The sequence below is a fragment of the Tubulanus polymorphus genome, chromosome 4, assembly GCF_964204645.1.
Source record: "Tubulanus polymorphus chromosome 4, tnTubPoly1.2, whole genome shotgun sequence".
Classification (NCBI taxonomy): domain Eukaryota; kingdom Metazoa; phylum Nemertea; class Palaeonemertea; order Tubulaniformes; family Tubulanidae; genus Tubulanus; species Tubulanus polymorphus.
In genome coordinates this window covers 9,046,941-9,117,959 of record NC_134028.1, presented here as the reverse complement: position 1 = coordinate 9,117,959, position 71,019 = coordinate 9,046,941, and the positions used below count along the sequence as shown (strand labels likewise).

The window sequence follows — 71,019 nt, the reverse complement described above, 5'->3', positions numbered from 1 at the left end:
GTTCATGCACTCAGAATTTAATGATTTTGAATATAAACTGCTATTATAAATGTTCTTAAGTCGTTTAAAAGACTTTCCGTTTTCTTTTTTAATTTTCCGTATCAGATTTTTCCAATTCTTCTCTCAAATCGGCTGCGTTGATAATGTGGAAGAAGCTTGTGATGAAAATCACCGCGCAAATGATGACCCCGATATAGTGCATCAAATATTGCGTCATCCTGAACTGCATTGACGGCCACACCAAATGGACTGTTCGTCGCCGTGGCGGTGTCGTTCTGAAAGGCCGTGTGGACGACGCCGTGGCAGACGATGACGAATATGAATTCAGAATTCCGAAGGCCATCGCAGCGGTGAACCAGTTCTTAGTCTTTACGCGATGAGCGTGGATTGTCAAACCGGCAAACAGCATGATCAACACGGCGAACCATAAATGATAGATGACATTGATTAGTAGAATAGCCGTAACTACTCCAATCAAAATAGCAAGAAACCAAACACAATCGCTATTATTCCGACTCGTAGCATTTTCTTAGTATCGTCATCTTCATTTTCGTTCGCTTTGCGGAGTTCTATCGTATAGTTACTTTACTTTATTCTTCTTTATCAAAGTGTGTACTACACTGGCCTGACAAAAATACATATTCTAACCAAATGATTTAATAAAAGATTGCATTTACAATCATTTTAATGGGGTAGCTATAGTTTCGTCATCTCGAAGCAATCATCGTCTTCTGAACATTGAAGTTAGATATCTTCCAACAGTTCAATAACTTCCGAATTCTTACTACTCGATCTTGTTTTTCTTCTGTTATGAGTACATGAATGATGTTATGAAACGTTACATAATTTGTCGGATGACACAGACAACTGGCCTGAAACCTACTATACCTATTGAAAAGGGTAGATACCAAAACATACCAAGTGGCGATCGCATGTACGAAATGTAACCTTATCAAAGTTGGTGACTTATGTTATGTTTTGGAATGCAATACATTTCGGATTTGCGTAATTTGTCAAATAACTAGGTTATGTAGTTAACCTATACGGTACATAGAATCTGCTAGTTCAAAGAGACTGTCATATATTATTACAGAATCTAGATCTTATATAAATGGCCGTATTATAAGATTCTGTAAAACTATTTGGGTTTTATTGTTCACTGCAATGGCAAACTGGATATTCGCCAAGATGAAACATAAAACATGGAAGATGATCGAAGTAGGAATACATAGCTTTTTAGTAGGGAATCTTTTAACATAAAGCCTATAAGCCATTTGATTGACACATGAGGCGGTACTTGCGATCTGCCGATGACGTCAGATGTAAGCAATGATATAACCGAGTGCATCGCGCACGCGTACAAAACAAACATGACAACAAATTTAAATTCAATTTTGTGACACCAATTTGAATAGGCTTTTAATTAGAAATTGCCTTTTACCAATGACTTTTTCAACTGAAGCCAGCTATGTCATTTGTAGATGGAAAGATAGAACAAATTCATGTCTTTGTCAAACTCATTTTATAGACACTGAAATGATTTTGTCCAAGGGAAATGTTTATTTTCATCGTTTTTTTCGGATGTGAACAGCCTGAAGAAATATTTACCCGACGACTACAGATCACACCCTGTTATAAAATTTGTTTGATTAATATTTTACGCGAGTTTTCTTGCTATTACTAATCTCTGACTATCTTCATTTTATGGTTGTATAACCTCAACTCCCCGAGTAGTCCACCCCCTAAAAAATTCATCCTTGCGTCTTATGAGAACTAACACCTAAATCCTTTAACCTTGATCAGCCTCTTACTCAATTTCTTCAAGTGATGTAAAACTTATGGCAGAATTAATGGTTAATTTCTCGATTTTTTTCATCCCAAAGAATAATTTATAAATCGAGCAGTAAGATGACACTTGACAACCCGATTCAAATTTGCCAATAAATGCGTTCAGATGTCCGGGTCATTTTTACGTACGTGTATCAAATTTGAGGTAAGAATTAAAACCTTCAACACATACATATGCCACGCCGAGAAATATGGAGTTGCATTACACAACGCTTTGCTACCAGCTCGACCCTGTATCAGTGAACAGGATAGAGAAATGCGGAGACTCGCTGACGGCGTTTTATCGTTTTACGCTCAAAGAGATGTCAGTGAATTAGCCGAGGAAGAATGCTCTCAAACACAGAATGTCATCCGACGTCAAACTTGTGTCCTGACAGCGACGGACCTCTGTATCCTCCATGCATGTCCAGAGTACAACAGTTTAATCATCGAAAAAGTATCTCCATTACGAGAAATTAACTAAACTTGATTAAATTACATCATTTTTCATAAGCGATACTGTGCCTACGAGATGACCGAGAGTGAGTCAAGTGAAAGAGAGGTGCCGGTTAGTCTAGTCAGACGTTAATCAATGGATCGAAAATTTTAAAAGAAAATCTCATTGAACACAAAACATTACGTTACTACCATTAACACAATGTTACTCCCATTAACCTTACCAGATGTTTAATTCCAATACGAAATGAAATCGACCGGTAACATGATTATACTCGTCCCGCAATTTTGATAAAGTTTAAATGTATTTTGGGATCTCATCTCAGTTTCCACTTACGAATGAGAAGTATCTACGCACGTGAAGGTTTGCCCTTTTATCAAATGGCTGTAATAGTTATAAAAAACGACACATTAATTCTGCAAATGTTGTCAGAAAAAAAAATTGACAGAACGCAGTAAGTCACCAACATACTTCATTTTTTCAATATATGGATACGTACTTCATTTTCTCTTCTTAGATACCGACTGGTTAGGGAAGATACTGCGTTTTGCCAATTTATGGCTATTGGAGATATTAGTTTGAGGTGACGTGTGCAATTGAAATGAGCAGGTTAAGTTTACGCAGAATCAATGAAAAGTAATTTTTGAAATATTTTGGACATGCAGCGTTTTGTCGCATCATTAACCTTACCAGTTGTGTCTTAAGCATAATGAAACTTGGTTTTTCATCAACAAGTCTGCACTGTCTACTTCAGTTGAATTCCTTTAAAAGGTTTTTTTAAAAACGGTTCATAGGTTTCAGTCAAAACCTCAAAATCGTTACAGTTTTTTCCTTCAATTGTGGGTTTCATTCGCCGTTTCAAAACTTGTTGTTTATAAGGCCCAGCTCTTAAAAAAGAGTCCTTAAAAAAGACTATAGTGGCTGATTCAGGCTACATTTAAAAAGTATGACACTCAATCTCTACAATTTTTATACTTTTATTACTTTCGTCACAATGTTACTTGGTTTTTCTAATCTCAAAGAGGAAGTTAATTGCTTAGCTATCATTTTTGTTGTACATAAATCAGATAGGTTAGACATATGTTGGTCATGATAACATCCCTTTTCATTCGGATTCTTCTGCCCGTCGGGCCTTGAGAGTCCTGGTTAGGGGGGTTCCACAGCAATTGGGGCTCAAAAAGGCTCTTCCCATCGTCTTTTTCCAGCCTAAACTATCCGAAAACACTAACAAGCTATGACCCTCTTTTTCCTGGACTGAAATGGGTTAAATGCTTTTACTCTCTCTCTCTCCTCCCTACACAGGCCTACCCGGTCAAATTTCGCAGAGTCTGGAAAATTTTAACTTTTATCATTCTAATAACCTACTATCGGAACATTAAATTATTCATATTCTTTTGTAGTCATTACTTTGAGTAATACATCTATCCGGGGAATTACCGTTTTGAAAAGTTGCGACATTCCATTCTATTCGTCGCCCTTATCTATATGTTTGTTATACGTTGGTGGAAATAGTTTCCACGTGTGACGCATCCGGGTAAGTTCATTTTTATGGTTATTTTGTGCCTACGTAAAGTAATGCAAATAGGATGATATTGCAAACAAGCTAATGAAAACGATGGAGGCCCAATGCAACTTACAAGCTCCGGTAAGTCCATTTGCTAATGATTGCGATAGAATATGTATTAATTAGATACAAGAAACTAGAGTGGTAAATTCTACCCGGTACCGCAATAAACTATCTAACTCTAGATTTGAGTATAAGGCAGAATTTTGAACTATACTGCAGATCATGGTTTATCGGTTGAGTTCTTTCATATCTCAGATAATCTTGTCTATATTTTCAGAAAATTGACACTACTTCGGAAACTGCAGATATGGACTCTTTGCAATTTACTGAACAGAGGTAATATTCATGCATTTTTTTCACTTATTGCCCGAAGCAGCCACCATGATAATCTAGAACTATCATTGATCGTGTAATTTAGACTGGTGGTGGCCAGGTTAACGAACAATTCTTACTTCACGATCATATTAAATAGAATAGAATATGATTATATCAAAATGTTTGTAGAAGATTCGCACATTCATTAGCTACGTATACAATGTTTGCGTCCGAATATTGCGCCTGAGACGGGTCAGACTGAATTAAATGTGAAAAATGGATGCCTGCTTAAACGACTGTGTAATTAAGTGGGAATTTGTGAAAATGTATGAAAAAAGGACTAAGAAATGTGTCTGTCAAAATATTTATGCCATAAAAAGTGGAGCACACGACTTACGCACAAGGTGTGAAACAGCATAGAATTTTATGATTATTGTATGGTTAAAATCTTTTAAGTCTGTTAAGTCAATTCTATTTCAATCTTTCCAAATTTCAACCACCAATTTATTGTACTGGACGTGAACAAAAACGAGAACAAGTCTGGAAAAAAGTTCATCCTGACTCAACTGTTTGAACGATGATGATTTGAAATTATGTCTCTGTCTACAATGATTCATCGCACATCAACGAACATTTCTTCAGAACACGAATCGCCGAACAGTGTTTTCCTGCTTCACTAGACCAGTGGGCGTCATGAGCGCTCCTACATAACGAACTGGGAAATTTAAATGTTTTACAATTAAGAGAAAATATCTCTCTCTCTCTCTCTCTCTCTCTCTCTCTCTCTCTCTCTCTCTCTCTCTCTCTCTCTCTCTCTCTCTCTCTCTCTCTCTCTCTCTCTCTCTCTCTCTCCTCTCTCTCTCTCTCCTCTCTCCCTCTCTCCTCTCTCCCTCTCTCCTCCCTCTCTCCCTCTCTCCCTCTCTCCCTCTCTCCTCCCCTCTCTCCTCTCTCCCTCTCCTCTCTCTCTCCCTCCCTCCCGCTCTCCCTCTCCCGCTCTCCCCTCCCTCCCTCCCTCCCTCCCCCCTCCCCCCCTCCCTCTCCCTCTCTCTCCCTCTCCCTCTCCCTCTCTCCCTCTCCCTCTCCCTCCCTCTCCCTCTCCCCCTCTCCCTCTCCTCTCCCTCTCCCTCTCCCTCTCCCTCTCCCTCTCCCTCTCCCTCTCCCTCTCCCTCTCCCTCTCCCTCTCCCTCTCCTCTCCTCTCTCTCCCTCTCCCTCTCCCCTCTCCCTCTCTCTCCCTCTCCCTCTCCCTCTCCTCTCCCTCTCCCTCTCCCTCCTCTCCCTCTCCCTCTCCCTCTCTCTCCTCTCCCTCTCCCTCTCCCTCTCCTCCCTCTCCCTCTCCCTCTCCCTCTCCCTCCCCCTCTCCCTCTCCCTCTCCCTCTCCCCTCTCCCCTCTCCCTCTCCCTCTCCCTCTCCCTCTCCCTCTCCCTCTCCCTCTCCCTCCCTCTCCCTCTCCCTCCCTCTCCCTCTCCCTCTCCCTCTCCTCTCCCTCTCCCTCTCCCTCTCCCTCTCCCTCTCCCTCTCCCTCTCCCTCTCCCTCTCCCTCCTCCCTCTCCCTCTCCCTCTCCCTCTCCCTCTCCCTCTCCCTCTCCCTCTCCCTCTCTCTCTCTCTCTCTCTCTCTCTCTCTCTCTCTCTCTCTCTCTCTCTCTCTCTCTCTCTCTCTCTCTCTCTCTCTCTCTCTCTCTATGCACGCGGACTGTCTATTATCACAAATACTGGAGTTAGTGCGATGTGACAAGTTTATATATATATGACAAGTTCATATATCATAGTTTCTTTGTATATGTCGTTGTAATATGAATTCTATATGTATATGTATATGTGCGTCTATATATGTTAATCATTTGGTAATTATCTGTTTCATGTGAACCGCATTAATTATTGAATATTATTATTATGTAGTTTATTGAATGATTCACATACATTGCGATATCTTCTAAAAGAGCGGTTTCAATACTTTAATCAAGTTCTTCTAGCACGGCATCTACATGACTATTTTGAATCTTTCTCTCGAAATTTTGCCGATGCCACTGCCTTCCGTAAGACGTTGAAAATATTGGGACGTCTAATGAACTCATCGACTTCGGCACTCATATCTACAAAGTTTGCATTAACTTCTATGAAGTAACCTAAATGCTTTGCTATATCGTAGTAACCTAGATTCTGGCATAAAAAAGTCATCGGACATTCCAATTTTCAGTGTACATTGTGGGGACTTGAATAACATTAATTTACTTTTCCCAGGATTAAAATTAATACTGAATCCATCTGAGTGTTACACAAATTCTCAACATTAGAATGCTGATTGTAATCACAATGATGTCAATCGCTTTTTCCGTTGATTTTGATTTTTTTTTGCCGGAGCTTAGATTTGGATGATTTACCCATATATGAAGCTCCTTTTTTCTCATGTGCGACCAGCTTTTAGTGTATCAGTTCGATTACTTGCAGGATCCGCATGTGGTTGAAAGATAATACCACAAAAGACGAGTTTCGAAAGTTGAAGAGTTATTTTCGGAAAGATCGAAAAAATCCATCGTTTATACCTCCTGCTGATATGGAAAAATGCAAAACTATGTTTGATTTCTTGGCGGAATTAGATAAGCGTCGTATTATCAATGAGAGTGAATCCAATTATGAGGAATTGGAAAAAGCTTATACAGCAATTGAAAACCATGGAGGGGCCGATTATTTGGCGGAGGTAACTAAGCATTTTGAGTATTCAGGCAATTCCTTCGTACTGAAGAAAATCGTTGAATGCAATGCAATAGATTGCAATACATATACATCATTTGAATATTCACGTTAGAGAACAGAAAAGATATCTATGAATACAATAGTTCCATCAATGTAATAATTAAATTGAAACGAATTCATATAAGTATTCATCATTCATTCCCATGCACTTTTTCCTGTAAATATTTTTGTAATTCTGGTATTGTATATACGTATATATTGTTTTCTTTTTCTGTTGATTCGTTTTTCATTGACGATCATGTGCACTTGATCATGATGAATAAACTAACTTGAACTTTAACTCGAAATCTACAAATTCGGTTTTTTACGTAGATTTTCCAATGTACATGTATAACGAATAAAGTTTCCGAGATATTGCGTTGTTACCACATTATTAAATTAAGGCGATCGCATTTATTTAATTGAATTTTATTTCCGTTTGATGATCCCGAAGGTTAGGGGTAACAAGGCGATTAGGGAAGACAATATTGGGGAAAATGAATATGATGATTTGTCGTAAGAGATTCGCACTCGGTAAGACACTTATTTCTATTTTTAAGCTATCCTTATTCATACGTTGATATAGAACTAGTGTACATATGCATTTACGTAATTTTTTTCAGATATGATGAAATATGTGAAAACGTCTACAACACATGAGAGATATGTACTCGGCCACGCAAAAAATACCATTGCTTCTCATCAGCCCTTTTTGGAAAGCTAACGAGGGAGGCAGGTTTTTATTTCTATCTCCTATTTTAAAAAAGAGAGGGAAATGAAAAGCCTTATTCCAAATTCCATAAGTGACGAAGGCTACTATTTATTATTTTTTTCTCCCCGGACGAAAAGCACTTCGTTACCGAATTACTTACCTGCCAGAGAAACGACTGTATGACAAAAACGTAAAAAGTGTGATCAGGTTGTTACGCGTATTCGGGATGCGTGCGGGAGTATTATTAAAAATTATAATTAAACTATTATTTAAAAAAGAAACGAAAACAAATTTCTACTTGTCGGATGCGCATCTTCATTTCTTTCTTTTTTTACTGACTTGACCTCAATGTGCGCGGAAAATGAAACTGATGAGAAACAAGCACTTTTTGTGTGGCCTTACTCCGTGAAAAAGATGGATGAAGAAAAATTCTTAGATTATTGAACTAATTTGGCAAAGTATATAATGTAATTGGTATATAGTGATATTGATGAAATAAATCGTTTTCTTATCTTAACTTAATTCATTGTTAAGCCTTCACAAAATATAAACGGTGCACATATATTTCATAGCAGATTAAAAACCACCAAACACTCGGTAACGTCTCGTTCTGACAATGACAGTTGAGCGCCCCTTCAATAGGTTTTTTAGGTTATTTTTTTTTTTGTTTTAATGGTTGATGATTCATTCACTGAGTACAATATCGATAACCTCTATGGGTAATAGCATTCTTATTGACTAATGAAATAATTCAATTAAATTAAGGAAACAATGTGTATAAGGAAACAGTACTATAATAACTCTCCTATTGATCTCTTTAGTTTTTGCCTGAACGTGGACGGCCCTGTATTAAGGATCATGCCTTCAAATTGCCTCTGAAATGCATCTAGTGGGCTTCGTTTTTTATAATTTTGCATACCCCATCTGCGTCGTGAGATAGTCTGTCCGACTGGATTCGTGCTCCCCCCTTAAGTCACCTTCTGCATCCACATCTGCATTAGAAAATTGAATGTTTCAATGTATCTTTTTTTCTTAGTAGTACGAACCTGGCCAAGATAGTCACCACTAATAACTCAATTTCAATTAATTTTATTTTATCTATTAAAAGTAATTAATTTCCGGTTTACAACTATGCCCTAGTATCGCCACCTACAGATATTTTCACGCATTGATGTCATTTTCACGAACACAGGAAGTTTGTCTTTTTGGCGGGGATGGCCGCCCAATATGTCCGACTGGATTCGTGCTCCCCCTTAAGTCACCTTCTCGATCCGCATCTGCATTAGAAATTTGAATTTATCTTTTTTTCTCAGTACGTACCTGGGCAAAATATTCACCACTAATAATTCAAATAAATTATACATACGTATTATACTTAACATTTACATCTGGTCCTTTTGATTTATGCATATATGTATCAAAATCGAGGGATATATATATATATATATATATATATATATATATATATATATATATATATATATATATATATATATATATATATATATATATATAAGCCTAATACAGGCTGCCACAGCAAATGATGTATAGATCAGATAATACACCCGGTATCTATATACATTTTCATAATTCAAGTTGTGAAATTAAAGTATTCACGAAAACGTCAATGGAAACTAAATAATCTTTGTATGGCATCGATAAACTGCAAAAGTCAAAGATTGAATATTTAACGGATCAAATACTAGGAACCGTAAGTTCAAATTATGTATATGCCGTGTCATCCGGTAAACAAATCATATTTCACCTGTTAAAGCATCATAGTTTGTGAATTTGCATTAACCGAAATCTTCGTTATCTAATTTAAGATTGTGTTTCCTTGCATGGGCTGAATATATTTGAAATCGTGAAAAATTGTGAAATTGTGGCAAGCGTTCCAAATCGATAAGTGAACAATTCTTTAACACTGGTTGGAACGGATTCTATATATTTTGTTGAGGTTCGCTATTGAAGATGGACGATGCAGCGTACGCCTCCGCGTTGGGCGCATACATGTTTTATTTTGGTGGACAAGCAATGATGCGGAAACGTCTTTCGGATGCGTTACGGACTTGTTTCCACCAGGAAGGAAATGGACTGCGGGTCCTATCGATCGGGCCGGCGCGAGGTCATGCGTTAGAAGATGCAATATACACAGTAGGCGAAGAAATTAAGTTTGAGCGCGTGGATTGTGTGGAATACAACAGTGTTATGATTGCTGAATTGAAAGAACGTATTGGTTTATTAGCTGCAAACTATCGTTTTGATTTCACCGTTTATCATCGAAATTTCTCAGTCGAGGATTCGACCGCGGCTTCCTTCCTACCGAGTAACTTCTACGATTTAATCGTGTTCAACCACGTGATGTATTATTTCGACGATCCTGGTCGTGTGATACACGAGGCCGTCTGTCGACTTACTCGAAATGGAGGCCACGGGTTTGTATGTCTAAACGTGCTAAATACAGTCGGGAAGATCTGCGGCGAAATTAACCGTACTGTGCCAAGGAGAGGAGACTGCCAGATGAAAGCCCCGCGCATGGGATGGAACCCGTTTGATATGAGAAAGATTCTGATCGATGCAAAATTGCGAATAATTTTGCATTCTACCGATGAATATGGAATTGCATTACACAACGCTTTGAGACCAGCTCGACCCTGTATCTGTGAACAGGATAGAGAAATGCGGAGACTGGCTGATGGCGTTTTATCGTATTACGCCCAAAGAGATGTCAGTGAATTAGCCGAGGAAGAACGCACTCAAATACAGAATGTCATCCGTCGACACACATATGAAACATACGGGTTTCCTTTTGATAAACAAATAGTCGAAAGTTACTTGGTAGTTAGAGAATAAAATCGAAAAAGACAAACAAAAATTATATCAGCAAGAAGAAGAATATATTGGTTGAATTTCTTTCAGTAGTTTTCTTTGAATTAAAAGTTCTATAGTTAGAATATATATAAATACTAAGTATTGATATGGTTTTTTCCATAGAGTTCATGCTATTATAAATGTTCTTAAGTCGTTTAAAAGACTTTCCGTTTTCTTTTTTAATTTTCCGTATCAGATTTTTCTAATTCTTTGCTCAAATCGGCTGCGTTGATAATGTGGAAGAAGCTTGTGATGAAAATCACCGCGCAAATGATGACCTCTAACGAATATAGTGCATTGAATATTGCGTCATCCTAAACTGCATTGACGGCCACACCAAATGGACTGTTCGTCGCCGTGGCGGTGTCGTTCTTAGGTTTTTAGGTTTTAGGTTTTAGGTTTATTTATTTCGCTCTAACCAAACATTGGTACATAGAGGTTACAAGAATTTGTACAATAAAATTTATAATTTACAAAACTTAAAAACAAGAAAACAGAGATACACATAGAATAGAATAATAATAGAGATAACAGATATGTATACATGAATTTTACTTAAGTACCTTGAGACCAGCATTTACAAATCTAGCGAGTTTAATTAATATATTGTTATTTACAGCATTAAGTAATTGTGACATTTTAAAAGTGTTGGGTCTATTTACATAAAAAGGTGTTAAGAAAACTCTTCGTATATTGTATAGTTTGGAACACTAAAAAAGAAAATGGAATTCATCACCGATTTTGTTAAGACTACAATATGTACAAATACGTTCGTTTCTATCAATATTTACATTGCTAAGTTTGTTTGCATCTAATTTACGGCTACCGATCCGAAATTCAGCGAGACTATACATGAGGTGGTTCGGTACAACGGATAAATAGTTTTCATAATCATATTTAAGTTTAAAGATTCTATAATTTACGCATATGTCACTATTTTGCAATTTTTCCCTCCATGTCTGAATGTATCTATCTTTTAGAGATTGTTTTATGATATTTATCGACCGTAGATCGATTACCTGGTCTTGCCACACATAGTTCAGCCCACAGTTTTGTATAATTTCCTTAATTTGGCAAATGCAATCAGATACATATAAATCTTTTCTGTATAAGTCGTACAAAATATTATACATTACTAGATTCAGCTTTGACTTGTTAGCATTCAAAGTTTTGTTCCAATATTTAATCATTCTAAGTTTAATAGTAGTCGATAAAAGTAATCTGCCAGTCTCGCCATATATCATAGTATTATGGCAGAATTTTGGTACTTTTAGAACTAATTTACAAAACCTTGTGTGGACTTTTTCTAGTATATCGATATTTTCATGGCCCCATATTTCACACCCGTACAATAGAATTGGTGCCACACAACAATCAAGTAAGTCTGGAGGAAGATTACATCTTCTGCCTTTTTGAATAATAGCAAACATTGCTCGAACAGCTTTGTCGTGAAATGCTTTTTTCGCTTTTGTAAATTTTCCATCCCAATAAAACAAAATTCCAAGATAATTGTACTCATCTACTCTTTCCAATGTCTAATCACCAAATAGAAAATCGGGAAGGTTTTTTAATCTTTGCTTCGATCTTGCGAAAATCATTATTTTCGTTTTATCAATGTTAACAAATAACTTGTTTACTTGGCAATAATCAAATAGTATATTTAAATTGTTTTGTAATTCAGATTCTGATTCTGCAAATAAAAATGTGTCGTCTGCATATAATAATACAAATAATTTCAGTAATACCTCAATTTCTTCTTCAAAACTTTTTTTGTATAGGTTGCTAATAAAGGTGAGTGAGTTACTATTGTTATCGTTGAAGAATTTATCAATATCGTTAAGGAAAATAGCGAATAACAGGGGGGAAAGACTTTCACCCTGTCTTACTCCGATGTTTGAAGGGAAAAAATTTGAAGTATCACCTTTAAACGATACACAAGATTTGGAATTCAAATAGAGGTTGTGAACGGTGTTAAAAAAGAGACCTTTTATACCTAAAGCCATCATCTTGTTCTGAAAGGCCGTGTGGACGACGCCGAGGCAGACGAAATCCCAAACGATGACGAATATCGAAAATACGAAATTCAGAATTCCAAAGGCCATCGCAGCAGTGAACCAGTTCTTAGTCTTTACGCGTTGAGCTGTCAAACCAGCAAACAGCATGATCTCGGCGAACCATAAATGATAGATGACGTTGACCAGTAGAATAGCCGTAACTACTCCAATCAAAAAAGCGAGAAACCAAACACAATCGCTATTTTTCCGACTCGTAGCATTTTCTTAGTATCGTCATTTTTATTCGCTTTGCGGAGTTCTGTCGTATAGTTGCTTTACTTGATTCTTCTTTATCAAAGTGTGTACTACACTGGTATGACAAAAATACATATTCTAACCAAATTATTTAATTAAAGATTGCATTTGCATTGAAAAGATAGAACTATCATTTTGATGGGGTAGCTATAGTTTCGTCACCTCGAAGCATTCATCGTCTTCTGAACATTGAAGTTAGATATCTACCAACATTTTCAATAACTTCCGAATTCTTACTACTCGATCTGGTTTTTTTTTCTGTTATGAGTATATGAATGATTTTATTAAACGTTACATAATTTGTCGGATGACACAGACAACTGGCCCACAACCTACTATACCTATTGAAACGGGTAGATACCAAAACATACCACGTAGCGATCGCATGTACGAAATGTAACCTTTTCAAAGTTGGTGACGAAATCCTTATGTTTCGAACTTGATGTGGCACCAATGCGTCAACGTATAATCGTCAGCTTTGAAACGAAACCGCAAATCACCACATACTATATGTATCTGATAATCGGAATCTGAATTTTGAAATCAGTGTAAAGTCAGTATAACAATGTAGCCAGCATTGATTACAATGAAAATTATAATGGTGAAATAAGTCTATATAATCACAGTTGATAGGAATGATTGGTACGTTTGCCCAGACAGGAATCTAGATACAGAAGATGGCTGAACCGATAGAAACCGATTACATCTTTCTGAGTACATCAGAAAACCGCCATCGATTAAAATCAAGAGTTCTTTGAGAGTTGTGCAAGCTCGGGAATATTGTTATACAGAGGAAGGAGCAATGATACATCGACGCATTCTATCGACAAATCTATTTTCCGTTATTACGAGATCCTGAAATACAGAGCAACGATGTCAATTTTAGAAAATTGTTCTGATGAATCATCCTCGACTGTTGTTATAAGAAATCCATTTTGAGACGGATTTCTACTGCAATTTTGACTTTGAAATTGGCTTACGCACACAATTCATCAATGTGTAAAAACAGTAATTCGTCAGCCGCCTGCAGTGAAGAAGATGAAAACAAAATATATCTCCGTTCTTCGCTTCCAGGTTTTCCGGGTCTATATATCGACTTCATGTCTGGCAGTGAACAACTGAAGACCAGGCACGGAGCGATTCTCTTTCTCGTCGGCCATTTCATCATAATTGTTGTCGGATTTTTCGGCAATTTAACGATCATTTTCATCATGTGCGGTAAAGTTATGAGACGTCATTCGTATTCAGTATATTTGCGTTTCATCGCGATTATTGACAACTGTTATTTAGGAGTCGAGGTTTTCGCTTGGCTCAATGTGTTCATGTATCTGCTCACCGGGCGTCGTATTCGAACACCTTTTTCAACATCATACCTGGGATGTGTTATTTCAGATTATATCGTTCAAGTGATATATTTCGTTAGTATGTGGGTTATGGTTAGTTTATCGTTAGAACGTTTTAGTGTGGTTTTCTTCCCATTCATTTCAAAGCGCATCTGCACCCATAAAAATGCCGTCATAGCGACTTGTCTGACATTTTTCGTACCAGCCCTGTTCTGCTTGTACTATCCCTTATACCCCGTTTACTATGACATCACTGCTTATCCGGCTGGGCCACATTTTTCTTATCGAGGTGTTTGTTGGTACTCCGATGACATCGGTGCCATTACAGTCAAAATACGCATGCTTAATGTTTATCTAACGACTTCCCTTGTTTCGTTATTTAACATCGCAATTATCGTTAAATTACGACGTAATAAGTTTGGGGATACGAAAACCAAAAATGAGAAAGTGAATAAAACCACTAAGGTACTGTCTTTAATCGCCTTGACTTTCGTTGTTGGCACAAGTCCGAATGTGATTATTTCCCTGTTGAGCACAGTTTCTCGTTTGAATCTGTCAGATATTGTTTGGGGAGTGCTGTATAATGTGCAAGAAATGTTCAAAGCTCTTGTACACTCCACGAATCTATTCATTTATTTAACAGGTACCGAAATACGAACTGAATTCTTTAGATGTATCTTATGCAAAAATAACTAATTGCAGGTAACAAGATTTTACGATTTTGAGAAAAAACATGCCGAACCTGAAGAATTTTACAATTCCATACATTTCTTAAATTTTAATACTTTACTTTCGCACTACCGGTATGTCCAAATATATTCAGGCGGTGTATCTCGACCTTAATAGATAAGCGAATACGTATGAATGCAGACTCAAAGGTCAAATATCATTGAATAAACTTATTTAATCCGTAGAGTCAAACTTAACCGAGATGGAACTGACTCTGGGTTGCAATAGTGAATGAAATAAAACATAGCAGGAAAGCAGCGATAACCGGTTTTCTACATTTTTGGTTTAAAAAGAGGGTTTCTAAAAGGTGGGTTTTACAGTTAACTTTACTCTGTTTCTAGCATAGTGTCGAACCTAGAAACGATTCCAATTCAAAACTCGATCTTTATTGAAATGTTAAGATGTAATGCGGGTTCGTTCCTTTCAACTCATATGAAAAAGATTTGTATTATACATTTACAATTAGGTATGGCTTCATCAATAGGCCTTTTCGTGTGTTTATGCCTAAACGCAATCATTCGGCTTGGGACCAATAGAAATCTGATTTCGCTCGAAGAACAAGCAACTTAGTAAGCAGGCTCCAAGATTAATGCTACTTACGTTCTTAGCAGATTACGCCCTTTAAACCAACTGAAACGGTTTGAAATGCAATCAAAAAATGATAAATCCCCTAAAATCGTTTGGATCTTCAAATAGGGATTGTCCCTGTTATTCATTTGGTTGGTAAATTTCGTTTGATTTTAACTGCCGTGTCTAGCCAGGATGATTCAACATCTAGTTGGAGGTCGTGTTCGCGCGTGATAAATCTGTTCGCGGATACCGAAAAATATTGATTGACAGCGTAGTACGGAATACCTGAAGGGACATACCGGTTGTCCGGGATACCTGAAGGGACATGCCAATTACCGATAGCTAGTTGCAGGTTTCCGCCGGTATTGTGGGACAGTAAGTAAATTTAGGTTTTAAACAGGCAGTACAGCACACACATAGAATCTGCTCGAAAGAAAGAGCTTTATATTTCATGTGTACTATACGTTACATATATATATCTGGTTATTCTAATTCATACATATATGTATGACAATTTGAGGGAAAATTAAGCCTTTAACCGTAAAAATATAAAATATGAAATATTCAAGCTGTCACAGCAAATGTTGTATCGATCAGATAATAGATAAGTACTTGATACACCCCGGTATGTATATACATGCTCAAAATTGAATTCAAGTTATGAAATTTTTAAGAAATTTCAAAAAAATGTCGATGGAAACTGAATAATCTTTGTATTGCATAGATAAACTATCAAAATCAAACATCAAATATCTAATGTACTAGATACCGTACCTTCATATGTCAACCGGCAAACTAATCATATTTCACCTATCAAAGCATCATATTCTGTTTTTGCATTAACCAAAATCTTGGTTATCTAATTTAAGCTTGTGTGTCTTTGAATGCGTTGAATATATTTGAGAATTGCGAAAAAGACCATTGAAAAGTAAACAATTGATGAAAATTAGCGCATCGTTCCAAATCGACAAGTATATATAGCAAATAATGGTGCGACACTCGGTGGAACGGACTCCATATATTTTGTAGTGGTTCGCTATTGAACACTCAGGGCTCGTATCAGAGTTGTAGGTAGTGTAAAAAGGATAATCTGTTAATCCAGTGTCTATGGTTTGTAATTATAGACGCTGGATTACCAGATTATCGTTTTTACATGACACTGGATAAACAGATTATTTTTTTTTACACTACCTACAACTCTGTCCTCTGATACGAGCCCCTGTGATTGAACATGGACGACGCAGCGTATGCCTTCACGTTGGACGCTTTCATGTTTTATCGTAGTGGACAAGCAGAGATGCGTCGATCTTAATCTGAGTTAGTCACTCAGAGAATAATCTTTTCGGATGAGGTTAGTAACTCAAACGAAAATAATTTTGATTTATTCTTTCATGTTTCGATCAGATTTTACCCCCGAGTTAACAACTCAGCGTGAAGTAATTCCGATTAACCGTTTTATGTGAAGATCGAAAGAAAAATCGATCAAAAAATAATCTTTCATAATTGAATAGTTGTTGAAATGGTTTTATCTTATCTTGATCTATATTTTTTGTTTGCCTATGCTTTCACAAATATTAACAGTGCACATACATCTGTCAACAGTTTTCTAGCAAAACGAATTCGGTAAGAACCAGTTCTGACAATGGCAGATTATGAGCGTCAATTCAATAGATCTTTAGGGCTTCTTTTTACTTTTATAGTTAACAATACAGACCTGATTGCAATTCATGAATTGAATACATCGAAGGAGAAATGTCATAAAGGATTGAAGGGTAAAATCACAGGGGCTCGTATCAAAAGTTTGGGGGTGAACTGTAGCTTAGATCATCCAGTATCCCTGGTCAGTGGTACTATATATATAAAAAGAAAAAGGGCGGAAACTCCTATACAGACACTTCGATTTAAAACTGCTGTAACTCCTCGAATATCCAAAGGATTTCGATGAAATCTATTTTAAACTGTTCAAAACATCCTATATTTTCTAGATATGTCTACTTGGAGGCTATTTGATAACTTTCCACCACTCAAAATCGCGATTAAATGTGCCGGAGACCCCCAAATTATCCTGTACTGCAATTGCTATGGCAGCAAAAATCCTCTACCTTTCAACTTCATGTGAAGAGCTCGTGGTGATTTCAGCGTCTAAATCCAACAAACGATACATCAATCGAAGCACAACATCTTACATTTTGCTCATAACCAGAATTTATTCATCAAATGAACGTATTCTGAGTTTGGGAGAGCAAAATTTGCAGAAAAACGGAAAGCTAATCGGTAAGATACAAATGCAAATTCAAATTCAATGTTATGGTGCAAACCTTCTGAGGAATATATTCGCGACGGTTTTGGTAGTTTAAAATACAATCCCTGTGATAAGACCCACATAGAATACAATTTCAATGATCTAACGGGATTAATTAGTCATTTCGAAGAGGTTTCCTGAAAGTTTGCGCAATGAAATCTGGTAGTGAATATTGCGTCAAATATTGCGTCGTCCTAGGGGCCGGTTGCACAGTCCAAAAGTTGTCTTAAGTTTTAAGACTGGTCTAAAGTTGTTATATTGGCTTTAGAACAAAGTTGAAATGGAACTGCGACTCCTGGAACTGAAAATTAAAAAACTAGAGAAGGAAGAGTAAAGAAGATTGTTTATGTCGTTGTATTATTTTTGATATGATCCTTTCAAAAGCAAGTTCCAAACTCGAAATTGACGGCCATGGAAAATGTCGCATCTATCAGCTATTCCTTGCTATCTTCCGTTGATATGATTTGCGGGAGTTCGATAAATGTGTTGTGGGCGGTTTAAAGATATGAATATGTGTATGGTGTCATCTGTCAACCGTCCTGTGCAGTCCTCGCCTTACCGGAAAAAAACCTTAAGTTTTGAATTGTCGCTCGAGAAAACGAAAAAAAACGGGCCAATGTGGAATTTGGTTTATTGTTACTCTAGCCGTACAGAATAATCCTTTAGTATGGCACGAATCAACCACTATACAGTGTAATACCTGTAATTGCTGAATATTACTTAATTGCTGAATTAGACACTTATTTTAGCACATTAGAATGGGGAACAGGGCAATGTTTATTTAACCTACCATCGGATTTACGTTCGGCTCTTATCCGATTTAGATGCTCTTATCACCTACTACCTATTGAAACTGGTAGATACCAAAACATACCAAGGGACGATCGCATGTACAGAATGTAACCTAAACAAAATTGGAGACGAATTCCATTATGTTTTGGAATGCAATCACTCGAATTTGCGAAATGTGTTTATACCCCAATTTTTCAGTAAATCATTTTAATGCAAACGATAGAAACGTGTTAAGAAAACTTGCAGTGTATATATGTTAAGATATTGTGCAGGGCTGCGTTTTTCAAAGCGGTGATAAGCCCTATCCCGGTGATAAATTGCTATCCCGGTGTTAAATATTTTCATCACTGGGAGTGTGCATTTTTCAAACCTGTGTTAACTTTATCACCGGGATAAAATCAGCTATCCTAGTGATAAAGTTAACACACCTTCAACGTGGTGATAGCAACACTATAACCAGGATAAATCATCAAAATATTATCAGAAAATGTATCTATTGTGACTTGTACATGTCGTTCTGTACCGAGACAAAGGCCATAGTAACAAAATATTTTTTTCATTGTTATGGTTGCATGGTGTCTGATCATGGCAATGATATATCTAATTTAGTTACATTATTGAAGAAAGGGCACTTAATATATACTAGCGAAAACCCCTTGGACCATATGATTTTTTAAATCCCTTGGAATTGACTGGTGCACGCGTGTCGGGGGACACTATTCTAGGCAATTAAACGGAATCATTAGTAAAATCGCCTAGTGTGTCAGGGTCAAGCTGTTTTGAGGGGCTGTTCTATTTCAAGAAAAAAGGCACTTTTTGCCGTGAAAAGGGGCACATTCCCTATTGAATAAACGACAGATCTTAAATATTAAGTACCTGAATAGATAATTTGAGAATAAATTGCTATTCATTTTGCAAAAATACAAACATGCAAATTGACCCAAATTTTTTATACTGACTTTGAAGGGCACATGTTCAGGTAGTTAAGCATGGCACGAGCCTGGGTCGGCACTTGAAGATCATCACCTTCGGCGATTCAGTCGGTGTGTCCAATAATTTTGCGGGATTCGAACCTCTGTGCTGATGCTGACCTGCGCGCGTTTGTCATTATAAAGGGGATTTTCAACTCAGTTAATCAACGAGCCTAGTGAATGAACGTTATACGCTATTACGGACCCAAAACCAATCTTAAGACAAAATATACACATAGCACAATTGCTAAGATATGAAATACGTAATGGAGGATTTCCGTGACAAGCATTTCGGCCTGTGTTAAAATGAATTGAAATATTAAGTTACCACCGTAGCAACACACCTATCTGCATCTATATCCTGTGATGTGAACCGCGAATATACGTTTCAATCATTTGTGTTTGCATTGGGATCTATTACATCAAGAAATCCTATAAGTTCGTTCTTGAAGTGAGAAATTAGATCGAAATGTCAGCCATTTTCTTTTTGTTATCACCGGGATAAATGCTCTTATCCCGGTGATAGTTATCACTGGGATAAAATGCTTTGAAAAACGAGAATTTAACCCTGTGATAACAATCATCTTATGTCCATGTATTTACTTTCGTTTTGTATTCGAAAAAGTATGTATAATTTGGAGCAATATAGCATAATATGTACGGCAAAAATATCACGTCATCCAAAAAATGAAATTTGTTTAAATTTTTTTGTAAAATCTGTGGCTAGCTTATTTCAGCGCAGCTTTTGATCGCAAGGATTTCGATCCAGGAAAAAGTGGGAAGAAATCAAAAATGCATTTCAGGAGAAGCAACGAAAGAAACACACTGTCCTATCTCTGTGTCATATGGCGGGCTAGTTTTCGGACGAGATTTTGGAGATCTTCTCCGCCAGCAAAGATTCGGATGAGTTACCCGCATACGGAGCATTGTTTTTCCACGTGCGGTCAGAATTTTTTATTAATCAATTCAATCATTTGCTAAATCAGCATATGGTTGAGAGATAATGCCACAAAAGACGAAATTGAAAATTTGTTCATGTTTTCGATCTTTATCCGAGGTACGTGGTAATTCAGAATAGAATAGTTTTGAATAACTTTTTCATTTTTTCGGATATGGTTAGTTACTCAAAGGAAAATAGTTTTCGATTTTATTCTCGATTTTATTTTATTTTCATGTTTCGGAGTTTTCGATTTTATTCTCGATTTTATTTTATTTTCATGTTTCGGATTTTATGCCGAGTTAAATGCTCAGAGTGAAGTAATTTGATTTTGTTTTAGTTATAGCTCCGAGAGCGATCCTACCAGTGAAAAGGTCGATAAAGAAAAAATCTTTCATTATTGAATCGTTGTTGAAATGGTTTTATGATATCCCCGCTCCGTGAGAAACGGAAAACAGAATTGAAGTCAGTGAAAATAACGAAGTATCCTACTCGTGTTTCTCCGAGGGAATGCTTAGCCACGTTGTCAGGAGGGGTGGAGGCAAGCAGTAACTGACAACTGATAAGTAACACGTGACTCCGCGTGATCTCACAAAACATTTTATTCTCTACAAAAATAAAACTCATTTATTATCTAAACCTACGTAACTTATTGTTTGCCTATGCTTTCACAAATATTAACAATGTACTTGCATTCGGCAACACTTTTTTAGTAAAAAAACTTGGTAAAAATCCAGCCAGTTCTGACAGTTGATGAAAATTAGTACAAACATTGGCAAGCGTTCCAAATCGATAAGTAAACGTCATTCTTTGATACTGGTTGGGACGGATTCTATTTGTTGAGGTTCGATATTGAACATGGACGATGCGGCGTATGCCTCCGCGTTGGACGCTTTCATGTTTTATCGTGGTGGACAAGCAGAGATGCAGAAACGTCTTTCGGACGCGTTACGGTCTTGTTACCGGAACGGAAATGGACTGCGGGTTCTATCGATCGGGCCGGCACGAGGTCATGCGTTGGAAGATGCAATATACGCAGTAGGCAAAGAAATAAAGTTAGAGCGCGTGGACTGCGTGGAACGCAACAGTGTTATGATTGCCGAATTGAAAGAACGTATTGGTTTACTAGCTGCGAAGTATCGTTTTGATTTCAACGTATATCATCGAAAATTCTTAGTCGAGGACTCGACCGCGGTTTCCTTCCTACCGGGTAACTTTTACGATTTAATTGTGTTCAACCACGTACTGTATTATTTCGACGATCCTGGTCGTGTGATACACGAAGCCGTCTATCGACTTACTCGAAATGGAGGCCACGCGTTTGTATGTCTTAACGTACTAAATACAGTCGGTAAGATGTGCGGCGAAATTAATCGTATTTTGTCAAGGAGAGGAGAATGGACGGCGGAAGCACCGACCATTCGGTGGAATCCGTTTGATATGAGAAAGATTCTGATCGATGCAAAAATGCTGCGAATCGTTTTGGATTCTAGCGATGAATTTGGAGTTGCATTATTCAACGCTTTGCTACCAGCTCGACCCTGTATCAGTGAACAGGATAAAGAAATGCGGAGACTCGCTGATAGTGTTCTATCGTTTTACGCTCAAAGAGATGTCAGTGAATTAGCCGAGGAAGAACGCGCTCAAATACAGAATGTTCTCCGTCGTCACACATTTGAGACATATGGGTTTCCTTTTGATAAACAAATAGTCGAGAGTTATTTAGTGGCTAGAGAATAAAATTGTAATGAAATATATACACAAGCATTATGTAAACAAACGATTCAGAAGAAATATATATTAATTGAATTACTTATAGTCATAACTCTTTCAAATAAGATTCTTATAGTTACATATTCATATAAGTACTAAGTATTGATATGGTTTTTCCATAGAGTTCATGTACTCAGAATTTAATGATTTCTAAATATAAACTGTTGTTATAAATGTTTTTTTAAGTCGTTGAAAAGGACTCTCCGTTTTCTTTTTTCACTTTCTCCGCATCAGATTTCGTATGAGAGAAAACGAACAAAACGAACCTGGCCAAGATAATCACCACTCGACACTCAAATAAATCATACATTACTTATTATATACTTTACATATACATCTGGTGCTTTTGATTTATGCATATATGTATCAAAATTCGATGGAAATCTAAGCCGTCAACATATATATGCATTATGCAGGCTGCTACAGTAAATGTTGCATAGATCAGATAGTACACCGGTTCTCGATACACCCGGTATGTATATACAATATCTTCAAAATTGAATTCAAGTAATGAAATTTTCCAGAGAAATTTCACAAAAACGTCGATAGAAACTAAATAATCTTTGTATGGCATGGATAAACTAACAAAATCAAGCATCAAACATTTTACCGGTGAAATTATTATCATCATTTATTTACGAATTAGATTACATTAGAAAATTACAGATGATTATATATGGTTATGTAATGTAAGTCGATGGATACCAGGAGAAGTAACACCACCTGTAACCATAAAACGTGGCCCTGGCACCCATGGAGCTACCGTAACTTCATGTGTATGTGCCCATCTTCACCCGTCAAGGGATTCGAACCCACTACGCTAAAGCTGTTCCCCGAACCCCTTGACCTCACGAGTCGTTGGAGTCGTTACTAGCCGACCAGAATCAGGTCGGGCCAATCACAGCGCTTGTTACAAATGACATTAGGCATCTATGGAATTTCCCGGTAAATGGACCAATCAGTGAACACGTAGTGAACGCGGAAGTATTGTCGCGTGTCGATAATGACGTCATGCGCAAAAGCGCCAGTAATGAAATCGCGTCTCGTGAGGCCAGGGGGCTGGTGGAAGCGAGTTCGGGAGCGATACCGGACCCCTGGCAAGCGAGGATGGTATGTGCCGCGTCACCCGGCAAACTAATCAGCTTGCATCTGTAAAAGCATCATATTTTGTTTTTGCATTAACCGATATCTTCGTTATCTAATTTCAGATTGTCTGTGTCCTTGAATGCGTTGAACATATAGGAGAATCGTGAAACAGACTATATAAAAGTAAATTGTTGATGAAAATGCGTTCGAAACGCGGCAAGCGTTCCATATCGATGTATAGCAAATGATGCTTTGACACTGGGTGGAACGGGTTCTATATGTTTTGAGGTTCGCTATCGAAGATGGACGACGCAGCGTATGCCTCCGCGTTTGATGCATACATGTTTTATTTTAGTGGACGAGAAATGATGCGGAAACGTCTTTCGGACGCGTTACGGACTTGTTACCACCAGGAAGGAAATGGACTGCGGGTTCTATCGATCGGGCCGGCACGAGGTCATACGTTAGAAGATGCAATGAACGCAGTAGGCGAAGAAATAAAGTTAGAGCGCGTGGATTGTGTGGAATGTAACAGTGTGATGATTGCTGAATTGAAAGAACGTGTTGGTTTGTTAGCTGCAAACTATTGTTTTGATTTCAACGTATATCATCGAAAATTCTCAGTCGAGGACACGACCGCGGCTTCCTTCCTACCGAGTAACTTCTACGATTTAATCGTGTTCAACCACGTATTGTATTATTTCGACGATCCTGGTCGTGTGATACACGAGGCCGTCTGTCGCCTTACTCGAAATGGTGGCCACGCGTTTGTATGTCTTAACGTACTAAATACAGTCGGGATGATGTGCGGCGAAATCAATCGTATTTTGCAAAGGAAAGGAGAGTGGAAGGCGGAAGCCCCGAGCATTCAGTGGAATTCGTTTGATACGAGAAAGATTCTGATCGATGCAAAAATGCGAATCATTTTGGATTCTACCGATGAATGTGGAGTTGCATTACACATCGCTTTGAGACCAACTCGACCCTGTATCTGTGAACAGGATAAAGAAATGCGGAGACTCGCTGATTGCGTTTTATCGTTTTACGCTCAAAGAGATGTCAGTGAATTAGCCGAGGAAGAACGCACTCAAATACAGAGTGTCATCCGTCGTCACACATATGAAACTTACGGGTTTCCTTTTGATAAACTTAAAATCGAAAGTTATCTGGTGGCTAGAGAATAAAATTGTGAAAAATATACATATACGTACACAAGCATTATGTAAACAAACGATTGAGAAGAAATGTATATTAATTGAATTACTTATAGTCGTAACTCTTTCAATTAAAATTCTTATATTCAGATTAGTATTAAGAATTGATATGGTTTTTCCATAGAGTTCATGCACTCAGAATTTAATGATTTTGAATATAAACTGCTATTATAAATGTTCTTAAGTCGTTTAAAGGACTTTCCGTTTTCTTTTCTAATTTTCCGTCCCCTCAGATTTTTCCAATTCTTTTCTCAAATCGGCTGCATTGATAATGTGGAAGAAGCTTGTGATGAAAATCACCGCGCAAAAGATGATCTCTAATGAATATAGTGCATCAAATATTGAGTCATCCTGAACTGCATTGGCGGCCACACCAAATGGCCTGTTCGTCGCCGTGGCGGTGTCGTTCTGAAAGGCCGTGTGGACGACGCCGAGGCAGACGAAATCCCAAACGATGACGAATATCGAAAATACGAAATTCAGAATTCCGAAGGCCATCGCAGCGGTGAACCAGTTCTTAGTCTTTACGCGGTGAGCATGGACTGTCAAACCGGCAAACAGCATGATCAACACAGCGAACCATAAATGATAGATGATATTGACCAGTAGAATAGCCGTTACTACTCCAATCAACAAAACCAAGAAACCAAAGACAATCTCTATTACTCCAACTCGTAGCAGTTTCTTCGTGTCGATATTATCATCATTTTCGTTCGTAGTGTGAAGTTCTATTACTCTACTACTCGATCTGTCCATTTTCTGCAATGAATGATTTCATTAAACGTTACATACTTTGATGGATGACAGACAGTACGGTCCACAAAAGCCAAGACAAATTTCAGAATATGGGGGTAATGTGAAAATTCTCCTATTAAACTCGGTTAATTAATATTTCCGCGCCCGTTCCATGAATTATTCTCTCTTAATCAATGCATCCAACAGCAATGTACGTGATATACTGATACTTCGTGTTTGGTATAAAATGAAAGCTATTATATTATCAAAGCTTTAAGTTATTCCCACACTAGTAAACACATAAACACACTACAAAAGTTTTTCCTAGTGGATGGCCAGCACAAAGACAAAAACGGAGGCAATTTACGGATTTCGTATCCGAAAGGAAAATATAAGGATTCAGTCACATAGCCACCTTGGAACAATTAGCCATTTGATAGTTGATAACTCCCATTTTGTTATCAGCGTACTTTTTGTTCTGCATTTTTGGATCGTTTTCATTCTTTTTTAACTATTTGTGATGCGTGTAAGATGGATTTTGGCAACGTTGAAACCACATGAATATTTAGTCTACGGTTATGTAAAATGCATTTCTCACATAGGCCCAAGTAACAATGGGACTCGAGAGCAATATTAAAACTTAAAACATTTTTTATTTCAAAAAAGCCACAGAATAATGGTTCATCAGAACCAGTTCCGATGAACTGCCGAATGAGGTAACTTTTATCTTAAAAACTTAGCAGCAATAGCGAACGTTTTACGGAGTTACTTAAATCTTGAAAGCCATAAAAAAAGCCATGGATGTACAACTCCCTCCGGCTGAGGAATTAAGAGGATTCTCTTTTAGCGTTTAAAAACACAACAGTAGAACGAGATGGTTATTTCTGATATGATTTACCTACCAGAATTGTTGTTGTTTTTCTTCCGTCCTCGCGAGATACGTCTTACCACTAATAGTAGATGTTTAGATGATGACAACTGTTGTATTTCCCTAACTTAAACCTGTGCTTATACACGATGTAAATAGAAAGAAGTCGCTAAAAAGCCTGCTCTCGATAAGCGGATTATGTATGCGTTAAGAAAGAATACGGTTAATGCATTTTTGGAACTGAATATAAAAACTCCTTATTTCTTTTAGAAGATTAAGAAGGTTTATATGAATATTAAGGCCATTGCATATAAAGCATTCATTTACGTGGGAAAGGTTTATACAATGGAATGATTAATATGATACGGTGAATATTCTTTAAAAAGATCACAACTCGGCATCACAACGACGACACTCTACGACTGACGGAAGCGCTATCTGATATTCACCATAGGCCCAATAAGTGGTATGAATCACTTGCCAAAGGAAGACGGGATATAATGGCCGAGAGTCCCGATATCCACTATCCCGATATTTCTAGACGAGGTCCATATAGATTGATGAGAGAATATCCAGGACCCGAGAAGTTTGATGTAAAGTATACTCTCCGGAGTTGACCCCTGACACTCTGGTACAATGGCTCCAGGATTGTTGTAAGGGACATACTGCTTTCCTCCTGTCCATTCCATCCCAATAACTATCATAAAAAAACATGTTAATCGAAACATATGAGATTTTTTAAGAATGGGTTATCAAGTATCTGAATGAATCGAAAATTGCGTTGTTGGGCGGATCAACTTTGAATTCCTGTATACGAAATACCGCAGTGCCATTTAATGTATGTCACGAAATGTTTATAATGTATACAGGTTTTTACAGTCTTTGTATTATGTATATTACTAACCACTTCTACAGGTCGGCCAACGTCAACGTGTTTTCACGATAGACCGTATATAGACCTGTATTTGTCTTGTTTTACGCGTAGGCATATACCAGCGGTCTCGTAATTCCGGGTATTCTATATCCAAATATATAGGACTGTTGTGTTGGGTGGAGCCGCGCTGTGAAATAAAGTATTCGTGACAACTGAATAGTCGACAAAATAGCAACAACCGGGTTTAACTGCGTGTGGAAATTCTTAACGTATATATATATAAATACTATATATACTAAAAATCGAAATTCTTTGATCAGAATCTGTGGAAGATTGAACATGGGCGGAGGATCTGGAAATGAACGTTGTGCTAGTAAATCGTGTAAAGGAGTGAATGTATTTTTTATATCTATATTACTGGCAGGAGCTCTGGGAGTAGGAGTAGCCTCGATGTTTACTACCTGGTGGATGGAGATAAAAGTGTCGAATCTAAACGATCCGGTGATAGTTAACGGCCGCCGCGATCCACTGGCGATGATTTACTTTTCCCGAGACCGGGGATTATTCAGAGAATGTAGCAATGAAAAAGGTTCGAAATTTTTTCTTTCTAACGCCATTAGAATTGTAGAAGAGAAACGATCTTCGTTAACCTATTCGAAACCCGTATCAAAAGCATTAAAGATTTCATTTCCTTATTGAAATTAATACATCTCGATTAATCTGATGTTTTCATTGAGTAAAGATTACTATTGATATGATATATATTTGCTTTATAATTCCAACAACATACATTGATACATTCTCGAAGAATTCTTTCCAACACTTCTTGCTTTGTGCGTTATTAACTTTTTCAAGTACCACTCGATATCGGGTATCTAATTATTTTTGCTCGCTAATTTGTAACTCTACGATATACTTTCAAAAACGTTTATATTTCAGATGTGAATATGACCTGCCAAACCGTTGCATTCAATCCAACCGCACCCTGCGCCAATCAGAGCGTTGGTTTTTGGAAAATTACGGGTATGTACCCCATGACTGATGACGTCATTCGATTTCACAGAAATCGGAACTGTTTCTACTCTCGTCATTCCTTAAATTCCGTACACTTTTGGTTTATCTTAATCTCTATTTTGATTGAAAAAAAGAACTTTTAACAATCCGTTCAAAAAGGTGGTTTGTCCTCCTTAAATTACGCTCTATTTTGGATTTCATTCTCCAGCATGATTTGTGTTGAGCACAATATGACGCATTTACTTACCCTAGTACATATCCTGAATATGGATTTAATTCGTATCGTTTCTTTTTAAGTAGAAAAGGTTATATAACGAGAGAAATCCCACAATAAATTCAGCCAAAACGAGAAACTTTTATAGAAGAGTGTGGGATTTCTCTCGATATCATCTTACACGGATATTGAGTATCTTCTCGTCTCAACAAGGTTATCTAAATATCCAAGAATCAATATTCCGCAGAATCATACGGCATATCATTAGCTCACGATTACTTAGTTGATTATAACAAAGAGTGGATTTTTCATACGAACATTTAAGGGATATATTTTCTATTTGCATAAAAACATGATGATTTTCTTAACAGATTTGATGAAATCCCAAGTCGGAATACACGTCGGTTCGTTGCTGATGATTGGTATAGCTTTGTACTGTGCTTTATTCTCTCTCATGTTTGGACCCGGAATGATCAAAGTCGCCTGTGCTACATCTTCCATCGGGCGTAAGTTTGTCAACTTTTATTATTGTATGAATGGGGTACTCGCAAAACCATCTCACGAGATGGCGTGACGAGCAGTGGGTCGTCCGTAATCAAAATTAGTTCATTTTCGATGAACTTGAACTGGATTTTTAGACTCTTCAATCCATATATATCACAACACCCTCCAAATATACAATACTTTCAGTCTTCGTGGAATCCTCGATTGCCACAGTTGCATTGCGGGTACCCTATTACTCAGGATACATTTCGCTTACACCTCTTTCACGTTCCAACAAGATCCGAACACATTTTATAGTTGTGGTGAAATATTCGATTCTGAAATAGCAGTAGACCTACGTAGCTATTATATCGAAATACAATCAGTGGAACTGGTTCAAAATCTACACACAACATCGAACTTCGTTATGAGCTTCACTTAACAACCCAAACAGTGGAACTTGGTCCATAAATACTAAGAAGTATGTATCTTAAGTCAAACCTTTGCCTGGCACAAATCAGACCTATTACGTAGTGAAACTGGACCCATTTTCACAGATGGGATTTGAGGTTTACTCTGAGTAGAGATCAGTTCATTTTCGATGTTTTAATCAAATCCACGCAGAACTAAGGAACTGGGTCTTGTAGCAAGATAACATTAAGTATTTCTTTATCCGCTTTATTTACAGTTGTTGGTAACATTGTAGCGATGGTAATTTTTCATATAATAATGGACAAGGAAAAAAGTGAACATATACCTGAGCTGAATCTCTTTTTCTCTTGGCCCCAGGTATTTATAAATACATTATCAAATCATATATAGATCGTAAGGTATACTCGCCTCTCTGTACGGTATTTTTGGGTAAGGGTTATGATTTGAATCGCACTGACTACGTTTCGATATAGGACCGAGGTAAGGGCGGATCCAGGGGCAGACTCTGACAGGAGCACAAAGAAATGAAAAGGGCATACATGTATTTCAAATTTTCATTTTCATATATATATATATATATATATATATATATATATATATATATATATATATATATATATATATATATATATATATATATATATATATATATATATATATATATATATATATATATATATATATCTTCAAAATTTTTCGGGGAAGGTCTGCGCGACAACCGTTCATTCCTCAACCAAAGTAAAAACGTATCCATCCACATAGCCCTCGCGCGCACGAGCCTGTAGAGTACATGTAGTATTTGTATTCGATCGAGTATAGGGACGAATGCGTCAAATCTAGTGTATTCGAATTCGATTACAAATGTGCCAAAGAGGGCACTCGCAGATATCGTGTATGGTACTTCAACGACCGATGACGTGTGAATAAGTGTGTGAACGTTCATTATACAACCGTACGACAATCATGAGTAATAATTGATAGGAAACGTTAAGGCATAAACCTTCTTAAAACGCACCAATTAAAACTGACAAAAACTAGGAATGTCGACTTACATTCACCATGGAATGTTTTTTTTCCGGTGGAAGATTAGCATACTCGATGTACCAGTATACAATGGTATATGCAAGCAATTGGATCATACTTTTTGGAATGTTAGAGAAAAATGAATCTATATTATATTGTTAAACGTGATACAATTTTGCAATCATAGATTCCACCAGGACTCGAAAAGTATTTCGACAAATGGTCTCCTCTACCTTAGAATAGATTAAAAAACTATACACTAACATTGTTTCTAGGTTTTGAAAAAGAGCACGACTCAAGCATTCAGCTGGTCCTACTATATGATGTGGATTTCTACGGGAGCTATGTTGCTGTCCGTCGTATATGCGATTATAGTCTCCGCTTGCTGGGTCGACAATAACCAGGATGACGGTGACGATGACGAAGAAGACGATGTCACGGATGACGAGGAGCCGGTGTACCGCAGCACAGGACGAAAGTCCGATACGCCTTACGTGCACAGCAACCATAGTTACGAAGACGATTTGAGGCGATCCCGTGATCTGGAGAAACCGCGCGGACCTTGGGGATTCGACAATTACGGTCGAGCGAACACAAACGCGAGTCGTTACGAAGATCATTCATATCCGATCAGATATTAGAACAATTGTGATTTTTGAATGATTGATGCTGAAGTGTCTACATCTGATCTGAACTCTCCATAATTTGTTCAGTTTCCAAAAACGACTGTATATGGCCCCAGTTCCTTCTAGATTACATTTGCATCAAGATAATACAAAAATTACTTATTTTGACGATATATTTCTTAATTTTGTGAAGCTGGTACGTACAACTGTCAAACAGTGTTCAAACTGTAGAACTTGATCCCAAGAATTTTAACGCTTGTAAAGAAGTGTGTTAATGCCAATATATTTCCAGCTTCAGAGTGCCGATAATAGGATTTCATCAACCTGCTATCGTAGTAACTTAGAAAAAATGTGTTTGGCGACTAAAACTTGTTACATTTAATGCACGAATATCATATCATTAATATCTCGCTCTCTTGCGTGAAGACTCGAATATAACCATCATTTGTGTTTTAGTAAGAGCAACGTAGTTTTATACATTGGTGTTTGTTACAAAATTTCATTGTATTCCATCAGAATTCGCTGCTGTCGCTCGCTTGCTGAAACGATTATTCCATTCTGTAAATAGTTTTTTTAAAGGAAAAGTAAAACCTGTAACTACTAAGTACGATCACAGAAGACTCAGCTCAGCTTATTATTGGTATCCATCTAAATGTAATTCCCTACTGTACTTAGTTTTGTACATACAAATGTATTTAGTTTTTAAACGTAGAACCGGGAGTCAAATGAATCTGGAATAATGTAAAAGTTTGATTTGAAAAAAATCTGGTAATAAGGATGGCATTGTTGGACAAAATATTTTGGTCATGGAAAAATAGTGTATATTGTGATAAGCTTAATTAACCTAATCGACGTATAATCTATATATCATAATTAACCATAGTAGGCCTACATTTAATACTACTAGAACTTACGTCATCCACCCGTTTACTATTTCTTGTTTAAAGCCGGTACACAATTCAAAGTTGCTCTCAAATTGAGACAAGGTTTTTTTACACGGTAAATTGTGGTACGAAGTCGAATCGTTTTCGGACAGAGATTTATGTGTGTGTGCGACTTGCAAAGTCCGACGTCGAGATCGAATGTGATAAACATTAGTATGTACAGAAAATGGGTCCAAAATATTCAATATGACATATGAAGAAATTCGACTCAACCGAGCTATATTGCACCACACATTAATTCATGAGTGTCTGCGTCGGCAGGAGCTTAATCATGGGATTGTTGGCAACAGCCCATGTGCAGTTTGGCAACAAGACTTAGCTTCTATGCCTAGATCAGGTCGACTTACGACCCGACTAGATCGACGTTAGAACAGCGATACTACACACGTGACCACCTGAACTCGATCATCGTCGAGTCTCGAAGTCATGTGATGCAAAACTCGTTGCTGATTGGCTACGGCGATCTGGTCTATCCATGCGATTCGGCTTACGATTGGTCTTGATGATCTGGTCGGATCTTAGTTGACCTGAGCTTGGCTTCAGGCTTTAGACACCCACAGTAACGACCATTTAATGATATGGTTACCCAGAGAAACACGAATACACTCTCTGCACACAATGTACAGTTTCGTAGGCCAACCAAATTAGACTTTTCTATCTATATGTACATTGTAATATTCTGACTGTGATAATTAGCAATCTATATGAATAAAGTTATATTTTTTATCCATGATTTTTGTGAATTTGATAATTGGAACTAAGTCAAGAACTTTTCCCGTTATTCTCTTTTTTATTGAGGCCAACGTGGAAGATTTACAATTCACAGCGATATACAGCATATAATTCGTATCTCTGCCGAGGGAGGATGGCCCTGACCACATCGCGAAATTTTCACACTTGATGTCTATAACACGCTGGTTTTATGCAAGGAACCCACGCGATGCTTGGTGCAAAATCTATCCGGCGATCTGGGAAATGGTATATTCCTGTAATTGAATGAAAGATTTCTTTTCCGACGCTTACTAGGTCCATGGACCTTGCAGTGATGATAGTTTTCACACTAGTCTCTATCATTTTTTTAGAACTACCCTTTGAAACTTCGGCGGATTTCTCTGGCCATCGTTTTGCTCAATCTGTTGCCACACACAAGCTCCGCTAAAGCATTCTCCATTATCTTTCGGTCATAAACGCACCTTCAAGTCACTATACATCTATATACTTCAAGACAGATAAAACAAGAAAATTAATTTTAATAGATTATTTGACGCCTGCGAAAAAAATTTAGAATTTCTGGGATAAGCTAGTGTGGAATTGCAAATTTGCAATCGAAGTTTTAAGAAATTTGAGGAATTATGGGATTTGACGATTGGGTAGATGATACAGGTCTTCGACTGGTCTAAATAAAAAAAATTGTCAACTTGCGACCGACTTCGATTCATTTTTGCCTCTAAGCTGGTCTGCAACTTCATTGCCTCCATGGTTGAAGAAAGAGCTCTTCTGATGTCTGCTTCATCATGAGTTTGAGCATGATCGTGTAGCCAGCCGGCCCGGTCCCCGGGCCCGGTTTGGCTGTCACTCGATATCCTAGTCTTGAGTCTGGGTTGAAGTAGACATTGTCATTTAAATAACTTATTCATGTTATTCTAAATGAATTACCCATGTGTCTTGTATTTTGTATTTTCTTATTTTAGAATTTGTAAATTTATTTAATTTGGGAAATTTATCCCTGAATTTCAATCTAATAAGGATCAATAAAGAATTGAATTGAATTGTTACCTAATACACATGCCATCAGTGGATGCAGAGCCGTATATGACAGCTATGCTTTTACAAATTGCTAATCCCTTGAAACCTGCATACCCCTAATATCGAACATATTTTCTAAAATATTTGAATATTGAAATTACATGTTTTCACGTTTTCATATTGACCGCTTGTAGCCGCCGATGAAATTCACACCGGCCCTACACAGATCGTAGATAGCTTCGTCATTCCACCAGCATCCCCATGTCAGGGTCTGACTTTTATATCAGACTTCCAAATCGTGTATACATCCGCCAATTAACCGAATAATCCGATTTACTTATCATTTCTATATATGCCTGCCGCTTCTGATATAATCATACATCCATTTCTATTACAATACGTCCTCTCATTTTATTCAATGCAATATAACATTTCGACGTTCAAATAGAGGTCATTATATAATCACAGGAAGCCATTCTACATCTTTGTCAATAACATTTTGCCAAATAGCTTGTAAGTGTACACATAGACCTGTGACGTTTTGCACATCGATTTACGGTTGTCGTTTGTAAAATGACGCTGAATGGTTAACGTTGTTTAGTTTTCATAATGGTAACGTTTTATAAGGCGTCAAAAAACTACGTACGTCTGAACGCCTAAAAACAAGTACAGCAAACTTTGGAGTAATTGCCTTGTCGTAACCTTGTCCAGATAAATACTCCTAGATCAAACTATATACGAGGATCATCGCGATACGTATCTACTTGTTCATACGATTAATCCATGGCCCTTAGTTAGGTGAACGTTGCATCGTTAAGTTTGTGAAGTTTTGGCTGCAGGAATGTGGTATCCACGGTATCTCAGTAACCGGCGCCGTTTTATCTAAACGACCGTAAGACCACACGTGTATCACAGTTTCCCCTACTTTCAATGTTTCTACGATTTTGCCGTCCAAACAGGTTCGCTCGACGAACGGAAAAAACGGTTTCAAAACCTTACATTTCACGGTTTTCATGAACATTTTTCCGGTTTCGTGCCGGTGGTCGTAAAGGCCTCCCGCGCATCTTCCGTCTGGACCAATATTCCTGTACATTATTCCAGCAAATGACGTCCATCTCTTCGGAGCCGGTATCCAGAAACCTTCGAACGGTACACGAACTTTCGGGTAAATCAATGCCTGTGAAATATTCTTGTACTTTCTGAGGCATAGTAAGGTAATGTTGACGTCGTTAGGCGTATCGTACGGAAATATGTCGATATACGGCCACGAATGCCTGAATCGCTTGCCCGGTTTATTTCGTATTGGAATTAGAAGATTCTTTGCGAGGTGAACTTTCCAATGCATATTCCGCAACGGCCAGGACACAAGTTTGATCTTAGCCGACGCAATTCTTTGATCGAATAATTTTTTAATGAGAGAGAATTTTTCGCGAGGCACGGCCACGTCGAAGTCATCATCCCACGGGACGAATCCGTGATGTCGAACGGCGCCGAGGAGTGAACCTCCGACTAGCATGAATTCGATGCCGTGCCTGTCCATCAATTTTTTGAAAAGAGAAAATAATTCTCGAAAGTCTTTCATTTCCGAACGCCTCAATCCATAACCGAAATATTTCGCCGCATCGAGCAAGTTGTCGATTCTAAAGGGTAGTTTATCTTTGTACGCTTTCATGTTGGTGCCGATTCGATGAACATCTTGTTCCATTGGTTTAATATCCGACGGTGCCGGTGCTTCCGGCGATCGCTCGCTCGTGAAATATCGTCTGGTTCTTTTAGACGATATTACATTATACTGGCTATATATGACGAACGCGTATTCGCAAAGTAGAACAAAAAACAAAACGGCGAATATTTGCGAACATCGGTTAGAAATAACATAACGTAGCTTCATGTTCGATTCCTGGTTTGATGTCAACTGCAGTTATATGCAACATATGTCGTTCCTACTTTTAAGGCACAAAGAAATACGCCCGCACAGCTGTGTCTTGCTTGATAATACCCATCTTCGATCTGCGATGGGTTTGAAAATCATGTCTTCATTTGATTCAAGGAGAAAATGCAAGGCTGAGTTAATGACGATTCCAAGGTCAGGATATACCCGCTCCTAGATTTTGATGGGATGCTTGACAGTCTTCCCTATATACGTATAGATAGGCACTTTGTAAATTCACGTGAATATATGATATTAGAATTAGATATGATAATAGTTGTTTTAAGAACATGATAAAACCATCTGGTCCCTGTGTCACTGGTACCCTTTTTAGAACCCGTGAGAATTACGGGTGCTACCACGCTATACTATGGCGACACTTACTTACAACGGTATTCAAGCAAACCCGACTTACCGGAGCTGAGCGTACCAGAAAGTAAACAAGACTGTCAAGCCTATAGATACCTCTCGGCGTAACACAAATCTATCGATAAATGCATCATTGATTGGGTAAAAGGGGCACAAGTAAGCGCCCTGATGCTGATATGGGACGTGCAATTACCATAACTGATAGACTGGTATTGATCTTAGTTTTTCAGAGTCGATGAACAAAACCCACTGTTGATAATTTGTTGGCAGTTCCGAAGTTTCAACTGAACTTAATCATCAACGAAACCAAACACCCCGTTCCTGTTATCTATTTCATCCAACAGGAATCTTCGAAACGACTGTGTCAATTTATTTCCAATATTCGATCCTGATCATTTATATCAGCGCATAAGCTTTCATTGGCATCGAATCGTCAAGCGGCTATCCGAAATAAAACGTTACGATTGACGACTGTAGTTTGGCGCATGTACGATTGATGTCTGCCACCAAGGTCGTCCATGATCGCTGTGAACTATGGGCTTGTCCTACAGTTGTTACTGTCCATTTCACTACAGATTTACGTAGACAGTAATCTACCTATTACTGGCCAACTTCACCATGTTGAAGATTTTTGCCAGGTATGGACTTTTGTTGTTACATCAATGAGTCGACCGAAACTGATATGTGTCCTACCTTCATTACGTGGTTTCAATTATCCACAGGACGGAAACCATAGTCGGATATTTGAGATATGTTGATGATATAAAAGTTTATTCTAAAAGTTTCGTGAGGTTTTAAAACCTCATCATCAGAGAAAACGAAAATGTATCAGCTAATAATAATCATTAATATTTCATTTCCGAAAATGAATGAAATATGAAATTTTGTAAAATCTACGAAGTAAAATTATTATTATTATCTTATTATTTTCGTTACTCTGAAGATGCGGTTTCATTAAAACACCAACTATAATGGGTTTTGCTTACCAACTTTTAAAAATGAGAATATACCAGTCTACCTGTCAACCTGTCAACTAGCGTGCGGTCGAAAAAAGTGTCAATTTTTGAAGTACCGTTTATTTCTTCAACAAAATAATAGGTTATACGTAGTGAAAATTAGTTCATTTTCAATGAACTTTGAACTGGGCTTTTAAGCTCCAGGCGGATCCTCGCCTGCCATACGTGGAATCCTCGATTGCCACAGTAGCGGTGCCGGTACCCCATTCTCGGTAGGTAACCACACATCTTCACCCGTCAAGGGATTCGAACCCACTACGCTAAAGCTGTTCCCCGAACCCCTTGACCTCACGAGTCGTTGGAGTCGTTACTAGCCGACCAGAATCCGGTCGTACCAATCACAGCGCTTGTAACAAACCGTCAGTAGACTTATGTTGGTTTTCCCGTTAAATGGACCAATCAGCGAACGTTTTACCGAACAAGGAAGTATTTCGCAAATCGATATATGACCGTCATGCGCAACAGCGCCAGTAATGAAATCACGCTTCGTGAGGCCAGGGGGCTGTTGGAAGCGAGTTCGGGAGTGATACCGGACCCCTGGCAAGCGAGGATGGTAACCACAGCGAGCTGGCAGTATCGCGATGCCATCAGGTTCGAATCCCTGCCGAGATAGGATGGGTATAAGTTATAATTAATGAAAAAAGACAGTTAACGCCTTGTGCCTATAAAATCGACTTCAACTCTTCACGAAAATTGACTTCATTTATTTTAATCAATTTGTGGTTCCTATATGTACTTAAGATAAATAATTTCATATTAATTCAAAGATACATCGTTTATATATATATATATATATATATATATATATATATATATATATATATATATATATATATATATATATATATATATATATATATTTCAATCATCGTTATACATTATACTATGTTTAATATCAATTAGCAACGCATAAACAACTAAGACAATTATCAATAATATCATTTTCCGCATTATTTACAAATAGGGCCCATAGATTTCAAGGCAGCATTAGTTTATCCTAATGATAATACATATTTCAAATGAGCTAGAAAACAATGAATAAGAGGTTTTCGTTACCGAAACATTGATGTAATCACGTAGGCTACCGTTGAATTGGTAACTCAATAATATGGCATACTATCTCACCTTGGTAGGTAGAATCGTCTTGCTAAATTTTATAGAACCACGTAGGTAATATATATAGCAATTTCAAAAGCCTGTTTAAACTAGGCTTACTTCATAAGTATAATGTTTTATTTCATTTGAAAATGATAGTTATCACCTGGATTTAGTTAACCCTGGTTTTACATATGAAATTCTGACATTTAAAAAACCGCTTTGTACAATTTAACGAAGGAACTGCATTCTGACCTATGTAATACTACATGAATCTTAATGATTAATCAGGAGTGATCTACATACATTTTTGGTGACCAAAGTCGAAATGAGATCCGAGAAATTAAAATATGGAGGCTGTGAAGTTGTGTGCGTGACGTCAGCGTCGTATTGGTCGTTAACCACGCGCGGCTATGTATAAAAGTTAAAACTGACTGCCATTTATTCTTCAATATCTGTATATTTTGCTTTCCGTGAAATAAACTAGAGCTCGAACTTGAATGTGGTGACGCCCGTGCATAAAATTGATGATATATACAGGTGTACTAATTACATGCGGCCATGTACACGTATACATTATGGTCTAGGCTTCGGACTCGCTAACCGATCTAGCTGATAATCGATATCGAAAAAGTCATGGTATCTAGAGAGTAATGCTCCATTACGAATAAACATTGCTTTTGTTTGACTAGTCGTGGTGGTTATATCGTGTCGCTTACGACTGTATCGAATTGATACCTAATGGCGATAATACGCGTACGTACCTGTACACACTTCGCTAAACTCGATGATACACCTCGGATACTGCGTATTGCAAAAATCACATTTAGTTCAAAAATGGAATGATAACAAAATAATATTCTATATCACTTTTTACACGTTCGTTGCACACAACAACCAAACCTATAGAAATATATACCGGATTTCACGAGCGGTTTATCGGGCAGCAGCGATTTCTGCCTGCTCGTGAAGTATCCTCTGATGTCAGGACGACTCCACGAGCAGACGAATAATAAGAAGAACTGTTTATTCACCTCGTCAAACCGAATTCGTCAGTTTTCACGAAAATGTACCGTTTCTTACTGTGGCCTTCTATTCATCACTTGGTAATACGGATCCGCCTCCCGGAATTCCGTAAAAATGAAAATTAATTAAAGAAAATTTTTCCTACGTGTTTCCATCGCAATTTCTAAAGAAGTCAGTTTTTTTTTCATTTCTACCGTCATTCGAATCGAATTCTCATCACAATTTTCACTACTTTTTTATTCTTACTGTTCCCTTCCGTTTTAAAACGCCTACCATAAATTTTGTTTGATTCTCATTCTTTATCTTCCCCTTCCACTTTTTTCTTGAAAAAAATCCGTACTCCAAATAATAAAAAAAGGTCTGAGCAGCTCAACAATAGCTTCTACGGGCCGCTGCATTTCGCATGCTCGGCCGAGACAGCGTATTTATCTACATTAAACCGCTCGTGAAAACGTGAAGACCTACACGACTATATACGCAAGTTTCAAAATAACAAATCATTTCAATAAGCAGCAAATCTGTTCTGCATTTCTTTCTTCTTTTCCAAATTCCCTCATAAATAGACTCGTTCGCAGAAATGCCATTGATAAATCGGTTTTTCAGGATACATGTCAAATAGTCATACCCGTTCTATGGATTCGGTTTGGTTTTTTTCAGTCAATGATTAGACTTTTGTTCATGTTTTCTCTGAGGTATGCTATAAGTTCGGTCGTGGCACCGGGGCAGTTAGTCAATTCAATCTCCTGTAGATTGCGTAACTGCGACAACCCTGACAGCCCTCCAGACGATAACTGACTACAGCCTAAAACGAAATGAATACACAAATTGATCGGATACGAACTCAAAATTCCGACAACACATCTTTAAAAAAGTAATGAAGTAAACGTGACGAATTTTGTCATCAGTGGTTTCAAACCCTACTAAATTCAATTTAGGACCGAAATGCTGAGACGCAGTTTACGTCTCAGACCGGTATCGATGAACTTTAGACACTTTTTCAACGCAAATCAGGCATTAGAAAATGGGGACAGATTTGCCAAAATTCAATGCCCATAGCCTCAGCACACTGGTCGAATAACTCGGCACACTCAATCGCAGCCGAATTCATTTTGGAAAATGTGTCACTTTTCCACGCAGGCATCGTTTATGTGGTACCAACTACCAAGGTTAAGTGCGAGACCATGACCAACAAATGCTGGCTGTCGGAGAACAAGTTGTGGACTGTGTCATAGAATGAAATGCCTCCCATTATTCATGTCCCCTGGCAACAGATCTCAGGATTAAGAGTTGGGGCAAGGGCCAACAGCCCCATTATGACTCTCCACTTAATCCACCAATCTATTGTTGAGGGCATCTGATATTGGAGAATCAAGTACGCACAGTTGGAGATTTCGGCTAACAACCATCCATCCAGCCAGAACGGGCAAGCGACTGGTGGGGTTCATTTTTGGCAACATCGTTGATTGTACATGTACCAACAGTAAGAAAAAGGTAAGACCAAGAAAATGCTGGCTGTCAGAAAATATCGAGGACCGGCCTTAGTGTTCAAAGACATGGAATAGTTGCTCGAGATGTTGCTACCATCGGTATAATTATAAATATACTACTACTGGTCGACCGCAAGCTTCGACCAACCCTTTCTGTCCGCGGAAATGTCCGCGGTGCTCCGTGGGGACAGGTGGTTGTTATGATCTACAGCAGTCGCTGAATATAATTCAGGTAGGAGATGTCGATGCGCTATTGCATGGTATATTGATTAAAAAACATGCATTCCCGATGCTTACCGGCTAATGAGAGTACTTTAAGATTTTTCATGGTGTAGAGGTGCTGCAAACCAAAATCTCGTATCAGCGTACACCATCGTAGAAACAATTTCACCAGTGACGTCATTGTTGACAAATAACCGACCCCCATGTCTGTTATGTGGTTACACCTAGCGAACGGGAATGTGAAGGTCAATTAACAAGTTGAAGGTCAATTAAAAAGCACCAATAAGAAAATTGAGAAGTTAGGGAATGGAAACTAGAGAGAATGGAAAATAATCAGAAAATGGAAATTCAAGTATATATAATATTGTATACAAGATGGGCAAACTGATTTAGACAATGGAGGAATTGATTTGACAATAATGGTGAAATTTACAAGGTACGTATAGTCGTAACGGCAGTATTCTAGTAACGCTATTTTGCATTTACTTGAATAATACCATATTGGCAAAACATACACCTCCATATTGGCAAGGCGTACACCTCTAATTGTTAAAGAAATTGAGAAACAGGGATTCATGAATGAATGGAGAAACCGTAAAGGAATGGAGAAATTTACTACACATACGTAGCAAAATTAACTCGCAATTAGAGAAATAGAGAACTTGGTATGAAAATGCAGAAATTGATAAGAGAATGGAGATTTATGTTAATTTTCAAAATGAAAAAAAGAAAACAATTATCGAACATGTGATATGAATATGAATTCGAACGAAACTGGAAAATGATCTGACAATTAGAAACGTTTAGAAATATGTACTAGATAGCAAAATTTTGAGAAACCAAGGTAAGCGCAACAATAGGACAATTCGATCAGGAATAAGAAATATTGGATAAACTGGGAGTGATCTTTGGGCGAGTAATTTAAAGCGACATTTTTAATAGATTCATAGATTTTCACTGAGATTGAATTTCTGGGTGCTTGGATCCCTACGGGACACAGCCTGCGCCTCCATTGGCTTTCCAAGCATCCAGCCTCGTATATATGTAAATTGTTTATAATCTATATATCATTTATACTGATGTACATGGCGAAATAAATATTATTATGGACTGATTTTACGTGTTGGAATTTGGGATAAAATCAGGCATCGTTGTCCGAATTTTCACGCTTGCCACCTGGCGGATCCCTGCTTGCCACTAGCGGAATCCCTGATTGCCACAGTCGACTGCAGAGTTCTCATTAAATTACTTAATACGTATATAACTGTTTTTCCATGTACGGTATTCAGGGGCAGATCTAGGCCCGAATTCAATGGGTAGCACTCATTCAAGAGGGCACCTGTCCGGATTTGTATTACCACGACGAGGCGAGCACCGAAGGTACGAAGCCACCAAGGGGTTTAGAATCAGTTTAAAATTTGAAGCCCAGCTATCAGAGCATCTGAGGCATCAAAATGGCAAAAATACCATTGTCTGAATTTTAGGCAATAACATACCACTTTTAGTATTTATTGCAATTTGAACGTGCCCCTTTTAGAATGTGATATAAAAGTTATTGAGTGATATTTTTGAGCTAACTATTCTTTTAGCCCTTTTCTGAATTTTTTATGAACGTGCCCTTTTGGCAATACAATGTGCCTTTAGGATTTTTTTGGCAATTTGAGCTTGCTGATAGTCATTGTGTCGTGCCCTGTCAGAGCACTTCAGTAATATGATTGAATGCGCCCTCATTTTGGAGATTAATTCCGCCCTGAACAGGATTTTTCAAACTATTTTTGGAGCCCTTTTCTGAATTTTTGGCAATATAACGTGCCATTTTTCGCAATAAAATGTGCCCTTTTTGACAATAAAACATGCCCTTTTTGGCAATATAACGTGCCTTTTGGCAATTGATTCAATAATATGTGCCATTTTTTGGTAATTGATTCAGTAAAATGTGCCCTTTTTGCAATATAACGTGCCCTTTCCGACAATAATTCGAATTCTAATTCATTTCCTAGGCCCGGACGCCGGATTTTGCGGGCGCTGTAGCGGGCCGGACGGTATTTTTATGAGAATCTTTTTGAAAAGGGCACTTGACAAATTCAAGGGGTCGCACGTGCCGCAGGTGCGACCCCTGTATCCACCCCTGGTATTCGATTCAAATGATTGAAAACAAAAACTACAGCGAAACCTACTAAGCTTACATATATAGGCTACGTACCTGTCCAGCGTTAGTTCTTCGAGTTGCCCCAAATCACAAGCGATATATTCAAGGGCCCTGTCGGTTATTCGAGGACACCAGGACAAATCGAGACTTTTCAGTTTTCTTAGGTTTTCAGCGATCAGCTCGACACCGTCGTCGGTTATTTTACTGCACCCGGCCAAACTGAGCACGGTCAGATTGGGCAGGGAATGAACGATATTAACGATACCGTGATTAGTGATCTCCCAGCACGACTGTAACCGCAGAACGCACAGAGTGTAACTCTGTTTTGAGCTGAAGAAAGCCAGCGCAGAGTCGGTGACATGGTACGCTTGTAGATTCAGTTCGTACAACGACGGCAGAAGCTGCGATATCGCACCAACGCTGTCGTCTGCTACGTTAATACAGTCGCTTATACTCAACGAAATTACTTTCGAGTTCAGACATGACCACAGTCCAGCTTCGGTGATTTCGTTACATCCCGATAATTCCAGTCGATAAATACAGATCATTTTCTCCAGTAACGTCTCCAACCCGTAATCAGTGATGTTTGAACACCGTAGGCTGGCCGAGCGAATGTGTTTGCGCGATGGCGGAAAATTAGTTATGAATTCGTTGACGTCAACATCCGTGGCACCGAATAAACACACCGAATCGAACCCGCGCATCTGTAAACTTTGGTAGAATTTTAATCGCCCCGGTTCATCTTTACTCCAGTCTCGGCATTTAATCACAGGAGTAACTCCAACCCAATATTGTATCTGATAAATCGTATCCCTCCATTTACAGCAAACTTGCGCCAAAAGCCCGCGCTCTTGCGGCGAAAAATAATACATGAATTTGGAGAGAAACTGGTCATCGTTCCAGATATCTTTGACGTATGGTAATTTCTTCAGATACCAGTCGTTTATCTTGGCGTTCGGTTTGGTTTTGTTATAGCCTGGTTTGCTGCTGCTGCTACATTTAGCCGAGGTTGTTTCCGAGCCTTTTTGTGCGCCGTCCTGAGACAGAGATTTATAACCGATTCGTAATCCGCGAATTCCATTGGTGAGATCCACGCAAGCTTTAGCGATCGACGACATTTTACACGATCCAGACATTTAATATCCGACTACAATATGGAGAGAACCCTACCCTTTCAACATTTCCACCGGTTTTCCATTGTGTGAATGCGATCAGAACATCTTTTCGAAGCTAAATCGAAACATGTTCAGATCCCGTATTTCTGTATGACGGTTTCTGGTGTAAAGCATCCTAAACAGAGCCGTTTATTCCGTGGAAATGTATATCGGATTTATTCGGCCATATTTTCTGCAGCATCTTATGCTGGTTGCAGCGTGATGACGTCATAACGCTACTGCCTCATTTTCAAACGTTGATGCACGGCTGCAGCGTTAGCGGATCGATACGGTTCAGATGATAGAGTATATGTGTACTACTGGATGCATGATCGTTCAATCAATAATCACAACCCCCTGTAGTGTCATTACTACACTCAGCGTTTCTTCTTCCAAGAAACAAATGACTTTCTACCACTGTTTTATTACAAACACCATTACCATCCATATCATAATTTTATCATCATAAAAATACCTAACGCAATCACGTTTAGGACTTACTTTTGTATCTCGGATATTGGATCGAAAAAAAGCGAATACAATGTACTTATAGCGATGTAATCAGATTATCCTTCCCGCTCTCTCAATTTATCCCATAGTATATATAGCTATATGTATCGTAATGAAGACAATTTTAATGCATTATCCGTGGATCTCGCTAAATTCGGATCACCTGGGACTGGACAATTTGTCCGCATTAAAACAAAATCCGAATTATGTTCTCTCACTTGAATAGAAATCCCCTATTGGGGACTGTAATCTTAGTCCGAAATAAGTGAAAATCCGAATAAAACCGATACGAATTAAGCGAGTAATACTGTACTAGAGATTAACATTTTATACTTTCTTCTGTATTGGTGTACCCTACAGGGGACTGTAGTTATATTCTGAAATAAGTGAAATTCCGAATAAAGCATTATGAGGTTAATTTGTCTTCTTTATTGGTGGCGACGGCGACTTCGACAACAGGGCGGGCGATTGTCTCACCGAGTTCTAGCAGTTCATGGGAACGTTGAGTAACGACAGGAAAATGGAAACTTTCCACCAGTTTAGTATGTACGCAGCTGAAGTGTCTCCGGAATGTGACAAATAATCCGCATCAACGAAGTCATAACGAAAAAGATAGTTTCATTAAAATTTGACTTTTATTTCGATTCTATAAGCCGAGTATCAACTGAAACAACGCACGACATAGTTTTACCAAATAGGTTACAAATATAAAACGAGTCTAGAGTTCTAACAAATTAATAAGATGTTCATGCGAAATCCCCGTATATCATTAAGCTAGCACTGACAAAAAATAAACAATGATCCACATTATAATAAGATGTAATTCTTAACCAGGGGCCAGTTGCAGCCAGTTGCATTCAAGCTTTGGACTTAAAACCTAAGACCATCTTAATATCAGCCAGTCTTAACAAATTAAGACCGGTCTTGAGATATAAGACCTATTTCGGAGACCACAGCGAACTGGGCTGGGTCCATTAATATCGCGTACGCATGCATGCATTAGATAGAGTGATTATTTACAACAAAATGCATCTAATTTAACAATAGAACATGATTACATACATAAGACAGGTAATGCCAGTTGAGTTCGAGATTTCGACTTGAAACCTGTCTAAAACCATTTTAGTTTTAGCCAAGTTTTAGTTTAAGACCGGTCTACAGATATAAGTTCCATTCTGGAGATGTTACCACAGTGCAACTGGGCTGGGTCCATTAATATCGCGTACGCACGCATGCGTTAGATATAGTGTTTCTTTACAACGGAAGTGCGTCTAAGATAATAGTAGAACATGATTAAATACAAAGACAGGTAAAATACGGTCACATCCACATTAACCAAGGACTTATTTACTTGCAAACAAATTACCGGGGCTTATTTCTATCTGATTATTTATAACTATCGAAGTTCCAACAGTTGTTACTAGGTGGTGCTATTTGTTGGTTATTGTACCCAGACCTCATGTTTTGCTGTTGGTGCTGTTGAACTTGTTGACCGCGGTTATTTCCGCCGTAGAACGCACCCTGGTTCCCCGAGTAACCGCTGTTGTTACCCCATTGGTTCTGTCCGGCTAATGCGGTCTGTACCTGACTCTGAAAAAATATCAAATATTTAAAACCAAACTTATACAAACAGACCGACAAATATCCCACCATAAATCATAAATTACCCGAGAAATGGCTATGGAAGTTTTTTGGCAATCTACAGTGGTACAGCAAATCCTCGTTACAACGAACTTCAGCGAACCATTTTGTTATATCCAGTGACTGCCCCCAGAAGCATTGAAATTAAGGGGCTAGTTGCTTAAAAATTGCTGGAGAAAACTGCCGGATAAATTTGTGATGACAATGCAATTCTATTTGCCATTATGAGAACTATCCATTAGTTAATCTAACCAACTTTTGAGCAAATGACCCCAGATTTTTTAGAACTAAGGATTATATTATCTTATGATCCGGATGTAAGCATTGGGCTTAATTTCAGTAGAGAATTTCTGTCATCCCCCTTTTTTCGACCGGTACATATCTAAAGGCCGGCCCGTTCGTTACCTGTATATCTAGAGGGGCTTCTCCTCTTCTCTTCCCCTGTAGGACAGTTTGAGAAACTGCACTCGATATTTGTAAAATCATCGCCGCTTCATCTTCATCCATGTTATTAGTCTGTAAATGAAAACGTGAATATAATTCAAAAACAGAAACAAACCTGTGACGAGCTGATGCCAAGAAACTAATTTCCATACACAACTTCCTTACAGGAATCAATTGGTTCAGTGATTAGGTAAATTAACACAAAGTAAAATTAGGTAAATTAACGGCAAAGTTAACACAGGGGTGCAATAAGTGATGATTTAGCCGATTCTAGGACAATTGCCCTCCGGACAACTGCCGCCCCCCCCCCCGCCCCGAATAAAATCCTTTTTGATTTGGATTAACACCACCTAAATACTTTACTTAGAAATTCATTTGTATATTATTGAATATAGATTTATAAGATTCAGAATTACTGATGTTGTGTGCAGTAATTATAATTCACTTGCCAAATTAAAGGAAACTTAATAAGTCCACTTATTAGTGCATTAGTTAATGTTGGCTGATTTATTGGAATTAGTTTTAGTGTCACTTTAGCCAATCAAAAACTTTAAAGCAGTCCCAGAGTAATTAGCTAGAATTAGTTCACTTCACTTAGTCTAATTAATTTGAAATAAATATCTGTGTTACTTTAAGATTAAAAAGATTTAAATTGGGGGGCAGTTGTCCGGGGGGCAATTGTCCTGATACCGATTTAGCCCTGCGTTATCGTGACAATATGTCATAGTTATCTCAGGTTGAGGGGCCCGAGGGGAACACTATGTAGTTCTGTTTTATGCAAGACTAAATGCCCATTCATTCATAAGTAGACCTATGAAGAGGCATAAGAGGACCTTGTGAAACAGAATTACACATACCATAGCGTTGACCATATTCATCAGTTTACCACTCGATTGATGTTGTTGCTGTTGCTGCCACGACTGCTGTTGCTGTTGTTGTTGCTGCATTTGAAACTGAAATAATTTTGAAAACGAAATAAATACCGGTACTTGGACAATTGCCACCTTGTCAATCAGAAGAATTGAGAATGACAGCGAAGGTGTTTTAATCTACTATGGTAACAATAAAAGGAATAACAAATCACTCACCTGATTACCATGTACATTGTATCCACCACTACCACCCATTGCAGTGTTTCTGTGAACAAAATAACATAGTTTGTTAGAAAATTGTCAACTATTGATATTTTTGGATCTATTGACCTATTGACCCAAAACTAGTTTGAAGACTGAATAAGACGCTTACAGAATTATTAGTAGATGAATACAGGTATGTAGCAATATTTCATAATTAATGGTATCATAAGAAACATTGAAATTAGCCCTCAAACATTTCCAGATCGCATAAGTATGCCTCTCCAGGTACAGCCAATGCCGGTTAGAAATGTATAAAACCTGGTCCAGGATGTCAGTTTGGCAGCGGCCATTGTTGGCATCAAAAATATTAAACAACACGCTATCACATTCCTGTTGAATTTACAATTTGCATAAGCTACCGGTATACATATGAGACACTAAAATAGATCAACTTAAGACAGAGATACATGCCTTGAGGTCTACAGTTATAGGTCAACATATAAAGCGCAGGCGCTTTTCTTTTTCTGAGGTGTAATTTTCAGCGAAAAGGTTCAAAATCGCAAGATTGTTCTAGTCCCAAACATCCTAATTGCATATGGTTTAATGTGCAGTAGTTATGATTCTGAACCTCTTGAGTTTCGTCCATTGTTGTGTGCGACTGTATATGGTAATGTCTACTTACCCTCCGAATCCTCTCCAGTTCTGCATTGTATCGTATTGGCTGTTATTAAAATCTCCCATCGCTCTTCCATAACCTGCTCATCATAAAAACATGATATAGACTTTTTAGTGAACATACGTAGAACAGAACCTGGGATTATTAAATATGGCAAAATCCTACACAAGTTCATAGACATTTGGCTTATTGCGCGGTGGGTCACAGGTCTGGTACATAGAGAAAGAGACTATCACTTGCCTAACAGCTAGAACCTGAGTACATATCAGACCCGGGTCTCATCTCGTAGCTGGCCCCAAGAGAAAGACCTGATGGTCCCATATTCTGGCCTCGTCTCATAACACCCTGGTCTTGGTGTCTACAGAACTTTAGATAGATCCTTTGGCTCGGTAGCCAAAATAACCCTAGCCCTGTCCCTTCATATAGGCACTTTGACCTGACGGCTTAGAAGAGCCCTAGCCTTTTCCCTTCAAATATACCCAAGGATGGGTTGGTCCCTACAAATATATGTACTAACCTCCATAATTATTACCTGTCTGGCCTCGTGATGCAACCCATCTGTTAGTATTACCCCTGAAATCATAAAACAATGACAGTGTAATGGATTGTATCGACCTAGTTATTGATGAAGTAAATAATACAGTAAAACTTGTGCAAGTCAGAAAATGTCTGAAGGAATTTCTAGATCTGGAATTTTCAAGTTTGTTTTCCTATCAAAATCTCTCTATGCAGGATTTATAAACTTAAGTCAGACAAATATTTTATTCGTTAAAGTCTGAAATATAGGAAATCAAATTCCTTAAGTCGGTTGCATAAATGATTAATTGTTAAGAACTAGGGGTCCAGGGACACCATGCCCACCTGGGTAGTGGTTTAAAATGCTCAACAATTTAACAATTTCAATATTCAGAGATAATTCTTAGTTCGCTATGTAAATGATAAATCGTTATATCAGAGATCTTTATCATGAGGTTCCGCTGAATTCGGAATCAAACTAGGACCGACTGCAAAATAATACTGACCAGTTACCACCACGGTTACCAGCGGTTCGTTCATTGCGCCTGTCACGTCTGCCATCGTTACGGTTATTGTTGTTGTTGTTGTTACGTCGTTGGTTATCGCGCGGTCGTTTAGCTTGACTGGCACTTCCGCCGCCGCCGCCGCCGCCACCATCGCGACGACCGCTATCCTGATGACCGCGTTTCTGAGGCAGACGTCTGCCGCCCGCCGCTTGCTGGTTCCCGGAATTTCTTTCGCGGTTTCCTCTGACTGAAATACCAGCATAACGATGAGCTCTTTAGTATCGCCAAATGCAGTCACTACCTAATGTATCTTTTGATTTATCTAGCTCATCTAGAATCTATCATGGACCATGCAGGTACATATTGATATATATCTAAGACAATGCACGGAATTGTCACTGGACAAGCCCAGTGGCCGCACTCAATAAAGAGGTTGGGTGGCAATAACTAAATATACAACGACCGTGAAACGAGAGTCGAACAGTCATTCGACTATAATAGTCGACAATGAGATGACATTGGTAAGTAATGACAATTTTGTAGATGTCGGATATTGAATATTGAAATGGTATGAACACGAATGTACCAGTATTAACGTGTACAGGTATACATTGTCCATGCGCTACATCGATTGAACTTTACCCTACGTCATATGATGCCACTGTCTCCTTAAAGATCTCCAGTACTCACTGGTTTCAATGGTTTGATCTGTCAGTTAATTCTAACCAACTTTTGAGCATCTAGCCCCTGAACACTAGCGGATCTTTGCTAGCCACAGTTCCCGCAGGGTCCTCATTCCAAGAAAACCTTTTGCATATACGTAAAGCGCCATCAACTTACAAGAATTTTGTTGATCAACCTTGATCTTTGGCCGGTCAGTTGTCAGATATTCTTCACAAAGTTCATGAGTTTTCTTTTCGATTTCTTGTTGAATTTCGTCTTTTGTTTTACCGCCCTCTCGAAGCGTCCGGTCCAGTTCGGCGATCTTCTTGAATTCAACGTTCTTATTCCTTTTCTGAAATCAGAAATGAAGAAGTTCCTAGCCATGATGATGAATACTCTTAATCCATGTAAAGACCAGAACCTGACACTAAAAGGGATGGGGACACTAACAAGGATAGGCGCGCCACTCCAGTAGGATACAAGGCATCATGCTAAAATTTTGCAAACAATTCTTTTTTGTTCATCCTTCAACCCACGGATCACCACTCAAGGCATATAAATTAGCATGTTCCAAGGTCTTTTTCTTGATAAGGAGAGGAGACCAGAAAAGAATGCATTTTGCTTCAGATTGGCAAATAACTGATCCTATCAGTCATTTACTGGTAATTTACTCTTTTCTACGACTAAAGGTAGTTTTTCCAACTTTGAAAATCATTTTCAGGAATAGAATTTAGATTCTCAGGAAAATGGACCTGCAAATATGGATTTTGCTGCGAACACCAGTTCAAGTAATAATGTTCCACAAATACATTCGCAACTAGTCAGCAATTTCCTTACCAGGTAATTCTTTTTGTGTTGAAATCCGCTGTAATGTTTAATGGTAGCTGTTTGGTCGGTTCCCAGATCATTTCGGCAGGTGGAACAATGATATTCAACTTTTCCATTAGGGAATTGTCTCTCAATCAAATACTGGATACCTACGTAATGTACGGAAAGACCCAATGATTTTCAAAAATACCTAAACATGATTCTTAATAAGCCAGGTTGATTGAATTGATAAAATGTTCCCAATAACAATGCACATTGTACAGCAGTTGAAATCTACATTTGCGCTAAACTAAAGACTTCTATACATAACTTATCTTAGTATTATTATAGACATCATGTCTATAGGTACATACATGGATATAAATGATTGATCCAGATGAAACCTATGTTCAAAATTAGGCTCATTCAAATTTTCTTACCGATTATGTCGCTTGTATCTTCATTAACGAGAGTTTGTATCTTAGCCACGACATCTTCATCTTTGACCGCAACTGATGATTTGGATGGACTGCCTGATGCATTGTTTTGATCACGGCCCCTTCTCCCAGAATCTGAAATATACGATAATATATGTACAACTTTCGTTTTACTAGATGTGGCGCATCTTGATGTACAGTAGGTTTCTGTATCCAAGAAGTTTTTCTAATGATAAACAATAAACTTAAGCGAGGGTGTTCGTTAAGAACTGGTCGTCGGCCGGTCACCTCTTTTGTTTTTCTTTAACCCTCTTCTATCCTTGTTATCTTCAGATTTTCTCTTCTTCATTCCAGTCTCCATATCTCTTTCGTCTTCATCACCCTTGTGGTGCTGAAAAGACACATCCATAAACCATGAGAACATAATAATACTAAATAATTACTATTTGTTTATTTCTTTAATACAAAAACTTAAGATAAATTCTCAATTACCATTTCCAGCGATTCCTTCCCACCAGCATAAACTAATGACGAGATTTTCTCTGATCTGTAGAATTTGTCTGGATTCTTTTTGAAAAAGTTCACCGTTTCTTCGCTGAGTTTAAGTGGACTTGTTCCACTCGGTCGCGATTTATTATACGCATTCACCATCGCCTCAACAGCTCTGAAGCCTTTCATTGATATCTTTTTCTGTAATACAAGAAATAGACAAATAACCTTTCGGCGGGTTGAGGTTTCGATTGAAGTATTCTAGTTAATTTGGTAGTAATCCTGGAAATCGCTGGATTCTCTGGAATAGGTAGCACGATTCTGGTTAAAGTGAATTTTCAATAGTACCCGTATTCCAGAATAAGCAGTGATCCATTGAAAGTGACAGCTCATAAGAATCAAGAAGACAGGAGGGGCGTTTTCATTTAGATGGCAATTCGTATGTGTATAAGTATTTCAGAATGTCGCTAACAGTCAGGGATGATTTGAGAATATCTATGTATCAAGATTAGGTAAAGTATTTCAGAAACTGTTCATGACAATCGCGGATGGTTGAAAGCCAAGTGTAGTTAGGGGGAAATTCAGTGCCTTCGTGGTTTTAAAGGAAAGGTTACATAATATTTCAAAAATAGTTCAGTGGGTCAGGGGAAAATATGGTTGTCAGTACCTGAGTAACAGGGGCGGTTAACTATTGGCAGCTTATCAGCATGGAAAGTTTAACATATTTCAATAGTTCCATTGTTGAGAGCACTGCATGTAAGGGAGTTACGAAAAAGTATTGTAAAAAGAATCTTTCTGAAACGTAAGCCGACAGAATCATTATACTTACAAGAATATTTATCTTATGCTCTCCAGTTTGGATGTGAGCTACCATGTCTTCCGGTGACATATTCTTGTCTTTGTTACAAGCTTTACAAATGTACGTCAGTGAAAACGATTCCATATCATTTCCTTTGATCAACTCAACTACCCAACGTGCTCCTTTAACAGAAATAGGTGTTGGCAGTTAAACTCGGAACAGCTTTTTTCAAAGTTGACATACTAAACTTTCGAATTAGTGGCTACGTCGAAATAGTATTTCGAAGAAGGGAGGGGCCGCAGTAGCAAAATGTCTCAGAAATAGTCAATACAGTATAACTCGCTTATTTCGGATCAGTTTTTTATGGATTTTCACTTATTTTGGACTAAAATTCCAGTCCTCTTATTAGGGTTAGGTTATTTCTATTCAAATGAGAGCACATTATTCAGATTTTGTTTGATTCGGACAAAAAAAGGTGATCCGAATTAAGCGAGTTCTACTGTATATAGTATTCATTTTTCCATACTTATGATTTTCAGGCGACAATTTCTGAGCTGCAGTTGGCAAAAAGATATCGTTTTCTTTCAAGCTGAATTCCTCTGATCAATTTCTGTACAGCAAAAAAATGTTCGTACCTGGTAATGGATTCTCAGGGGTATTTATAGCTTCGTATTCGTCCTGGATCTGCGCTTTATCGAGTTTCATCGGAGCGACTAAATAAAATTAGCATCGCAAAAAAAGAAAGAAAGAACGAAAACAGTTAGCACAACGAATCAATCGACGTCCGGACCTAAATTCAAACAAGAAACAAATCAATCACATTAAAGTTCATCATAATTCACTTGGAAAACTTTGAAGAACAGAAAAAAATGAAAATCAGTACGATCTGATTTTCAAATTCTCAAAACGAACTCATCTGCATTTAAACAAATATGCAGTTTACTCGGGATTCAGCCACGAATAGTTTGGTTTTCTTTTAGGGTCGAGGAATCCCGAGGCGAACATAAGTCGAGTCCTGCAGCTGAACTCAGAACAGCTTTGTGTAAGGTTGATATTACCAAACTTTTGAATTAGTAGCTACTTCAAAATAGTATTTTTTGCAGTAGCTAAATGTCTCCAGACGAGGAATCCTGAGTCGAACACATTTCGAATTATGCCTGCGTTCCAGCAGTTCGAACATCTATATACGTAGTAGTACCAGGCATTATTGGCATACAGCCAAATAGACAACTGAAAACTCGGTTTTTTTCTCTCAAGAAAACTACGTTTCTCCAAAACCTGAAAAGTTCGATATCCACAGCGTGTATTTCAGATACTTGATCTCAATAAATCGTAAACAGTTTTTCCGTAAACAATTCGGCAGAACAAACATTCATTTCTGTTTGATCTATCTCGGCGTCTTGCTTTCTCGAAGCGAGCATACTTAAATCTCGTTCTTTTCAACATATCCGACAACGACTACGTTCAGAAAAACGCATTTCCTTTTTTTCTCACTCTTGAAAAAACGTGCCATCCACGAGCACCGGAATTTTCAGATCGAAACTGCGGTCTCAACGACGTGCATAAAATAGATAGACGTGGCGCCGACTTGCGTCGTGACTCGTTTCTGACTGAATGAACCACGAAACGGGACACCCGAGCCATGATATACTGATGACGGTACACGGGAGATGGTTACAAAGAAAAAAAACAACAACAATAACCAAAACCCGTGATCGCGTAGTTATACGTTCAGGCGCGGGTCCGAAATGCCCTCCATGCCCTTCCATCGACTGTCCGCTCCTAGTTGTTCCCTAGCTGCCAATCACACAACGGTCAATCATCATCATCGTACATCGATGACGACGAGGACGAGACCGACTGAAGCGCCGCGCACCAGCCAAATTGGGAACTTCACGCGCTTCAGTTAAACGTCGCAATAAATCAGTACAACTGATGGCAACGGCAAGGCTTCATACACACAGCCCCGGCTAGGAACAACTCACCTCCGTTTTCCGTTAACATTTTATTCTAAAAAAGAAACAAAAGAAAATACAGCGCATTTAACTTTCAGCCGATGACAAAATCAACTTCATACAATGCATTAATTACACTGCGAGCTTTAAAATGTGCAGTGTAACTGGTACAGTTAACAGAAAAAAATGCTTCATGAAAACTTCGTAAACTCTGTAAAAAGGGCACAAGACCAGCGCAGGCGTGTTGTTTCATCTAGCGCCGATTGCGGCGAGACACACACATCTCTCCTACACAAATTTCATGTGATATTTGAGAAAAAAAAATGCTTTGAACTGAGGCCTTTTTTCTGCTTCATTAAGAACAGCAGTGGATATTAAGTTATAGCAAATTTAGTTGCTCCGTTCAGAGAACCGGGATATTTCCCATATCAGTCCGTTGCGCAGACCGAGTAGGCAGGATAGATATAAGGGAGTAATCTAAAGAAATGGAATGAAAACAAAATCAACAAAACGCTCATTATCTGAAAATAAAACATTTCCGGTTAAACAATAACGATTAAGTACGTTCAATTTCAGTGAAAGCATACACCAATTTCTTAGAAACAGTTAAGAGTCTGCACCGGTGGTTCTTCAGTTCAAATTGATTTTACTCTTTTTAAGAAGAGATAAAACATTGGAAATTAATTCATCAAAAGTCTTAAAAGATTAAGCCATATCTAGTCGAGAACTGTGGCCATGTATCAAGGTATCTTATCAATTAAATTATGCGTATCAAGAAAGATATTTCATATCCGATTTGAACGAATTCGAATTGAGCAATATATTATTAGGAAGTTCTCCAATTCATTGTTAACACTTGATAATACTATTGCAGTTCTTTCTTACCAGTAGATGCTTGACTCTTCCTTCGTGAGCCACAAAATTAATGTATGGCACATCTTTGCAGCAAACCTTGAAGTAAACATTAGCAATGTTTCAGTCAGGCTATAGCCCCGTATATAGTAGCAGAAAGCCACACAAATAATCAAGTTTTTCATTCTTCTTACCTCACATTCATTGTAGACTCTATATAGGCAGTTGTTTTCTGAAAAGAAAATTTTCAAATCATGAATTTTGCTCGGTGGCTTTTTATCATCTATAACCTGGGCGACTATGTATTCCTCAAAAACAATTTTACCTAAACATTTCTTTTTGTAGGCTTCATACTTAGTTTGATGATCCTCTTCGGCGCAGTGGGTCTCCATTTTCTGTAAAAATTTATGACTGACAGTTTGTACCACAAAAAAATATACAGAATCTGGCTAATTCGGATCATTTGGGACCATCAAAATTAATCCAGTTTACAGGAAATCCAGATTAAAAGCCATTTTCTTGTATATCAATGAACATGCGGACTACAAATATTGTCCGGAACAGACCAAAATCTGGATAAAACCGAACCGAATTAAGTGTATTCGACTGTAGCAGAAAATTCCACTAATTCAAGCGGTGTTTCGCTAGTATAAATTACCTCCTTCTCATTTAAATCGCTCTTGAATCGACAAAGTTTACAGATCATTTCTCCAACTTCTTTCACTTCACTTTCTTCAGTGGGTTTTTCTGCATCGGTTTTTTCCGCGTCAGTCTTCTCCGAATCTGTTATCTCGGCGCTAGGTTTCTCGACATCATCGGGCTTCTCTGTCTCGGTTTTCTCCTTATCAGGTTTTTCACAGCTTACTGTTTTTATCACGTCGGTCAAATAGTCTTTCAACAATGCATCGGTTATCTCCCTAAAATGGAATACATAATCATTGCATTAAACTTCGTCATTTTTCAAGTTAAAAACTTCTTGACTGATTACTCTTAGAATCTCGACCTCAATTATCAAATTATCAAAACGACGAAATATTGAGTCTCCCAATCAAACTCCCTGAGTTTTCACTGACTTCTTTCTAGATTTTCTGATTGAGTCCCTTAGTTTTTGGGAAAGAATTCGCCGGTGAGCTTAAAATGGCCAAGAAGTTTCAGATGTTGGGGATATGGAAATTAGGAACTAAACCGAAATTTATGTTTTTGTCAAAATTTTCATGAAACTGGGAGGCCCAAGGAGGTTTTACAAATATTGTCATAAGGATTTAATCGCAACCGCGTCTATATAAAACCAGACCATTCTCGTAAGTACATCTAGAAAAAGATGTGAATCGAAATTACTTACTCAGTATTGTGTTTAGTCTTCAATTCAGTTAGCTTTCCCTAAGGAATATAGAAAAAAGAAAAAACATTGAGTATTGTATAACAGAGTTCAAAGTGTTCCTTTTTCATAAATCAAAATCTCAAAATGGTGTCTTGCACAAAGTTATCCGTCAAACACTTCTAGTATCATCGTTATGCGCAAAACAGGTCCTAGTGCTCTATTCTTTTGGGTTAACGCTGTCAGTTACCAGAGCCAACTACCGGTATATCGGTATCGTGAAATGATTAAGACCGGGATAGAGTATAGATTGTAGCCTACCTGGAGACGCTGTGCGATTCTTTCTTCCAACGTTAACTTCACCGGAGTTTTATTCTTTTCAACAATGGTCGCCGGATCTGTTGCATTATCGTCAGCTGATGTACAAACGATAGAACACAAACACGGTCATTGCAGAATTCGAAGACTTTTTGCGGTATGTATATTCAAAGAGCTTTACGACATTTGGACAAGATATCGCGAGAAAATGGACAGCATTCAGCAGAACTTTTTCCAGCGGAGACATGTGCGATTGTCCAGATACAATGAGTAATTTCTATTTCACACTGGACCCTCTTATAAATCACTCCGTTGATAGGGTTAGTATTGTATATCAATGTACACGTATAACGTGTGATCATTGACTGTTAAGATGAGTAAAAATCCCACAATAAACGAATTGATCTAAAAAGTTTATTTCAAAATTAGAAATATTTCGGGCAGTCTGAAAATGTTTTTACACTGAAAATTTTACTCATCGTCTTATCACGGATATTGTGATTCTCAACTGATTCACCAGTAATGTTACACTGTTAAAATTCTTTTACAAGGATTCATGAGAATTAAGTATTAATACCCTTCAGCAGATGAAACTAAGGTGCCAAGGAGGATGCTGATTCGACTGCTACTATGACGGTATGATTATCACAGTTTAATTACCTTTCACTTCGGTATTTTCTTCTACATGAGTTTCTTCAGCTGTTTGATCAGCCTTGATCTCATCCTAAAGACATAAACATAAAAGGTGTTTAGAAGTTTTCATTTAACCCTCAATTAGCTAGATCTAATGATCGCAGCTAGCAGTGATACAGCTACTCATCTCGACCTACGGAGATACATATTCCCAGACTCACCGGTTCATCCAATATCTTATCATCATCAACATCATCATCGTCAGCCTTTTTCTCGTCATTAGCTGTTGCTGGCAATTCGGTTGTATCCATTGCTTCGTCTTTAACCACTGCTGGTTCCCCATTGGTCGATTCTGATTTGGGTACGACTGGCTCAGTCTCAGTATTGACCGATTCAGCATCAGGTTTAACCGACCCATCAACCGGTTCAACTTTCACCTCTGCATCAACAGTTGATTTATCCGCTTCGGTTTCCGCAGTTTTCATGGGAATATCCGACTCTTCGACTACGTCCTCATCTGTTTTAGCAAAAATTAAAGGAAAACCTATATCTATTTTAGTATGAAGCTGGCATGAATTGATAATTCAGAGAATTTAGGAAGCAAAGAATTTTTTAAGGAAGTTCCACAGTTGCAAGTCAAAGGTTGACTATGGAATTGAACCATTTGGCCACATGGCCAAGGTGTCTTCCTATTCTGCCTATTCGTCATATCATCATGTGTTGCACCCTTTCCTTTTTGTCCATGAGGAATCCACTGAATGTTTAGATTAGTATTCTCAGTATTCTATGACACAGTAAAGGGACAAATGCCAATGCGGCGAATTGGGAGAGGTGGCAGGTGGATGAGAAGGGAGAGAGCGAAAATAACCTTTGTAGGATCATTTATTAATCATGTATAGATAAAATCTTTATTTCGACATATCACCTATATAAAAAGCATACTTTTTCAGTGCCCCTTGAACTGTCTCCGCGTAGGCCTACAACACTGTTGCTCGCTAGAGGGCCCTCGAAATTTTACGAATAGGGGCCTATCTGGCTGAAGGTTAAACGATATCGTACCTTTTTGCTGTTTTAGTTGTAGCTCGTGTCGAGTTAGCCGATCGATAATATCCACTTTTTTACCGCTGTTTGGAATTCCGTGCGAGTTACATAAATTCTTCAACTGCACGACGGTCATGGAAGAAAGCCTCGGTACTTCAATGTCCATTACTCTATAGATAGGAAATAGAAAAAAAAAAGAAGATTATTAGCATGGAAATATCTAGAACTGGAGAGTGGATTTTCTAGAGTGACTTTCTTGAGATATATTCATTTCGGTTTCCTGTTAAAATAAGGCCTACAGTCCTTTCAAAATAAGCCGTCGGCCGTCGCATCTGACTGTTAGTGAGAATCCTGCGACGGCTATGAAATATCTCCTCTGATATCAATGATAGTATAAAAGCTGTGATCAGTGGTTATATTTCATAAAGGCGGCATAATATTTGTTTCGCCAAAACAGAAAACACGTTTTTCACAAAATGTTTTGCCCGCAAACGATTAAATGTTCAATGGAGACAAAAATTAACTCAGTTATTCACATCAATTCTTGTAACGCCATATGATACATTGTTGCTCGCTGATTAGTTATTCAGCCGTGGATATTTTGTAAAACACAAAATATCCATCGCACCGCATCCATATGATTCAAGTGTTAACAACGATAAGGAATAAATAAATATGTTATATTTCATGTCATCTCGGTTGATCTCGATAAATTGCATCATCTCGGTAATAAGGAGGAACCCCACCGCACGCGGGACGAAACGCGTTTTCGACTACACAAAAACTTTTTGCAAATCAAGCAGTGCTTTGAATGGTGGAAAACGTTTTTCTGTTCGGCATTTTGGGTTTAGACTCCCCCGCACACAGCAAAACAAACTAGGGGTCCAGGGACACCATGCCCACTTGGGAAGTGTTTCCAAATGCTCAACAATCTAACAATTTCAATATTCAACGCCCCCTGGTGACCATATACAGAATCCAATGACTTTGACACTCACCACAATCATAGAACATGTCAGCAGCTACGATTTTGTAATTGATTGTGATAACAAAATATGCCTCGTTACCACTTTAATATGGAAATACTAAGTAATTCTACTATTCAACGCCCTCTGGTGACTATATTCAAAACCCAATGACCTTGAAACTCACCATAATCATAGAACATGTCACGAACTATAACTTTGTAATTGATCATGGTAACAAAATATGCCTAGGTACCAATATAATAAGGAAATACTAAGTTATTCTACTATTCAACGCCCCCTGGTGACCATATAGAATAACTAATGGCCTTAAAACTTGCCACAATTATAGATGATGTCATGAGCTACAACTTTGCAATTGATTGTGGTTACAAAATATGCATTGATACGAATATAATATAGAAATACTCAGATATTGCATTATTCAACGCCCCCTGGTGGCCATATACAAAAACCAATGACCTTGAAACTCACCACAATCATAGAACACGTTATGAGCTACAATTTTCTAAATGATTGTGGTAACAAAATACGCTTAGGTATCAATATAATGTGGAAAAACTTTTTCCCACTTACGAATGAGTACTGCTGACACCAAGATGGCCGCCAATTGCGTCATAATTGGCTGATGAAAAATACCTGTCTCAGGTATAAAACATCCCTTTCCAAAGAATACCCATCACAAATTGCAATGAGAAATGATAAACCAGTAGGAAGCTACAGGACTCAGAATTTGGACCAAAATTAACATTTTTTGGCACTAAAAAGGTCATAGGACGGCCATCTTGAGTCTGAGCGACCCAATTTTTGTTATGCTGATGGGCCCTGGGGGATATCACATATATCCGAAAGATCAAGGTAATTGATCAAGGTGTCTTCAAAATTTCCCTCAAAAAGTTCAAAAATGTGTAAAAAGTGCTGATTTTGGCGAACAACAATGGCTGCCAGTCAGCCATCTTGAATCTGACAGGGCCAGTTTTTGGGCTGAAGATGTGTCTAGGGTAGATACATGTGTAACCCAAATATCAAGACATTACCTCGAAGCGTCTTCAAAACTTCCCAAAATAACTGGATTCCGTCTACGGACGGACGAACGGACAAAAAGTGAACGCAATAGCCCACTGGGACAAAAGTCCCAAGTGGGCTAAAAACATGAAAAAAAGTTTTTCACAGGACAGGAAAAAAAGTTTTATTGGTGCCGTGCGCTAGGCGATTACCTTTGTCTGTCACGCCAGATCTCCGTGACCTGTTATTCTATCTATCTTAGCCTATCTACTGTCTATGATGCCAAAAAACCCATTCGAACACAACGATAAAAAATTGACGTTACATTTTTTGACAGTGCCCAATAAATTATTAATTGATTTTAATTTATTGAACTGCTGCCTGCGCCAGGCAAGGGTTGCCAGTTCGGATCAACGAATTCCTCGCTTTCTTTCTACGCTTTGAATCAAATACGCGTCAAAACTAATCATCGAACTATTGAATTAAAATTAAGTTAAAATTACCTGGTTCTGGCGGATCGCACGACGGGTAAATATGTAAAAAATGACGAGGAAATTCGGAAAATGCGTCAAACTGACAAAGAAGACTGAGCTTTAGATTAAATGCACTACCCAAATCCCGATGACGTCACTTTCAATTCAAGTGAATTAAATGAAATCACTTTATTTATCATTATTGTATCGTCGTGTACACAGCAGAAACACATCATCAACTTTCATTTCCTTCCCCTTTATTTCTTCATTTCCTTTTAATTTTTTCCCTGGGTGCTTGCGACAGTGGCCTAAAGGCTTTGCTTGGCCCACACTGAAAGCTACTGTTCTCTCTCTCTCTTTTTATAATTGTGCTTTGTTTAAAAAAATTGTAAATTTTATTGTTTGTTTTCTCTCAACCTGTGTACATAGCCTGTCATGCTTTCTGTGAAATAAATTTGAACTTGAACTTGAACACGACTACTAACTATGTTTCAAAAAGACAAAATAATGAATGCATGTTTTATTGAACGGTCAAGACCTAACGTTAAGGAAGGAAGGTTGACAGAATTTCATAGAACTCAAATTTGATTTAGCCTAATATTACATATTTTCACCACCGATTATGAATTTTATGCTCCTATTTCATGATATTGATTTGTGTAATCTAATAATGAAAATGAAATCACATGAACGGTAATGTGGGATTCGAACCCCAAACTCCTATACAGATCAAAATAATTACCGCTTGAAACAGTTCGAAACCGATTTAAACAGATTTAAAATTCACTAAGTCAATAATCATTCTACTCTCTCTTCTACTAACACTACGTACGTGTTAAGCCAAATGTGTTCGAAAAAATGGTTGGGGCTAGGGGTAGATGGCTTGCCTGTACTAATCATGTCTATTTATTAATGGATGAGACCTGTTTTTCTTGGATATTTTGCTTACTTTTTGGGGTACATACCTCATTTATGTCTTAACAGAATGCCAAAAGTCGCGGACAACAACTGAATATCCGATATATTTCCAGTTCTGTACCAATTAGATGGATTGGCAAAAAGACTCCTTAAGTCCAGTTGAATGAGAGAGAAAATCCTCCATTTTGTGAAATTTCTTGAATTTTTACATTGTCACCATGCCTACAAAATGAAGTTATTTTTCTTGTGGGGTCTCAACAACTAAATCAGGGTGGCGTAGGCATGGTAACAATGTTCAAATCCAAGAAATTTGACAAAATGGAGGATTTTCTCTCATTCAACTGGACTTAAGGAGTCTTTTTGCCAATCCATCTAATTGGTACAGAACTGGAAATATATCGGATATTCAGTTGTTGTCCGCGATTTTTGGCATTCTGTTAAGACATAAATGAGGTATGTATCCCAAAAAGTAAGCAAAATATCCCAGAAAAACAGGTCTCATCCATTAATAAATAGACATTAGTGTATTTTTGTCAGGCAAACTAAAATCAATCAGTCGTCTTCGTCTGACAAAAACATCTCAATTAATTTGTTCTTTTACTTTTTAATTTTACTACAGTTACACAGGGACTTTAACACGTTCGCTGCCACCTAGCTGTTTAAGGTCCGGTCATCATTGCCAACGCTAATTTTTGACATTATACAATTTATATGCTGCCAGCACTATTTGTACATTGATAAATCAATACACTGATCTATTTTAGTATAAAAAACCACATGACGAGATGGCAATGGTGAAGCGATTCCCAATTTTTTCTTGTCCCCATTGCCAGTGAAAAGTGTGAAAAATCAAATAGAAATCTAAAACAATAAAGGTTTTATTGTAAAAATGATATAGAATGATGTCGTTAATATATTCTCTCTAAGTATTGGCCGGAATAGAAGCTAAAATTCATTGCTTTCTGAAGACTCTTTTGAAAAAAGTGTGCACCAGACTTAAATTACCCCCATAAATAATATCTTAGTCTCTCCATACTGCCAGACTATTGTTAGCTGTTATCTCGCCTCTGCCAGGTCATTCATAACGCTATGAAATGACATTGAATCGACGACGATATAACTCGTCATGGCAAACTGCGGTGCACCCACCATGACGATTTATCTCGTCAGCGGCAGCGAACGTGTTAAAAATAATGCATGCAACTAATCAGCCGCCAATGTCAATTATTGATTAAGCCAAAATTTCACAATCGAGAGTGTGTATGACCAAATTAAGAAGGCTCAAATCGATACCGTATCAAAACTTACATTGTGATTGTAGTCAGCCAGCCAATCAGGGACAATTCGACGATCACAGCATTTTTTGGCATCCAGATGCCAAGCTGTAACAAAAAATGCGGTGATCGTCGAATTTTAGGATAGTTTTTGAAGGTTGGCTGGCTGACCAAAGTGTCCGCTATTTTTTGGCCCTCAAAATATTGATTATACATGTTTTTGTACATATTATGAAATCCCGGGTACAGGCCTTTTTGCCCACTTCAGCCTAAGAGGGCGATTAATTTTGTGGTCTTTTTGTCCGTCCTTGTACAGTGTAACATTGTTACAACGACCTTCACGGGAGCAAAAATCTGTTCGTTATAACCAGTATGGCAGCAGGCCGAGTTCATTATATCCAGTGTGAAATTAATCAATATTCTCCCTGGGATGAAATTCTAGGTCTGTGATAACCGGTAAATTGTTATATCCAAGTTCGTTATAACGAGGTTCCACTGTAGTGATGATAAGCATATAAGCATACGTAGGTCTATACGTTATAATAACTGGGCCCGGTTTCACGAACGGGGGTTAACTTTGATTCGAATTACCGGTTGGTGATAATTAATTTCAAATTAATAAAGCTTAATTCGAAATTAGTTAATTCAGACGCCGCAACTTCATATATATATATATATACCGGAGATACCATTCGAACGTCGCGGATGCTCTGGGGTCTATTGGGTTAACTCTATGATTGAATCTGTTCACGAACGCGAATTAGTGAAAAATTAACTAATTCGAAATTATCTCCGAAATTCTGTATAGGCCTATAATAACCGATGAATAACTGTTCAACTTTCTTTCTATTTCAAGCGATCGTTATTGAAGAAGAATGGACGACGAGTTGAGCATCGATCGTTGTACGGCGGAATATAAAGATCTGTCGGAACGTTTTAAATTGAAACAGCGGAATTACGAGAGACAGTACGCGCACGTTTACTCGCAACGTTTAATCACGTTGAAACCTAGAGTCGTGCAGGCCGCTAAAAACAGATGGGGTAAGATCAGCTTCTGTAGTGTCCGTTGAAATATGTTGAATAATCCAAATTTTGCGTTAGAACAACGGAATCGAGTAGTGAGCGTGTGGGATATTTAAATGGATGGAGGTATTTTGGGTGGAGAAATTATGACGGGGATTCGCCCGAGGGACCCCAGCAACTACTTAGGGGTTCAGTTCAACAAAAGTTTTGACTTCATTTCCAAACTAGATAAGATCTATGATATAGAGAGAATTCCACAATGATAAGAAAAAGTCCGAAAATGTAACTTCGAGATAGTAGTTTATTTCAACGTTTCGACTATATCCTAATAGTCATCTTCAGGAATAATGAGATACTACAAAAATTATGAGATATATACAATCCAGAGACAAGGAGACTAATTCAAGTAATCAGAGATGATACAAACTAAATGAAAATAATGTAGAAACAGTTACACGCTAAAATAGATTAAAGGGAAGCAAACCAAAGGGTAATTATAAACAACAATAGTGAGTATAAATATAAATCGGACTTTTTCTTATCATTGTGGGATTCTCTCTACATCGCGTCAACACGCGTCAACACGGATATAGTGTTCTATCAACCGTGAAGATCTATGATAGGCTTTTACTTGATACCTATATAGTACTACTCGACTCGTTATTTAGGCTTTTACTCTTGCCATTCACTAAGCGAAATTCCAAGTGAGATTCCTTCCACGATTGATTGATGTTATTATTTTCAGGTGAAGACATTTCTATTGTAAGATTGTTTGAACTTGAATCAGAAAAGCCGTGCGTCGTCATCGGAACCTTGTTTAAAAAAATGGTCTTGAAACCAAACATCCTTAAAGAACTCTGCACCGAGGTAAGGGAAATTGGATCATTAGTGTTTGCCCATTTCGCTTAAGAGCTCGCTCTGAATATCTTGGGAATGAGCCAAAATGGCAAAGGGGCAACATTCAAATGAGCAGTTTGAGAAAGTTTCAGCTATTGGGTTGGTGAGGGCTGATACATAAGGTCTCTGTGTGATTGCAGCTATAAACTAATCTTTACGTTTGTATCGAATGAAAATGCTTGAGTTTGATAATCTTACAGCAAGGTTTGTAACCTTAACCTGTGCAGAAATATGACAGACCCTGGGAGCTTATAAACCCCCCGATTATTTTTAGTGGTTAGTCCTCAGCACTTTGGCAAACAACCTATATGACCTCATGTGATCAAAGAGCGAGTGGTTAGAGCGTTTGACTCTAGGAAGCCAGGTCGTGAGTTCGAACCCGTACATTACCGAAGTGTCCCCGTCCAAGACATTTATCCTCGTTGCCTCTCTTCACCCAGCAGTAAAATAGGTTCTCGGTCTGATGAGCATCTTGCAGCTGCTTAGAAGTTACTTCTCCCCAGAGAGAGATGACTGATAAATGGGGGGAATGATACCTATTTAATGGAAAATGCCATTGAACTTTGTATCACAGTAAAAAAAGCACTATAGAAATTAGATTACTTTTAGGCCTTATTATAAGTATGTGCCAGACCTCTATAAACTTTTCATTGCACTTATACAGAGCTGCCAACTGTTCCTGATGTTCAGTATTTGTTACTCTTATAATGAGAAATACTGATTAGATTTGTTTGATGCATACAGAAATATGAAAGATGTTACTGAGTGTATTATTGTTCATTAATGATTAATTTGAACATCTTCTTTCATATTTCAATGGAATGTTTCTGAAAAAAATTCAATTTGTTACTGATAGCACTTTTCAGAGGTTGGCAGCCCGGTGTTATACATGTAGAGCGCAGTTCTGTAAACTAATCATTTCACGATGATAATCTTCCAGCAAGGTTTGTTACCTCAACCCGTACAAACGAAATATACGGACGACTCGGACGTATTGATTTTGGAAGACGAATTACAGAGAATCGTATTGGAAGGAGACGTCGACTTTGGCCGAGTTATAACCGGTGTCGTAATCGCGGTTAAAGGCGTCGAGCTCGACGATAAAAAAGGCAAATTTCAAGTCGAAGATTACTGTTTCGTCGATTTACCGCCGCAGGCGCCGCTACCGGAAATCAGTAAGGACCGGTAAGAAATTCATAACAAGCGAGATTAATTTGTGAATAAATTTACTAGTTTGATGATGTTTTGACTCAAATCCTATGGACTATGATTTGAAAATGGCTCATAGCATTTGAGTTGAATACTGGCTGATGATTTGACTTTTGACTCTGATCAAAATCACTGAAATTGTAACTTGCCCCTTACGTCTTTTCATGGGCATTTATTGAATATGTAGTCCATACTCTGAGTGATCATCAGGACCTAGGCAGTTCCACCCGAGTTGAGTATTTGACTCTTGAATTAAATCATTGGAAATAAACCAATTTGAATTAAACTAGTCAATAGTCAATTTTGGTTAAGTCACTCCGAGGGGTACTTTCTTTTAAGTCCACTTGGGACTTAAGGGCTAGCTATTGCATTAACTTTTGGTCTGTTCATTCCGTAGACAGAATAATTGGGAAGTTTTGAAGGCGCTTCAAGGATTTTATATTTAGTTTATACGCAGCAAAACTGGCCTGATCAGAGTCGAGATGACCGACTCTGGCTGCCATTGCTGTTCGCAAGTGGGCATTGCTTCCCTAGAACCCTAGTTCTGTTCAAATGGCTAAGAATGTGTACATTGTTTTCAGATATTTGGCTGTCGTATCGGGTTTCGAACTGAATGGTAAAACCGACGATTTATTAAGTATTGAATTGTTCGAAGATTTGTTAACCGGCGAACTTGGCGAAGAACAGCAACAGCGAGAATCGGCTAAAATCGTTCGTCTGGTCATTCTCGGAAACTCGATGAGTAAAACTACGAAAAATAAAAGCCAATTTGAACAGGTGAAAAATTCAGTTTTGAGATTTGCAGCAAGGGGAGGAACGACAGAGAGAGAACAGGAAGAATCTTAACTTTTCTTATTTGTTTTCAGGCTAAATATCTGAGCAAGCATACCACTGCTGGTAGCGTAGATGCTATTAAGAGTTTAGATGACATTCTTACTCAAATCGTGGTATGTAAAATACTTTAAAACCAATGTTCATCGGGTTTTTTCTTTCGTCAAGTACCCCACTTCTCCGTACATGCATAATGCTTTAGATGGAATAACATGTATATGTGGGTTGGGCTGAAAATCAGCAAAATGTAGCTTTTGAACTATATGAACGGCCGCTATCAGTATTCAGGTGACTGTGCTCAAATCCTCCCGCCGTGTGTTGATTTTTCTCACTTTTCACATGAATATATTTTGCTGCATTCTGGAGAAATAGATAGTTGCTTGGCCGCATAGGCATGACACAGAGATACAGTAGAACTCACTTAATTCAGATTACTAGGGACTACCCAGATTTCTTCGAATTTATTACCGGTAAATTCGAATTATTGATATATAGCAAAAGTCCACAGTGATTTAAGTGAGTTCTACCGTTGCTGCAAAAATGGAAACTTTTGATATAGGCCTATTTCTAAAAACGTATCAATTTGCATGTGGAGTTGTTACCTGACCGATGACCAAACTCAAACTGGCATAGCTGTCGCCACCAAAACTACACCTATTATGGTAGCACTTGTTTGACCACTCGGCCACATTCATATGCTACATTCTGGATGTTTTTATTATTCGCAGGGTTCGTTAGATGTGGATTTGATGGCGGGTGATCAGGACCCGGCGAATTATGTATTACCTCAACAACCTATGCATCGTTGCATGTTTCCTCAAGCTATGAGTTACCCTACTCTACACACCGTTACCAACCCATACGAATGTTCTATCGATAATGTGCAGTAAGTTTATATCGTTTTCAATGTGAAAACCAAAATTTATTGATGATATTCAGTGATTCTGACAAATGAAATCGCTGACTGGTGGCCATTTTAGAGGCAATTTTTGACTGAATTCCTACATTGAATATAAAACCCCTTTATTTCGTTGAAATGATAAAAGCAGTTTGGGCTCTGCGGATCATACTGATGATACTAGAATGATGTATTGAACGATTAATTTTGTTTCGTTTTTTTTTCAACAGAATATTATTCTCATCCGGAGAGAGTTTATCCGATATTTACAAGTACACGAGTTTCGATGACCGGTTAGAAATATTGGAACAAAGTTTGAAATGGGGTCACCTGACTCCTACTGCTCCAGATACATTAGGTAGAGTATGGCAGCCGACGTAGTCTGACAAGTTTAATGCAACAAAGGACAAAATGGATTGTAATAAAACTCACAATTTACTAGTTTGATGATGTTTTGACTCAAATGCTGTGGACTATGATTTGAAAATGGCTCATAGCATTTGAGTTGAAATGTCAAGAATGGCTCAGAGCTTTTCGTCATAATTTTGGGTTTTTCTTCTATTCAAATATGGACGGTCATTTGTATGTGGAAACCAAAACACATTTAAGAAAGTCGAGTAGCTGAATACATGAAATTATACAAATACATGAAATTTTACATTTTCGAATGATATCCCTAAACTAGTAGCTTATTTAGCTTTAAAATGGGGTTGAAAGACATATTCATAACCGTAACCCTCAGTCGAGTGGCACTTTGGTTGAAAGTTTCAAGGGCACATGACCCATCCAGTTCTACATTTCTTGGTTACTATAAGACTCAAGAAGAATTAACAATAATGGAACTGGGTCCTGAACAAATGTATTTCACTATGATAACTGTTTTGTGTCTGGGCGAAATACGTGTCTGCTTGTGCATTCTATTCATTAGTTTTGTGTTTTCATATTCAGAGTTGTGATATTTTAATCATTTTTCTTGATTTATTGTAGGCTGTTATCCTTACTACGACGAGGATCCATTCATAATTAGTCAATGTCCCCACATTTATGTAGTTGGAAATCAAAGTGAATTCGGATCGAAGACATTTGAAGGTACCTTACTGTGCCTATTTTTGTTCTGCCTTTTTAGCCCACTTGGGACTTAAGCCCCAGCGGGCTATTGCGTTGTTAACTCATCTGTTTGTCCTATCGTCTGTACATCTGTAGGATTCTTTGGATTGTCTTGATATTTGGCTTTTAAATGTATCTACCCTAAACACATTTGCAGGCCAAAAACTAGCCCTAATCTGAATCGAGATGGCTGACTGGCAGCCATTTTGATCACCAAAATTGGCACTTGTATCCCCTATGGCCTATCATCACAAGAAAAATTGGATCTGATACGAGATGGCTGTCCTCTCGGTTCCCTTTTTGAGCCAAAAAAAGGTAATTTGTTGGGCTGAATTCTGAGACCCGTAACTTACTAATGGTTCGCCTTTTTGAAACTCGCCTTGAAATTCATGATGGGTATACTTAAGAACGTGATCCCTAGCATATCCGGCGAGATGTTTCATCAACTTCTATCAGTGGATCTGTCATCCAAAACCGGTACTAAAGAAACTTGAACAAAGACCGCAGATTACCCCAGATTGATTATAGTTAGGTGTTTATTGTAATAATAATGGATAGTACATGTTTTACAATGATTTAATGTCCTTCCAACAAGATCGAACTGTATTATGATTAATCATTGTTTGTTTCAATTTCTTTTTAAGGTCGTGAAGGTCAAAAAGTTTGTCTGGTCACTTTGCCTAAATTCAGCTCCACTCAAACCTGTGCATTGATAAACCTTCGTAATCTAGAAATTCGTCCGGTTAAATTCAACAGTTCTATCTCATAAATCAAACAAACTGCACATTACAAACCAATTTCTGCATTTTACTGAAATCGTTATGATTTTTTTTGTACATGTATATCGAAAATAAAGTATGAAATACTGTAAATGTATAATTTTATTTTAGTTTTCTTACACCTTACTGGATATGGGGGAGTTTGGATAATAAACATCTCTGGATTAAGCTGTCCTTAGAGCCTTATTACAGTCAAATGAACATCGTGGCAACGACTAATCCTAATAATGACATTCATTTAGTAAAATTGAATTGCCTGGAGATATCAATTGAGACGAGATATCAATTGAGACTATAATGATGTCTTGAGCAATGTTACGATTTATGACGACTTAACCAAATTAAAAAGGCACTATAACTAGGACGTCATTCCCTGGATACGCTTCCAATAATCCACCATCCCTACCTCGCGCCAGGTTTTTAGCCCACTTGGGACTTTAGTCCCAGCGGGCTATTGCGTTCACTTTTCGTCCGTCCGTTCGTTTCCGTCCGTAGACGGAATCCAGTTATTTTAGGAAGTTTTGAAGACGCTTCAAGGTAACGTCTTGATATTTGGGTTACACATGTATCTACCCTAGACACATCTTCAGCCCAAAAACTGGCCCTGTCAGAATCAAGATGGCCGACTGGCAGCCATTGTTGTTCGCCAAAATCAGCACTTTTTACACATTTTTGAACTTTTTGAGGGAAATTTTGAAGACGCTTTGATCAATTACCTTGATCTTTCGGATATATGTGAATCCCCCCAGGGCCCAAGATGGCCGTCCTAAACGTTGAATATTGAAATTGTTAGATTGTTGAGCATTTGAAACCACTTCCCAAGTGGGCATGGTGTCCCTGGACCCCTAGTTTCTGAGAGCAGAACATCAGTAAACTGGGCAGTATACCAGGGATGACAATTGTAATTAAAAAAACATGAACGTTTCTTAATCTCATCATACTTATCTGTAGATAGCGGAACCTGATCATGTTAATGAACTCGGATAAGCAATTCATCAGATATAACGAACATAAACTTGTTCCA

At 38.0% G+C, this 71,019-nt stretch overlaps 7 protein-coding genes across 19 annotated transcripts; 4 read left to right on the top strand and 3 right to left on the bottom strand.

The window, feature by feature from the left end:
* Positions 1-3,791: 3,791 nt before the first annotated feature.
* Positions 3,792-12,127, top strand: LOC141903771 (uncharacterized). Of its 6 annotated transcripts, none has more exons than XR_012619096.1 (5): positions 3,792-3,929; positions 4,129-4,187; positions 6,614-6,863; positions 7,358-7,432; positions 7,522-8,132. XR_012619096.1 is itself a non-coding variant. In XM_074792067.1 (5 exons), the coding sequence occupies exons 1-4, from the start codon at positions 3,891-3,893 to the stop codon at positions 7,416-7,418; spliced, it is 414 nt and encodes a 137-aa protein (XP_074648168.1). In that variant the 5' UTR covers positions 3,792-3,890; the 3' UTR covers positions 7,419-7,432; positions 7,522-8,132. The 6 variants fall into 6 exon arrangements, 5 of the variants coding, with proteins under 5 accessions (XP_074648168.1, XP_074648165.1, XP_074648169.1 ...); XM_074792067.1 differs by having other exon boundaries at positions 7,353-7,432; XM_074792068.1 differs by having other exon boundaries at positions 3,795-3,818; positions 7,353-7,432.
* A 3,670-nt stretch (positions 12,128-15,797) lies between these two features.
* Positions 15,798-24,667, top strand: LOC141903954 (uncharacterized). 4 transcript variants are annotated; one of them, XM_074792362.1, is made up of 6 exons: positions 16,473-16,503; positions 16,677-16,783; positions 17,014-17,055; positions 17,133-17,204; positions 17,418-17,706; positions 23,416-24,667. In XM_074792362.1, exon 6 carries the CDS (start codon positions 23,596-23,598, stop codon positions 24,475-24,477), a length of 882 nt encoding a protein of 293 aa, XP_074648463.1. In that variant the 5' UTR covers positions 16,473-16,503; positions 16,677-16,783; positions 17,014-17,055; positions 17,133-17,204; positions 17,418-17,706; positions 23,416-23,595; the 3' UTR covers positions 24,478-24,667. The 4 variants fall into 4 exon arrangements, with proteins under 4 accessions (XP_074648464.1, XP_074648463.1, XP_074648466.1 ...); XM_074792363.1 differs by lacking the exons at positions 16,473-16,503; positions 16,677-16,783; positions 17,014-17,055; positions 17,133-17,204 and adding an exon at positions 15,798-15,807; XM_074792365.1 differs by lacking the exons at positions 16,473-16,503; positions 17,014-17,055; positions 17,133-17,204; positions 17,418-17,706 and having other exon boundaries at positions 16,720-16,783.
* Positions 24,622-26,158, bottom strand: LOC141903955 (uncharacterized). Its single transcript, XM_074792367.1, has 2 exons — positions 26,145-26,158; positions 24,622-25,266 (listed from the first exon to the last, which is right to left on the bottom strand). Exon 2 carries the CDS (start codon positions 25,261-25,263, stop codon positions 24,721-24,723), a length of 543 nt encoding a protein of 180 aa, XP_074648468.1. The 5' UTR covers positions 25,264-25,266; positions 26,145-26,158; the 3' UTR covers positions 24,622-24,720.
* A 988-nt stretch (positions 26,159-27,146) lies between these two features.
* On the top strand, positions 27,147-32,448 carry LOC141904110 (uncharacterized). Its single transcript, XM_074792620.1, has 5 exons — positions 27,147-27,573; positions 27,924-28,007; positions 28,584-28,718; positions 29,384-29,484; positions 30,426-32,448. Exons 1-5 carry the CDS (start codon positions 27,324-27,326, stop codon positions 30,789-30,791), a joined length of 936 nt encoding a protein of 311 aa, XP_074648721.1. The 5' UTR covers positions 27,147-27,323; the 3' UTR covers positions 30,792-32,448.
* A 6,995-nt stretch (positions 32,449-39,443) lies between these two features.
* LOC141904586 (uncharacterized) lies at positions 39,444-43,878 on the bottom strand. The gene is made up of 3 exons (XM_074793200.1): positions 42,815-43,878; positions 40,687-40,835; positions 39,444-39,704 (listed from the first exon to the last, which is right to left on the bottom strand). The coding sequence occupies exons 1-3, from the start codon at positions 43,876-43,878 to the stop codon at positions 39,556-39,558; spliced, it is 1,362 nt and encodes a 453-aa protein (XP_074649301.1). The 3' UTR covers positions 39,444-39,555.
* A 1,174-nt stretch (positions 43,879-45,052) lies between these two features.
* LOC141903086 (uncharacterized) lies at positions 45,053-61,179 on the bottom strand. Of its 2 annotated transcripts, none has more exons than XM_074791028.1 (25): positions 61,090-61,179; positions 58,614-58,765; positions 57,776-58,071; positions 57,582-57,645; positions 56,925-57,019; positions 56,628-56,665; positions 55,944-56,202; positions 55,611-55,680; positions 55,480-55,517; positions 55,319-55,384; positions 54,464-54,488; positions 53,114-53,191; positions 52,509-52,660; positions 51,683-51,880; positions 51,479-51,581; positions 51,194-51,325; positions 50,784-50,923; positions 50,124-50,298; positions 49,284-49,530; positions 48,779-48,834; positions 48,268-48,340; positions 47,598-47,646; positions 47,367-47,462; positions 46,471-46,581; positions 45,053-46,014 (listed from the first exon to the last, which is right to left on the bottom strand). In XM_074791028.1, the coding sequence occupies exons 2-25, from the start codon at positions 58,759-58,761 to the stop codon at positions 45,811-45,813; spliced, it is 2,913 nt and encodes a 970-aa protein (XP_074647129.1). In that variant the 5' UTR covers positions 58,762-58,765; positions 61,090-61,179; the 3' UTR covers positions 45,053-45,810. The 2 variants fall into 2 exon arrangements, with proteins under 2 accessions (XP_074647129.1, XP_074647130.1); XM_074791029.1 differs by having other exon boundaries at positions 48,794-48,834.
* Positions 60,986-70,047, top strand: LOC141903087 (DNA polymerase delta subunit 2-like). Of its 4 annotated transcripts, none has more exons than XM_074791033.1 (10): positions 60,986-61,114; positions 64,108-64,292; positions 65,020-65,141; positions 66,112-66,356; positions 66,962-67,157; positions 67,247-67,327; positions 67,940-68,097; positions 68,340-68,467; positions 69,097-69,198; positions 69,861-70,047. In XM_074791033.1, the coding sequence occupies exons 2-10, from the start codon at positions 64,127-64,129 to the stop codon at positions 69,983-69,985; spliced, it is 1,323 nt and encodes a 440-aa protein (XP_074647134.1). In that variant the 5' UTR covers positions 60,986-61,114; positions 64,108-64,126; the 3' UTR covers positions 69,986-70,047. The 4 variants fall into 4 exon arrangements, with proteins under 4 accessions (XP_074647134.1, XP_074647132.1, XP_074647135.1 ...); XM_074791031.1 differs by lacking the exon at positions 60,986-61,114 and adding an exon at positions 61,807-61,887; XM_074791034.1 differs by lacking the exon at positions 60,986-61,114 and adding an exon at positions 62,020-62,430.
* The last annotated feature ends 972 nt before the right edge of the window (positions 70,048-71,019 follow it).

Excerpts from the sequence above, each read along its gene's own strand:
- LOC141904586 (XM_074793200.1), bottom strand. The coding sequence starts at position 43,878 with ATGTCGTCGATCGCTAAAGCTTGCGTGGATCTCACCAATGGAATTCGC. Across the intron at positions 40,836-42,814 it reads GAAGAACTAACGCTGGACAG|GTGTAACCACATAACAGACA; the intron begins GTACGTAGCCTA and ends CCCGTTCGCTAG. Across the intron at positions 39,705-40,686 it reads TAAAGTACTCTCATTAGCCG|GCTGTAGTCAGTTATCGTCT; the intron begins GTAAGCATCGGG and ends ATTTCGTTTTAG.
- LOC141903954 (XM_074792363.1), top strand. The coding sequence starts at position 23,596 with ATGGACGACGCAGCGTATGCCTCCGCGTTTGATGCATACATGTTTTAT.
- LOC141903087 (XM_074791033.1), top strand. The coding sequence starts at position 64,127 with ATGGACGACGAGTTGAGCATCGATCGTTGTACGGCGGAATATAAAGAT. Across the intron at positions 64,293-65,019 it reads GGCCGCTAAAAACAGATGGG|GTGAAGACATTTCTATTGTA; the intron begins GTAAGATCAGCT and ends TATTATTTTCAG. Across the intron at positions 67,328-67,939 it reads ACATTCTTACTCAAATCGTG|GGTTCGTTAGATGTGGATTT; the intron begins GTATGTAAAATA and ends TATTATTCGCAG.
- LOC141903086 (XM_074791028.1), bottom strand. The coding sequence starts at position 58,761 with ATGGACATTGAAGTACCGAGGCTTTCTTCCATGACCGTCGTGCAGTTG. Across the intron at positions 57,020-57,581 it reads AGAAAATACCGAAGTGAAAG|CTGACGATAATGCAACAGAT; the intron begins GTAATTAAACTG and ends TTTGTACATCAG. Across the intron at positions 55,681-55,943 it reads GCGATTTAAATGAGAAGGAG|AAAATGGAGACCCACTGCGC; the intron begins GTAATTTATACT and ends AAATTTTTACAG.
- LOC141903771 (XM_074792064.1), top strand. The coding sequence starts at position 9,582 with ATGGACGATGCAGCGTACGCCTCCGCGTTGGGCGCATACATGTTTTAT.
- LOC141903955 (XM_074792367.1), bottom strand. The coding sequence starts at position 25,263 with ATGGACAGATCGAGTAGTAGAGTAATAGAACTTCACACTACGAACGAA.
- LOC141904110 (XM_074792620.1), top strand. The coding sequence starts at position 27,324 with ATGGGCGGAGGATCTGGAAATGAACGTTGTGCTAGTAAATCGTGTAAA. Across the intron at positions 28,719-29,383 it reads TGCTACATCTTCCATCGGGC|TTGTTGGTAACATTGTAGCG; the intron begins GTAAGTTTGTCA and ends CTTTATTTACAG. Across the intron at positions 29,485-30,425 it reads TCTTTTTCTCTTGGCCCCAG|GTTTTGAAAAAGAGCACGAC; the intron begins GTATTTATAAAT and ends CATTGTTTCTAG.